Source organism: Echiichthys vipera (genome assembly GCF_963691815.1).
Source record: "Echiichthys vipera genome assembly, chromosome: 14".
Classification (NCBI taxonomy): domain Eukaryota; kingdom Metazoa; phylum Chordata; class Actinopteri; order Perciformes; family Trachinidae; genus Echiichthys; species Echiichthys vipera.
The window spans coordinates 25101798-25173886 of record NC_139839.1 but is presented as its reverse complement, the minus strand read 5'-3'; the positions used below and the strand labels follow the sequence as shown (position 1 = coordinate 25173886).

Below are 72089 nucleotides of genomic sequence, written 5' to 3'. Positions count from 1 at the left end.
GGCCAAGGATCAGGAACTCTCAAGAAAATCGAAGCAAGGGGTTCACTCTGGAGATGACCTTTAGCGCAAGTAGTAGGTAATCACACAGAAAGAAACACATTTATAGTTACACTCACATTATTCCCAAAATAACTTTTATTTGCAGCTACTAAACCTGCGACTCACTTTTACTCGACTGGAAACAGCCGTCGTTATTATCATGTGTCTCACATGTCTCCGCATGCACAGAGTTGGATGCAACAGTCGCTGCCACTAACTGATGAAGGCTCTGATGCAAGTGGTTGAAGCAAAGCAGGATAAAATAAATAAATAAATAAATAAATAGATTTATCTTCAATTAAAAAATAACATCACACAGTGATCCTCCAAACATCACTGAACGGAGCCGTGACACTCACAGGCTGTTCCACCTTGGGCATGTCGGCTGCACCACGTTTTAGAAAACACTGCCAGATTAGATGCACACACAGTATATGACTTATTTAACTGCTGTTAGATTATGATGGGCGCGAGTGTTATTTATTGTTACGATTACAGGACACAAAGATGGATCTGACAAACCAGTATGATGTAATTGTTGCATTGCTTACACGCTGTAGCTCTTTAATATTTCACCGTTTTTGAGATGTATTGTTAATACACTTTCAGTGTTGTAAGTACATTCACTAAATGTTGGTTCTGCAAAGAGACACTAGTCATTTGCAGGAGTTGCTAATAAAATGATTTATTTCACTGTGAGTTCATGTTTAATGAGCTAGGCTGTGCGTTGGCATGTAATGTGTTTTCAGGAAACGTTGTCTCAACAGTTTGAAAATGGCACTGGAATAGCAGTTTATTAGGTACTCCTGTTCTATACGAGTTCATGTTCCCAATATGATAGCTCAGACAAAAAGCATGTTTTTGTAGCTTCCAGAGTTCCGTTTGTTGATATTGAGAGGTGATTGTGATCATGAGTCTTGGCTCATTCTTGAAGCTGTTATTGAACTCTGTTTCTTATTGATCAATAATGTTTTGCATCTTAAAGTGGAACAAGGGTCATATCTCAGATGATGCATCATCCCAAATACATAGTGTCCAATTCCAATGTTTGTACACATCTTGTGCAGGAGAGACACAAGGACATGTCAATACATGCAGACAAATGGCATACATACAGTACATGGAAACTGGCAAGGGAAAATAATACAGAAAAACAAATACAAAGCAAAATTAATTACCCACAGTCCACACTCCTTTTTCACCCAAAAAGGCCCGTGTAAGTGATGACTTCTGGACCTGTAACACTTCTTAGAAATGGTTTTAAGAACACTATTAAACTCTGATTCATCAGTAAAAAAATCCTTCTAATAGTAGGACATAGAAGCTGTGTATAAAGAAGCTAAAGTAACTTTTAGCATGTTCAGATTGTAAACTAAAACTCTATGTATAAGCATGGTATTGGATACAGGCAGCTACCGGCCACACAGCAACTAAAATGCAGGTTAAGAAGCAGGAAGAAATGCAGCCTAACATAGAGATGAAAGGCATGTTGAATTACAGGTTTCACTGCATGATGTTACGAGGTGGAGCTGAGGACTTTACAGAAGTTAATGACTGAATGAGACGTGTGAGGTCCATTGGTGAGATGATTAATGAGTTAAATGATTAATTGGTGCTCGTCCACTCACTGCTGTGGTCATGTCTGAACAGTCAGGTGTAGGGGAGAGCGGGGTGAGTTGAGCCACTTTTTACTCGAGTTGTCCATTAACAAAGGGCCTGACAGTAAAGTATCCAACTAAAATATCGACATATATTTCAGAATGCAGTGCATCTCTGGGAATCATCACTTTGGATCTAAAATAAAAAGTTAAAAATATGACTTTCCAAAAATGGTCCTAGGCTCAACTCGCCTCGCAATGAGGAGTAAGGTCTCCTGAGATAACTTTTGTTATGATTTGGCACTGTAAAAAAATGGAATTGAATTGAATTAAAAATTGAAATGAACATATGATGGTAGACTAATGTTCCCTATTTTTATGAATGCACATATAGACTAACCTGCTTTTTCCTCTCTGATCCAGCTTGCTTGATGTTTTTTTGGTCTAAAATTCACATCACTTCAGTGATAAAATGTAAGAATGCAATGTATGCAATAACAATATTCCACCAGGTCTTTTGGCACAAATGACCCCACCCCTGCCATTTTAACAAACTTGTATCATCTAGCAGTTTAGAGCGAACGTCATTCTAACGGTGTAGCCTCATGTTGTAACCAGTGTTCATCTTAGATTCAGGGCCCGTCCACACGAAAACGCGTTTTCCTGTAACCGCACAACTTGAGTAACGTTTTGTTCGACCATCCACACACAGCCAGCGTTATCAGGGCCTGTAAACGGTATCTTTAGAAACCGGGTCCCAGAGTGGGAAGATTTGAGAACGCCCTCCATGGCACTGTCTTCTGGACAGTATAACCTTATACTTTGTTAAAGGATGGCGCCATCGCCCCACCTCCGGCTTTAACCCCCCGCAGCGTCACATAACAGTGCTGCTGCGTGAGAGGAGAAAGACTGTTTACTGAACTGGACTCTGAGCCACATGCATGGGAATGAATAAGGCCGACCACAGATTTCTCCCTTTTCCCTGATGATCTGAATAAGGAGCTAAATTGGTCGCTAGTAGCTTTTTATAAATAAAGCTGCTAAGAAGGTCGCATAAAGTAGTGAGAATGTGCCGCATGTGAGTGCTTTGGGACGGGGAAGGGGCTCCCAGCAGCACCCTCTGCTCGTTGAGGACACTAACTGCAGAGTGATCGGTGCATCAGAGTCCAAAACAGCACAAAAGTCTCCACTAACACCAGAAACAGTGACACATTTCTCTCTAGGATGGAGGAGGATTTGGAAAGTCTCCAGATTTGGCGACAAACTCTCCGGTGTTTGTATTCTCCACAGCGTCTCCCCGTCTCTTCTTCTCCTTGTTGGTGTAATTCTGTGGCAGTTACAGCGCCACATCCACCCCTGGCATTTATATTACAGCGTTTTAGTCGGTTTCACTGGTTTCCTGTGGATGCAGATAATTCTTGAGTCGAGTCCGTGTGGACGGAAAACTTTTTAAGAACGACAGAGAAAAAAAGGTTATTTGCGATTGTGTGGACAAACCCTAAGTCTTAGTCTTGAAAGGTCATTACATTTTAGTCAACTTTTAGTCAAAACATTTTCTTTCTGAATTTTGTCAGCTATTCTTTTCTATTTAGTCTTTTTCCCGAGTCCGATATTTTATCAGATTAAACTGTACAGTTAATATTGTCTAACCAAAACCAATAATTTGTGTGTTCTGGTCCAACAATTATAAACATCAACGACATTGCATGTTTATAATCTTCCTCTCATCTTAGTCATTGAAAAAAAGTTCTTTGACGAACAAATTTTGTGAAAGTATTAAGGAAATTAACATTGGTTGTAACTTTTCATTTTTTCAAACTTGCCTGTAATCGTTCAGACACGAGAATCATCACTCTAATTATGAAAGTAACTTGACCTGCAGTGTTTAGATCTTAAATTCTCTTTATTCTATGTGCTTCCTTTTCATCACAGGGTGAGTAAAATTGACGACTCTTCAAAAATGAGTGGTCACATGACCAATTGTTTCTCTGGTTGCCTGGAAACAAGGGGTGGCTCAACTTCAGGCTCTCCCCTACTGGTACTTCTAAATGTGAAATAAACTCCAGTACTTCCTTTAGTTTGAGAAATAAATACCCTTAGAACAACTGGTTAGGGATTTTAACCAGGGATTAGGGATTTTTTTATTTAATATGGTAAATTGATAAATGGACTTGTACTTATATAGCGGCTTTCTAGTCTTCTAACTACTCAAGGCGCTTTCACACATGTCCCATTCACCCATTCACACTGATGGCAGTGGACATCTACATACCATCTAATCTAATCTAATCATTCACACCACATTCACACACCCATGCGCAGCACAGGGAGCAATTCAGGGTTCAGTGTCTTGCCCAAGGACACTTTGACATGTGTACTGGGGGAGCTGGGCATCAAACCACCGATCTCTCGAATGGAGGACGACCCACTATCTACTGAGCCACAGCCGCTCAGTGGCAGCAATAAATGCTCTTGTTTTTATTAAATTGGAGGAGTGCTATTGCTGCTCTGCATTTATTTGACAGCTTCGTTGCTGGTTGCTTGTCCGTTGTTGGTGCAGAGGATAAATGAATGAATCAATTTTGTTGTAGTGGATTGAGCTGCCCAACAGTGTACCAGGTGGTTAAAACGTGTCCTATCTTTGCAAGTAAAGTGCACTTTGTTGCATCCATGACTATAAGGTTATAGTGTCATGTGCTTCCACCACTAGTGAAATGCACCTGTCCTACAGCAGAGTGTACACTAGGTGGCAGAGGGGAGCCACAGTGAGTCCAGGGGAAATGTTAAACCATAGGGTTTCATACCTTGTTGATATGTTTATTTACTTGTTAATTTTTTTATTTTACAGTACAACTGTGAGCCATTTGCACCCACAGTCCTCTCATATATCCTTCAGTTGTTCTGTTCTTTGTATGACATTAGAGCCCTGCTGTGGATACAGTGACCTTAAAGCGGTGCAGTAAAGCAAAGACAATATAGCAGCAGCACCAGTGTTGATTGTCATTGTCATTTTAGCTCCGATCCGTCCACTTAAAGTCTTCCTCTGAGGAAAATGACACTGCTGATGGTGTATGAATGGAATTTGGACTCAAGGCCATGGACACTGAATCATCCTCATAGTTCCTCTTCTACCTCTAACAGAAGTCAGTCATGATGAACACACACACACATGCATGCAAACACACAGTCAGGCTGTGTAGAGCTGATAAAAAAGATAAAACACTGCAGAGGAATGCTCTGTCGTACTCTGTTCTCCTCTTCTGTACGGTTCATGTAATTAGTGTAATTAGAAAGGTCCCCAGGGTGCGGGTGTGGGGGTGTGCAGGAGGTGGAGGGTCAGTGGCATAGGAGGGGGGGAAAGGACGGGACGGGCCTTTCCTCAGGAAAACATATCACCTTCCACCACAATAGAGTCCGTCAGGAAACCACAGGCAGCCACATTGCTCTCTTGAGTCTCCGAGTACTTTCAGACACACTCTCACATTCATCAGTCTCACACACACACATGCACACACTCCACAGCCTGGCAGCCAGCACACTCCAGGATGACATTGTACTGAAACACTACAAGGCGATCTCATCAGGTAAGTCTCATTCTCTGCATTCACAGGCAGCATGTGAGTTTGGATCTGATGCTATAATTTTTATTTGGGTCCATGGAGAGAATAGCTTGGTTCATTTATGCTTAGCTTTTTGGTTAATGTCAGTGTTCACATTATTATGTTTCTCTTCAGGTTGTTGTGCTTGGACATTTTCTTTCCACTTGTATTTTTTGCCAATACCGAAATTGCTGCCTAGGCATTTGATGTCTTCTTGAAAAAGGTTTTACACTGATAGAATTAGGATTTTTTATTTTTTTTTATTGTTTAGTGTTTGATTTTGTAACTGAAGAAATCCCACTTACATATTATTATAGTGTACAAAGTCACATTTAAGGGAGATTCTCAAGATCCCGGTTTGTTCACAAGATTGCTATGTACTCGAACCTAATGAGTGCTGAATTGTTATGACTATTCTATAATGACAAAGAGCCCTTAATGAAGTCTGCTCTCTTCATATCACCTTTTGTTCTCTCAAGAAAATGTTTTGCTTTGAAAGGGTCCTAAAGCTCTTTACAGCCATCAAGTGTTTTCCTGTCCTCCACTCTTCTGACATATCTGATCAACAGTAAGAAGAGGGGTTTCAGCACCACACACAATGGTTGAAGGCTGTGTTAAAACATGGGTGAACAAGATCATAAAAATTACACATGCATGCCGAAAACTATGGAAAGTATAACAGAGAATATGCTTTATACAGTGCTGTGCTGTGTGTAGGATGTCCTGCTGATGCTGATGTCCAGTTTTGGAAGAGTTTGATCTCAGCACTGCTACAAAACAAAATAGGTATTAACAAAGATAAGCAGAAAGTATCACCGAGCCAGAAATCGGTGGACATGGACGATGACTAACGTACCGAAAGGTCTGGTTCACAGCAGAGTTCTTTTGAAAAAGTTTCGCTTTTATGAAAAATTCAATTCAATATCATTTGATGTCTCCAAATGAAGACTAAATAGTTCAAATGCCAAGAAATCACTTGTCTTAATCATTTCAGAATTCAGACCAACTTTATTTGGAACCAAATGTCCTAGTAAACGCCACACAGTTATCCCAACTGTCTACACTGGAGCCAGGAGGTGCCCAGGTGTGCATATATAACCAGAAGAATACAACCCTGCTGTGGACAAAGAAAATGGACTTGGATATTTCAATATTAGGAAGGTGGCCAGTAACTGTCTGAGGATTTGCTGTACAAATGATAAAATAATAGTTGTTCACGTTTAAGTTGAGTCCTCTAAAGGGATTTGAATCCAGATATGTACATTAAGAGCACATTAACCTTACCACACCCTGATTCTGGATATAATCATTTCAAAAATAGATTTATTGAGGCTTTTTGTGTGAATTTTGATCAAATGTGGAAAAAGTAAAACTATTTGGATGTTATGCAGGTATAAGTGTTTAAAATACTTTAGTTCTGTATTGGGTGATGATTAGATCACATGTTAAATGATAGGTTATCTTCAAACAGTGCTCAAACATACACTGAAACGGTTTTGGTTGCTCTAATCATCTGTCAATCTCTTTCTAATGCATAGTAATAATGGAGGAAATGCATTTGAAGTTACATTTGAAGCTAAAGGGAGACTTCAGCAGTCTGAAATGGCTACCATCCAAAGTTACAGTCTATTTAGAACAAAAGTCCGTCTCTGTGGTTCCCTGCAGTGTTTCCCCGCAGAAGGAGTTTTAAAGTAAGAACACTTGAATTGTCTAACTCAGACTCATATTAGCTTTGACTTGAATATATTTTGCACACAGTGATGTCTCTGAAATTAGTTGGAGGTTACAACAAAATGTACATAATGGACACGTGGGTGAGCCTTGTAAATATGTGAACTTATCCTTAACGTTCTTGGCAGACACAACTCGAGAACAAGGGTCTGATAGAAAACATGAATCGGGTCCTTCAGAGAGAGTAAACTCAAAGTTACAGCTAGTCAGAATAATAAATGATTAGTGTAACGACATGTCATTGTTCCTATAGGATTTAAGATAATTACATTATATTGAAAAGAACAGGATTTATGATCCAGTATTCCAACAAGGAAGGTTATGGCATCTTAGTGATTGCAAAAGATTGACTAGTTTAACATTTTGATCGTTATTTAACCATCAGTTAACCAGGAAGTCTCTTGAGATTACAAACACAGCCATGTCCCTGGCATTACATTCAAAAAAGGCATTGCCAACAGAAGTTAAAAAAAAAAATAGATTAGTTTAATTAAAATCTTAAAAATCCCACTTCTTAAAGCTGGGCTCGGTAATAGTATGATTTTAAACACGTTCATACAAATATTCCCCTAATTAACAGGAGAGCAAAACAACCACATTGTTAAATATAATTATATTAACCAGGCTATTTGTTTCTGATTATTATAATACTTATATAAGGTTGTGGTTCAGCATGTAAACACTGGAAATGAAAATGTAAATGCAGCAATATTTTGAAAACATATATTTTCTATTTGCCTAGTGCTGTGCATTGCATAACCAGCATGTGAGCGGATGTATTGGCTTCCAGTTATATAAACTGTCTGATGGCTGATACCCCCAGAAAAAAAGTTTTCCACATTTCTCAAGTTCAATTTCCTGAAAGGATGGAGTCATGCCTTTTGTGCAGGGGTTGAACAAGACATCCTGGTTATGAATGTTCTCTGGTATCATGATTGCTACACAGGATTCCTATGGGTAGTGCTTTTGAAAAACAGTATGTCTCAGAGTAAATGTCTGAGTGTCTGAGTAAATGTGAAAAAGGAATCATTCTAAAGTTGATTTGATAATCATGCTCATATATTTGACTTTTTTATGACTAACTCTGACATTGTCCTTGTTTTGCAGTTTGGCAAAATCTCAAGTGCAACCATGCCCATTCTGAAAAAGCTCCCGGGAAGGTCCAAGAGCTGCCACGAGTTCCCCAGAGTGAACGGTGAACTGATCCTGCCCCGGCTGGACTTGGACCTCAGGGACTTGAATGATCTCAATGATCTGAAGGACATGAAGGACCTGAAGGATCTGAACAAGAACTTAAACCCCTTTGAGGATGTGGACCTGTATGAGGATGAGAGGAATGGAGGTGACATGGGCCTCATCATGGGGGAGGTCAGGGGTAACCTCCAGCTCAGGTCCTCCCGTGATGGAGAAGAGGAGGAAAATGAGGTGAACGCAGAGAGACACGGTGCAGGCAATCCCAAAGGGAGGCCCCTCAGGGGGACCCTGGAGCGGATCTGTGGAGTGTCACCCCTCAAAACCCTTGGGAAACTGGGGAAGGGGCTGCGCATCTCAGGACGTAATGTATGGGGGAACAACTCTCCTCACTACAGCCCTGGAAACTCAAACAGTCTCCCACCAGAGAGGGAGAAAAGGAAAGGACTGCGCAGGGGCTCCGAAGGAATTATGACCCTGCTCCGGTGAGGAGAAGACTTAAAATCCTAGAAGATTTCAGCTTTTATGTGTCATTGAATTGTGATGAATCTGGATTTTTGATATAAAGAGTAAACATTTTAAAACTATTAAACGTTATTGTGGTGTAAACACACACATTTAAAATCTTTAAAAAGTATATGTTTGATTAAGATTTAATTACAATACAATAGATACTGTATAAACCCAAAGAACCACAAGTCTTTTTTAGATTAAAAAGTAAACAATGAAATGCATTTCTGTAAAATCCCTTCTAAAGGGCTCTGCATTCATTCCACGGCAAAAGAATATAAACAACAAATAATATCTCATATCGTCGACAAAAATTAATTGAAAAATCTAAAGGATTCTTAAAACAAATGCCAAACAATAAAGTAATGTAATATAATGTAAAGAAATGTGCCTATTTGAACAACAGTGTGATGAATTAGCCCAGGGGAGAGGGGGAAAGATGGAAAATCCCTTGCTGCTGCTCAGTGATAGAAAAGCATATATTGTGCTTATTTCCCGGGGAGTTATGTAATATGCTATGGCAAGTTTGTTGATCAACGGAACCTCTTTTGTTTTTCAGTGACTTGTTGAGTACTTGCTGTGCTTACTCAATGGGACTATTTTTAACTGAGGCCGTCGTTGTTCACAGTTTCACAGATGTGTGAATATGTGGCATTCCAAACATAGCTGCTACTGTACAACACAAACCTCAAGTCCCAAATGTACAAATGTATTCATACATTTCTGTATATACAAAGCACATACTGAAAGTGTATCTTATTTAAGGTGTTGTTGGTGGCAGTCTTTGACGTTCTCCGTTGCTGCTGTGGATACCTTGCAGCATTACAGGTCGACGTAAGGAGGAGCGCAGAGAAAGCCTGCCCTGCGGAAACCTGAGCACAGACAGCGAGGCGGAGGCTTCCAGACGACCCTCCTTCCTCAGGATGGTCAGTCTGGGCAAGCTGAAGAGGGAGTCCATGTCAGACAAGGCATCCCAAGAGGCTGAGGAGGAAACAGATGAGGAGGAGCCAGTGGTCAAAACCAGAGAGCCCCTCTCAGGTAACAATCAAGTAAACATCAGGTGTAAAAAGGTCCAAAATATCAAGTGACTGAGAAAAATCAGTCTTTTGCAATGAGTACTTAATTCCTCCTGGTCAAGCTTCAGCAGCACTTCCTCCCAATCCTAGACAACTCTCTGATGAGGCTGAGAGGTCCCCAGGTCCCTGAGTCATTGGGTTCAATCACAACTAGACTGTGAAATCAGGAAATGATCGCATTTCCTCCTACCCTAGGTTCCTCTAGATAGAAGTTCAACCAAGCTACTGTTCGCAGACTCCACAGGGAACCTCACTAGGAATAGAAGAGAGCACAGAATGAGCAACAAATAACCCAGTTTGTCAATACAGCATACACACAACTACTCAATGAATATAAAAACAGATATACTCTTTCCCAGTTTGTTGGTCAACCCTCTGTTTGGTGGCTGTTCCAAGTAAACATATTTGCTTCTTCTTGCTTACCCACAGTACTAGAGATCCTACAGTTGGTCAACCACAGGGACCTTCTCCTGGCCGACACACACATTCAGGAGCTTGAGAGAGAGAGTGAGCTGCTGTCTCTCCTTCCGACCCCAACTACTCCAACCCTTACTCCTACCATTTGTCCCAGCACCCCTCTTGGCATGGTCCCCTTGTCATCCTTATCCTTAGATGACTCCCTCAGCTCCAATGCAACACTGGACTCAAGCCGGCGGAAGGCTAAGGATGTGGAGCTCCTGTATGAGGCCCTGCAGAAAGAGATGTGGGATGTAGTGCGGGAGTCCCTCCGCCAGCCCAGTGCTGGTCCCAACCTCGGGCTGGTGGTGCTGGTGATCCAACAGGAGGAGCATACTGATGCTACCTGGGCCCTAAGAGAGGAGACCAAGCCAGAACGAGAAGGCCCCCAGATCCAACCCAGCCTGCGTCCCCGGAGACTGAAGATGAAGTGGAGGCAGGCTGTGATAGAGGCTGCAGACTGGAGCCTGCCACATCAGGCAGACACTCAGGCGGGTCAGCTGGCCTCATACCTTGAACGCCTGAGGAGTCGAATGGTGGATGACCTGGATGCAGCGAGGAGGAATGCTGTTTCCATTTACCCAGAGGAGTTTGCTGCCTTCCAGGTATATGTGGACAGTTACCATAGAGCCGTGGCCAAACGTCTTCGGATCATCACCAGTGGCCCTTTGCAGATCACAGATGTCTACTCTTTACTGGACTGGTTCTACAACATCTACAACAGGTAGGGTACTTTATTATACAGTGAACCTTCCATTGAATAATGCAATATCAAACCTGGAAACTTGACTAGTTTGGTAATGATTTCTAATATTCAACCAGGGATGTCCTAGGAACGATTGGCGCAACCACGCCCATAAACTATGCTCCACTGGAACCCATTCTGTCCCAAGACACGGTGGAAAGGCTGGAACAAGACTGCATCAGTATCGTCCGGGTAGGAAATTAAATATTCTTTTTGCACAGCTGTTCTTTAGAAAATCAGAATAGTAGACTCATTTCAATTTTATGCTGTGATTTTCAGGAGAACGTGACAATCGAGTTGATTCAGGTTCTGGATGAAGAGGAGAGGCGATGGGCCCAGACTCTGCACATAGAGGAGTATCAGTCCCACCTAGCACGCTCAGTCATTCAGGTACATTGTCAACTGTCATTTCCACTGTTGAATGGTTTAAGTAAATGTCTTTTAAGCCGACGATACAGCTGTCTTACTGCTTATGTGTTTCACAATTCCAGAGGTTGAAAGTGGACTTGGACAGATCTACATCTGTGAATCAGTTTCTAGGGGCGAGAGTGGCTCGCTGTAGTCTCATTGGACTGGCTGACTTTCTCTACAAGTGAGTATATGCTATCAGAGATGACACAAAGACTCACAAGGTGAAGACAATACCAGCATAGCTGTCACAGCGGGTAATTACTTCAGGCCTTTACTGAATGCCCTGGTATTTTTGACTTAAGGAAGACAAAAGGAAGTCACAATGAAAGCCCAAGTCTTTATACCCGAGGGGACAGGACTGCTAATTTTTATAGACTGAATTAGCATTCAGCAGGTTTTCATCAAACGTCTATGTGTCCAGTTTCCAGAGGAAGGTGGAGATGTTTCATGAGACCCAGGCAGAATTTGGAGACCGAGGGGATGGATATGTTTCCAGGACCATAGCTCTGGTTAACTGCTGCCCTCCTCTCAGGTAGACAAATGATTCCTCATTCAACTGAAAATCTTAATTTTCTGAAAGTCCAGTTTCATTATCTCCTGTGTATGCTGTAGATCTTTAGTGGAGCGCTGCAGGCAGTGTGACCCACAGGGGAGTGAGGAGATTGCGCAGAGAGCCAACTCCTCCTTGGACAGGATCATCAACCAGTCAGTGAGGGTGCTGACTGACAGGCTGTTTGAGCACATCAGGGTGAGTGAGTCGCTTGCAGGTCTCATCTCAGTCCTTAGAGCTGGTTTCTCTTTCACAATATTTCCACCGTGGCCAGGATATGACTAGTGTAGAGTGACAAATTTGAAAAAATCCCATAAACATACTTCCTTGAAACAGGAAGGGGTATGTCAGCTGCTTAGTGATGAAAGAATTATTTAGATGAAAAACACAATGCCAGAAAAAAACTAAAACTTTATCTGTTGCTGTTCCAGCCTTTCTTTGACAAACTGATAAAGAGAAAATGGCTGAACAACACAGAAGCCTTTGAGGCCATTGAAGCCAGCATTAAACAGCACTTCAAGAAGTTCAGAAGGATGGACCCTCCGCCTTATCAGGTAACACTTGTTTGAGCAATCAGAGGTGTTGTTGAAGTACTCTACGGCATTTGCCTGAAGGTTGTCACCAGTCAGTGTTTCATTCTTTAAATGACTGACAGACGCTTGTGGGAGAGGTGCACCGGCGGGTCCTGGTGGAGTATGTCCGAGCCATCATGCGGGGACGGGTCATCTGCACATCCTCCAAGATGAGAAAGAGGATGGCTTTCAAGATGCAAGATGAGGCCAAACAGCTGAAAGGACTCTTTAAGGACCTGGTAAGTCTGTACTTTACACCAAAAAATATATTTTTAAATGAATCAGGCAATCTCTTTAGAGGCTGATTTAACCTGTAATGAACATATAACCTTTAGTGTGGCAAGGACCTCTAGAAGGAGAATAAAAGTCAATGAATCAAAACAGAGCTAATAATTGCCTTTCAGGGGACTCTGGGTATTATAAATAAATCCAATATGCTGATTCTTAAAAACACTGAGTGGAGCTGGCATTGGGAGTGCAGAGTCTGGTGGCTGGGAATGGAGCCTGACCTCCAACTTCCTAGGTTAGGAATAACTCAGACAGTGTTGATACAGGAGTGAGCTCTGAAAAATGGCTGCCGTCAGTGAGATGGAGATGGATGGACCGGGCTTACGTTAGCACTTGCCAGAGGAGGGAAGAGGGTGTAAAACAACTAGGCCTGACAGCATGGCATTTGGCCCCTTTCTGGTGTGCGAGTTCAAACAAGTGTCCGTCACCTCAGCTGACAACAGGAAGCTGCTGTGTTCAGAAGGAACTTCCTGTTCCTGTCAGCTGGCCGGCTTTGATGTGGCTCTGGGACGGCCTTGATGGCCTTTTTTGCAGTGGAGCGGGATGAAGTGTCTGTGGAAAATGTGAACTTGGGAGGGGGGGTTTGGAGTTAAGGGCTGTCTAAAAAGGATGCCGTTATTTTTAGTGAATGCCAAGCCAAAGAATTCTGCTTTCTTTTTCCTGAGTATTTGGAGGAAAAACATGACCTAGAAAAACAGAGGTGGAGTTTTGTTATTCACTTAGCAAATCATCTGAATGTTTGGCCTCTGGCCTTTCAAGTTTGATTGTTAATGCCTATTCACGCCCCATCCTACCAATACACGTTTAATCAGAAGCCATTTGATGCAAAATGAAGTGAACTTTACATTTAGTCAAAAAAATTACCAAAGAAAGAGAAACATGTATATTTCATGTCCTGTTATGGTAATGGATACTTGTTTTTACAAGATAATTAAATTGTTGCTATGCTCTCTGTCTGGTGTCTGCTTCAGGAATCAAGTTCATCCTGGTTAGACAGCATCATCTGCCACCTTGCTGACATCATCCTCCTTGAGGACACCCCCTCCATCCAGATGGAGGTGGCTGTCCTGGTGAAAGAGTTTCCAGATATACGGTAAGGGCTTTAATAAATTAACACTGTTGGAACATTTATGCTGCAACCAGGAAGCGTCTATAAAAACAGATATTCTCTCTACTGTACCCCCAAAGGTCCTATATGCTTTTATGCTTATTCTTACACATTCACAGTGCTGTTTTTGGCACTTAGCCAAAGCAAGGAAAAAGTAAAACTATGTATGTTTTTTTGTTGTTTTTTTGTGGTCACAATGGATCAAAACAAGGAAAAAGGAGCACGGAAACATATCTACATTAACTTTGCTATTTTTGGAGAGGAGAGCGGGTCTGTTTTGAGAATGGATGGGGCTAAGAGGCCTCAAGGGGGAGGGGGGTCCCAGCCACAGAGGCTGTTTGTGCACAGATTAAGACTCAGGTGACAGTTGGCAACCTACGACCGCGCGTGACGCATAACCCTCTGCGGGGCAGACAGGAAGCTGCTGCCGAGTACTTCCTGTTCCTGCCACCCTGCAGGAGACATACTGGTGCCACGCTTGGAATCAAAGAGGGAGAGGTGTGGAAGAGGAGAGCAAAACATAGCAGTTCAGACCTGGAGACATGCTAACTCACTGCTTGGCTCACCCCTTTTGTTTACTGTATGGCATCCTACTGCTGGTATTTTAGGAGATGAAAGGCTGCAGGCCTTTCTTGAGTTTTCTGGGTGCTTCATTGAACTGCTGCAGAGTCCATTCATGCACACGTGACTGTGCCTACACATGGGCATACAGGTCTATTCTTCAAACACGGATCCTATACATTCAAACATGTAGTGCAAACCGGGGTGGACACCCCCACTTAAGAACAATGTCCATTTTCGTTTTAAATAAATATAATTTTTTGATTGTTTCGGTATTAAATCGTTGGGCTGAGGACAAATCACAATTGGAGAGATTTCAGCATCTTCCTTCAAAAATCCTACCCTGACACTTTTGCATATTACCATATATTGGTTATTTTATCAAAGCAGCACCTGCTGATCCTGCCACCTCTGAGCCAGAGGAGCGCCTGTTCTCCACAGTGGGACTGGTCATTAACAGAATGGGAACGCAGATTTAATTCAGTTTTTGTAAGGAAACAATGTTTTGAAGTTGTGGTTGTGTTTAAATAAATCCTTAAAGGGTAACTGAGACTGTTTTGATTGAGAATAAGCATTAGGTGTTGGTAGGCAGGAAGATGTGTTGTGTTCTGAAAATAGATTTGGAAAAACGTGTACTCGATTGGCCCTCGAGGAATTGATGCGATTCCTCGATCTTGGAATTAAGGACTCATGCCCACCCCTAATATACTGTACAACCTTATAAACACACAGAGGCTCATTTTGTGATGTCTTAATGTTACATCAATGTAATGTTATTCAAAGATTAGCAAGGCCACTACCATCCAAGAAATTGAATCCAAGAAAGACTTCAAAATTTCCTCCATGTATTAGTGTCCTAAACCCCGTTCTACCCTACTCATGTTGATCTTCAAAAACAAAACAAAAGAAAATCCTGCTTTGTAGATTTAGTATAAGCAATTAAGAAGAACAGAAGAACTGTCTGCTTAGCTAGCACTTCATCACTTCAACACATCACAAACCACTGGAGATTGAAACCCCTTTAGTTATAACATTTTTACTGGCAGACTTGATGGCTTATTTATAGTGAGAAATCAGTGATTTAAAGGATGAACACTGATGAACAAGTTAAATGTCAATTGTATTGACATTGGAAACACACACTGTTTTTATCATTGGCTTACATTCAATATATAAAGCACTAGTAATGATGTATCAACCACTTATATAGTAACATACATAACCGGTATGAAATGTGCCTTTCTAGAAAGGCAAATGTTCTGTTCCTTCCCACAAATAGATGCTATGACTCAGAGAGACGGACTGTTACTTAAAGTCATGACAGCTTTTGACGACACCAAACAGGCCCAATTTCCATTAACACCCGTCCGCCTGCCCCCCTTCCTCTCTGTATCCTTCCTCCCAACAGGAAGAAGCATGTCTCCACCCTGCTGAATGTGAGAGGGATGATGCGGCAGGCCGAGCGCCAGGAGATCCTCAACATCGTCAAAGACTTTGAATGCAGCAATGCCCTCATGTGCAGGGACCACGCCCTTTTTTCGGACATCCCCATCACCTCGGAGGTGCACTGCATCAGCTTGGGTCTCCTCCGCCTCGCCATGACTGTCTCCAACTGGTTCTCAGAGCACCGTCCCAGGCGAAACCGCAGGACAAGTGGCAGGAATGCGACACCTCAACCTGCAGAGATCCAGAATATGGAAGACATGAAATTTCACAGAGAAAACTAGCTGTTAGTGTCTGTGTTAGGAGAGCACTCACAGACATGCTGTGAAGATAGTGATGAGATGTACATGCACCTTGACCAGAAACTGATTGTACCAAATATTGTTACCAGAAACTTGACCACAGGTACTGCTTGTACTGTACACGCTCACCGACTTACTGACATTTCTCCGTCTCCAGATGTGCATTTTAAATGTAAATGTGAAAAAGACTGTGCATCTTAATAATCACCAAGATTTCTAGTATTTGTATGATCTACACACCTACAGAAGTAAACAAGTGGTATCAAATATCCTCATAATGTAACTTCTTCAGTCTTTTTTAGCCTTTTATTCCCCCACATCATTGCAGAAACAGCTGCTAGCAGATGCAATGCAATATGATTTAGGATGTTTTAACATGTATTTACCTAACCATATATACCCATTCTCTGGTATATAGACCACATGTAAGTGAGGATATAGTGTATGGAAATAGAAATGTGTTGTCACTGTGAATGAAATGGATCTGTTGCTGGAAACATAATAAAAACCCATTGACTGGGTCGACTAAACTAACAGATTGAGCAGCTCTGTCATTATGTTCTGGGTTCAGGGTTTAAGTCAACTGTCAACTCTTAGAATGGATATGTTATTCTACAATTAACAGTCTTATTCTGCCTACTTCTAACTTTAGGTGCTGTGGCTCCTGAACATGGGAGTTTCAGACCCTAAGTCTGCAGTAATGTTAAACAATACATACAAAAAAGGCACTTTGACAAACAAATGAGGACCTGCGGGTCTGACGCAGAACTACATATACACACATACTTCATGCCTTCATTGTTTATCTTAAGGATATGGCAGCTTTGTTCAGTAAACTGAGATCTTGAAATACGGGGCTCCACCACGGCTACTATATGACGCTGTGCCGCCCCACAGCAAGAGGGGTCATACACCCCGAGGCCAACAAGGGGATGTTTTTCGATAAACAAAGATTTCCTGTTGTCCACTGAGGTGCCAACGGATGCTTTTATTGGAGCCAAGTTTACGTTATGTACTAGGAGGGAACTTCCCCTCTGCTGTTCAGAGTGAAGGTGAATAAGCCGCGCAGCTTTTTCATGTCCGAGCTGCTCGTTGGCTTCTCAAAACAAAGTCAGACATCCTCAGCCAACCCTGCAGGTTAAACGACCAGCTGGCTGCATTGAAATTAATATAAATAGATATAGAACTACTGAGGTCTGTTGTCAAGTTGCTGTGTTTTACAACTGGGGCTTGGACACACTGATACAAATGATTCTGAATTGTTCTTCTCGTCAGCACACAGCAGTGAGTTCAGTGTTGGTCACAGGTCATGCAGGGGGCATGATGAAGGTGATCCAGTACGTGTTTCTATGAGATTGTGTTGATGTTTTGCACCAACAGCTGGTACATCTGAAGTTTAAACATTTTAATATTGAATTCATTTTTATTTATTTTTAGAAATATATATCTAAAAGATGTAAATCATGTATTTTTCTTCTGATCCATCTCCGTGTACCACCTGGTGATAGCAGTACAGACATAACAATACTCTCTTAGTATTATTATAATTTGTTCAGGGCGGCACAGTGGTTTGCACTGTCACTTCACAGCAAGGGGGTTTCTCAAATGTTGTATCTGTAAAAAAAAAATATAGCTGTTCTTTTACAGTGCGTTTGATCTTCTTTGAATGCATCACGATCAAGAATGCACAATTAAAACAGGTTTTAATGCACAGATGATGGACAAAAATATCCACCACAGGGGGCACAGAGGGGGGGCTTATGATATTACCGGCCCTGACTTAAGCCCTCACCCTTAGAACGCCTCCATTACAGGTATGCACAATGTTTTATTGTTCTGTTCCAGTTATATTGACATGCGTGATGGCAAGTTGCTCTAAGATGAGATTCTTTTTTTTTTTTAAAGATTCTTTTTTTGCCCATTTTCAAGCCTTCTATTAGATAGGACAGACAGGAAATGGGGTGAGAGAGAGAGGGGGAGACATGCGGCAAAGGACTGCTCCGGCATCGAACCCGCGGCCCCTGCTTGGAGGACCTTCAGCCTCTTTACATGGGGTGACTGCTCTAACCACTCGTCGCCCCAAAGATGAGATTCTTTATTGTGATTGTCAGAACAATGCTGCTCACTGCTTTGTTGCATTAACACGTGGAATGTTTCTGTCCATCTTGCAGCAACTTCCTCTTATAGACATGGGTTTGATTTGGCTAAATATAACCAGACTGCACCCTGTGAATGCACAACAAAGGGAAACAACCATATAGGTCTAAAAAGTATCAAAGAACCTTAAATATTTCTTCAAGCTGTTTACATGTTACCAACAATACCGTAGATATCATATACCTCTGACCTTGGACTGCACTGTGCACTTGTTCTTATTTTTCCAAGAATTTGTGGAAGAGAACAGGAAGAACGTTAAGTGAAGTTGGCATCAAGTGAATGTTAAGTTTGGCCGTGTGGCTTCTGAGTCATATGTATATCTGAGAGTGTTATCAGACATCCTTTCATATAGCATACTGAAGGCGGATGCTAAATCGCTGTTTTCCAGGTATCCCAGGCAGGGATTACCACGGAGGGCAGGTAGGAATGAGGGCCAGCCTCTTGGAGGTTTCCCTCCATCAAGTTGTTGAAGGTGGAACGGTCCACAGTATCACAATGCAATCCCTGGGAAGCACTCCCCTGCTTCCTCTCATTAACGCAGCTCTGCAATGGAAAATCCATCTGGCTGTATTCGCTGTTTGTTTTCGGAAGCAAGCCATGCCCTGCCTTTGTTCACACTGTCATGCACTTTTCGTGGTTCCACTCTTTTCTGTTTGTTTACTTCGTATGCAGTGCTCCGTATGTATAAAAGTATAAATATGAAGAGACTGTGTTGTAGCTGAGAGGGGCAATTCTGAGCGCTGGGGCTTGTTTAGTCTAGACAAGGTTTTTTTCCCCCTTGCTTCAGTCAATGCATCTATGCCCATAACTCAGGCTATGGAACACATATGCCAGCTCAATAAAATATTGACCATTTTAAATCAGATATTAGCCAGTTAGCGCTGTTCACCTCCAATAGATATGAATCATTAGAGGCAATAAAAAGCAATAAAACTGGTTCACCTTGATTCATGCGGCTTTAAAAACAATTCCAGTGGCTGTGCATGTTTTAGATTGATTTCTAAACTTCTAGAAAGAAGAAAAAAGATGCAGTATGCATTGCACTATGACAATAATACCAGGATGTCCTACAGAGTCGGATTTGCCGTGTGCAAGTCAGCGGGCATTTCTGGCTATAGTGACGCACAGTCCCTTGCGCAGCATAGGCTATGTGAGCCAGAGGGTCAAAGTCAAAGGCCCGATAAAGAAGAAGAAGAAGTACAGTAGTATGCCCCATCTGTATGCACACTGAATGCAACAGTACACATTTGTTTTTTTTTGTTTTTTTAAAAAAGCCATTTGGAACTCAGCCTGAGACCTGTCAAACTGCATCCTTTAAATGCTGAAAAAAATAAATTAGCATTGGTTTTAAAAAATATTCATGTTTGTTTATTGATTGTCTGCTCAGTTCGACTGTCTACCAGAATATCTCAAGATTGCAATGTTTTTCAGCAGAAAACGCTTAGATGTCAAAGCATTCTTGAATGCACCACCAGTGAGTTCTCAAAATGGTTCCTGCTGCCACCCTCCATCTTTATTAATGCATGACAGCGATGTGACCTCATCTTGTGTGAAAGAAGAAGTCCATAAATTGTATAAAAAAAGGTCTCAACCAAGTTTAAGTATCTGCACCTTGAAGTTAGAAGTGACTGCATACTGAAATAAATGGAAACCAACAAACTGCTGTTCTATCTAATGCTGGAAAGTGGGTCAAGGCGGTTTATGTGTCGTTACGTTTAGGATACAAAATGTAAAGGTTTAGGCAACAAAATCACAACAAAACTATCCTTACATGACAAAAGATGATGACTGCGGTCAGGCACCAAAACGACTTGGTTTGGAAAGGTTGTGAGTGGGCTTAGTACTACCACGACCCAAACACCGTCCCCCAGGTGAAAGTCCTGTGTTTTGGGACCCATTCTGCACCCTGACCTCCTCCCTACGTACAGATCAGTGGTTTTATACCACGGAACCTCATTTTAATACGAGGAATACACACAAAATAAATATGTGGAATACACACATTGCATGTACATTACTATTTAGAAGATATCATACGATACGGTTTTGAGAACAACCTGCAGACCATACTCCAGCGCTGACATTGAACTGTGTAGATCTGGTTTTATTTATTTTTTAAATTTTGGTTTGGTTTAAATGACTTCTTTTCAAGAATTAATTTAATCACATTATCAAATTGATTGTCAGTGGAAAAAGTGTCAGCTTCATCAGACGTCTAATATGTCTCTAACTTAGTCTAGGTGGTTTTGGTTGAGGTGTGGCCTTGTCAGCCAACAGAAAGGTTATGCAACCACATATAAATGACCTGTTCTGACATGACCCTCCAGGGGAAGAGTCAATAGAAAGAACCTCCTGTCCTCTCCCATGTCCAGTATACACTGTCTGTCAGGATGGCTGCCCACTTGAACCAAAACAATGGTGCACTTCGTCACTCCTGATGGGATATCCTGATTTATGTTATCTGAGCATATCCATCAAGTGGATCTTTATTTAGCGATGAGGAGGTGCAAGGCCCTGCCTGCCGGTGCCTACCCAACTCCAGATCAGACCCAACAGATACGCCAGCCTGTTTGTTTCGTTATCAGCAGTCACATTGAATCATCGTTCTCAGGCCTTGGCCGCAGGCGGAGTCGAGGAAGTTCACCTTTGTTCAAAGCTGAGACTCTAATCTAAAATAAACTTTGACAATATCTTAAATCATTTGTCTTTCTCAAAACACATCTGCAAAACAAGTCTTTATTTCTTTAGTTGTTGATACGTTTGATTTGTGCTAAAAGTTATCCTGGGTGGATGCATGGATATAAATATTTTGTTCAGGTCTACGCTGGCCTGATGCCACTTACACTGTAAACATCCCAACCTGTGGAGTTATTTGTTTTCCTTTGTTTAAACTATTTTGACGTGTATATAATAGTGAGAAAAAAACAGGGGGAGTCTTTGTTGATCCTGAATGTCTGTATTTATGTAAGCACATCCCCTGGCCTCACAGACCTGGCCTTATTACAGCATCAACGTCAATCAACCAATGATACAGCGGTATGTAAGAAGATGGAAAACACCTGACCACCAGATGGTGATCATCGTAAAAGAAGCAAATCAAGTGAATTAGAATCTTAGAATCCCATTAGGATGCTTATGTGTGGGCAGCGTTGGTCTGTCGGTCAGCGTATGGTGGATAAATGACCATAACATTTTGTGACATTTGTTCTCCCCAGGCGATGACAACTACTGACTTTGGTCAACCTCTGGTCTAAAGCCTCTATATTGTCTCCTCCTCATTGAGCGCCTCTACGAGGTTGACATTTGTGGACACATTGTGATGGATTGCCATGAAATGTGGTGCAGACATTCATGTCCCATATCCCTCAGGATGAACTCTGGTGTCCCTTTTCTTGATTTATGACCACATTCCTGCAAGACTGTGAGCCTCAACTGTGGCTACTTTATGGTTAGCTTGTATTAGAAAATGTTAGCATGCTAACTATATAACATCCTTATACCCGCTGAGCATTAACATGTTAGCATTGCCATTATAATAGCGATTAGTTTTAAGCACCACTGTGTCTAAGTATTGTCTCACAGAACTACTAGCATAGTACAGCTTGGCCTTGTTTACACGAAGGAGCATCCGCGGGCAGAAATTATTTGACATATTATTGCAATAATATGAACTCTAAATAATATAACACCAAGATTCATATTAGCCCAAAAATGTTGTTTAGTTTGATGATACTAATGTAAGCCAGTCTCCACCTGTGTTTTCTCTGTATCCTTTAACTTTGCCTCTACTTGTTGGTGATGGAGGGCTGCATTTTCTAGAGCTCCCACAATAACTTGACAAAAGCAAGATGTTAAAAATAGAGGCAACAGAAAGAGGAGAGTGGGGATGACAGTGAGCGACTGTGCTGTCAGATCTTTTCATGGAAACCAGGGTGGACAAGCGGACATCCTTAAAGGCTGTGTATTTGTGAGGGAAGTCCATGGCCTGTGGCCTCACCTTTACTCTCTGGGAGGAATTTCTGTTCTTGTTACCCCAAACACAAACATGGTCATAGCAGCCTCGAACAAACAGAGTGGCAGGAGCTGATGTTTTGATATGCTCAGCCTCGATTTATGTGATCAAATGTGAAAAAGGAAAACTTGGATTATTATAAAATCTGTCTGATTGTGCAATCACAACTCAAAACGTTTCAAAATGAATGAATAAATGCGCAAATCAGTATATCAACGACTTCTTGTTGCTCACACTTGAAAAAGACACTGAATATTTTCCTGATGACAAGATTTTTGTGTCAGTCAGTGTTTCTGCCAGCGAACAAAGACATTCTCGGCTCATCCAATTGAGAGCAGCTCCACTATTTCTGAAGAAGCCTCCCCCATGTTGTTTTGTCACAGTCTCTCCTACCTGCCAGTAAGTTGTCTGTTCCAACTGTTCACAACAAATTTACTGGCTCAGGCCATTTGCAAGAACGGAAACTACTTTGCATGGCAAGGAATAAGTCTGGAGCTAAACAATGGTTCCTCTTGTGAAATATGGCAACAGGGTCTCACCTTTGGCTCCTTGTGCCTTCTCCCCCGGCTTATTTACGTAAGCAGGTTGTGTTCTGTACCCCATCAGGAAGAGGTGTTGCAGGAAACCCAAATCTGAGCAAGGAATTAGAGTAAACTTACAACTTACGTTAGACCCCAAAAGAGAGCTTATCCGATCTCTCAAGGAGGTGAACGAAAGGGTAAACACGTGTGACCTGTGCCCCAGAACCCACATGGAGCCAAAGATTCACTGTGCTGGATTTGATTGGAGGTAATGTTTCCCCGCTGCGCTGAGGTTATGCTGACCTCCAGCATAACCTGTCTATTGTGTTAAATTCCAGCAATTATCACCAAACTGCTTTTTAATACACATTAAACTTTCAACAGCAACAGCTTGACATGATAAACAGCATTGTGAAAAGGAAATGAGTGTACCAGAAGAAATCTGTAGTTAATGATTGTATTACAGGTGTCTATCATGCTTCCAAGAACTCTAACCCGTGAAAGAAAATACAAAATTCAATTGTTTAATTGTTTATTGTTGTTTAGTGTTTCTTTCTTTACTCTTCACATATTCACACATTTAGGAATAACACATTGAGTGTATTCTCAGTGGTGAAAGAAGTATCCTTTACTTTGATAAAGTCTAATATACCTCAGTGTAAACATTCTCAGTTTCAACAAATGAACTTAAAGTATCAAAAGTAATAGAAAGTATCATGCTGAATATCTCCAGTATACTGGATACAACATTGCTGTATTACTATTATTATTACCACTACTACATTAAGGTGTTAGGAGCATTTTGATGTTGTAACTGGTTGAGGTGCAGCTAGTTTAAACTACTTTGATCTGGTTTATCGATCTTATAAACTAGAGGTTCCAAACCCCTGGGTCACAGACGGCACCAGGCTGTGGAAAGGAAGCCATATTAAAAGCTAAACAATAATGAAAAAGCTTTATAGCCTATTATAGGCTAGTTTTGCAGTAATTATTGGAACTTGATGCAGTCTGTAGTGTCGTTTTCATCATCAGCCCCGGTCACGCCCCCAACAGCAAAACATTGATTTTGAACTAAAGTTGGTCGTTGATATGTAAAGTCATCCTGAGAAGTTTGATATATCCGTCTACAGATCTGCAGCCACTTCCTGGTTCTATGAAAGTGATTCTCAAACAGACATTTTTTTTTTTTAAACAAAATGATTTCTTGTGGTTGTCAGTATACAATACACCTGCTGTCTACTCAGCTCAAGTGAACTCATATTGGTATAAGAGTATAGAAGAGTAAAGCGGACTGTATTAGTGGGAGATTTTCACCAAAACAAAACTGAGATGTGTCAGGAGGACACATGAATTAATTCTGCTATATGATGCTATTTTAATGCAGTGAGTAATATTCATAACTAGTTTCAGACAATCATTTTTTTCTTTGTAGTTCATTTTCATCTGAGTTTAAATAAAAGAGAATGATCACCATTCTCTTTGGTCTGTTTAGCTGAAACATCAGCGTTCTTCTTAGAGTCCATGAGTTCCAATGATTTAAAAGCTCTAAACACCTCCAGTCAAAATGGGTTGTGAATGCAGCAAGAAGTTTCAGCAGCTTCACTCACCCCTGCATGACCCCGTCTATCATTCATCAGCAAAGTTTTCAAGTTCGAGCCTAATGGCTTCACATCCTCTCTGCCCTCCTGCTGACGGTGCGCCACAAACTTGGCCTCACGCACTTAACAATTGGTCCATGTGACCTTTGACACATGAAGCTACTCCTCCTGTTAACACTCATCAGTGCATCAGTGCAAACACCTCATGCTTTCTCCTGTCTGGGCTGCACAGCAGTCCTTGAACTGGCTGGTGCAGCTCATGCAGCCAGCTGAGGGGCAGCGGGGGCACGTTCCTGGCTCAACCAAACCCTGGAGGTATTTGGTGTTAAATGGAGTGACACCTACAGGCTAGCAGAGGTGTAGCGTAACAAGGGAGCTACTATTCAAGATTCAAGATTCAAGAAGCTTTATTTATCCTGAGGGAAATTATTGTGTAACAGTTTCAATACAAAGATGGGAAAGGGTCAGAGTAACAATAAGCTAACATAATCAAATAAAATAAAGCTAACATAAAATAAATCAAACAATTAACTAGATGTGACAGAGTGCAACAGACATTGCGGATAAACGTAGGTTTATACAATACACAACAATACGCACCGTGCAGTTTAGGAGTAAGTTGAAATAAAATAAGTACAAACTAAATAAGAACAAACTATGAGCCCATATGTATCCAGATGACGGAATCAAAATATATTTCATGGTTTTAAACATATAATCAAATACTGTATATATGATATGATCAATAGGGATCAATAGTATGTACCTTTTGCATTTTCACCAGTCCAGACAACATTGGTTAGTGACATCAGTTAGTGACATTAGTTACACATTGCCACCCTCTGGGGGCTCTTGTGTGGCATTACAAGACCAAACTGCTCAAGCCTCCATTGAACTGAAAGGCAAGTTGATTTGGAAAGCACCTTTTAAACACAGAGGTAATTCAAAGTGCTTAATGGCCAACACATACATAAGGTTAACATTTAAAAACGCAATACACATAAAAATTAAAACAATTAAAACAGAATCAAACAAAACACACATTTTTGATAAAACAAAATCAAATTTGAATTGATATTAACGGACAAGAAATGAAGTTACAGTGCAGTAATAAGTTGTTCTTCTTCTTTATCTTACTTGTGTTCATTATTCTGAATCTGATGGCATCCTCCTTTTAATTCAATTCAATTCAATTCAATTTTATTTATAGTGCAAAAGTTATCTCAGGACACTTTACAGAGTAGGCATAGACCCAACAATTCCCCCGTAGAGTACGGTGGCAACGAAAACCTTCCCTTTAACAGGCAGGAACGTCAGACAGACCCAGCTCTGTGGAGGACGGACATCTGTCTTGACCGGTTGGGGAGGTAGAAAGGAGAGAGAAAGATAGAAACACAAAGATAGACAAAAGACAAAGAGACTGACACACTTCCAGAGATGCAAGCAGCCAGCAGGTAACAGTAACTATAACAATATCTATAGTAATGTGAACATGACCCACATGTTATGGCAGTCTGCATAGCAGAACAGCAGGAACACGCACATCCAGGGTGACAGAACATGAAAATGATAATAATTATGGCAAACATGATCAATGATGAGTAGTGATAATAACAGCTACGATACAGCAAGACATACCACTGATGGTGTTTTTATGGCTACAAATTTTATAGTTTATAAGACTAGTGACAGTATAAATGACTAATAGTTATTGAAGAAGCAGGAAGCGTCATGCAGGACCACGGCAGCAGGCACCACCACGATCAGCAGAGACCTGCACACAGGACCACGGCAGCAGGCACCACCACGATCAGCAGAGACCTACACACAGGACCACGGCAGCAGGCACCGACACCATCGGCAGAGACCTGCAAACAGGACCACAGGACCACGGCAACAGGCACCACCACCATCAGCCGAGACGTGAGACGTTTACAGCATTAAAGCACTTGGACTTCAAGTTCACTACAGTAACTAGGTTAAACAATGTGTCTTCTGACTTATGATCGATTAGCTATGTGCTGGGACCTTGAGCTTACTTATTTGAATTGTGTCATTAAGGACTTATAAATGAAGTAGCTTTATAGTGCATGTTTTGTTTGGTAGGTCTATTTATTTTAAATTACAGATTCAAATACAGCAAGGAAAGAAATCGTAGTGTGCTGTGATGAACCGCAGGAGCAGCGATAGGCAGACATAAGTGGCTCCATTTTAAAGCTAGAATGAAGATATTGGTATCATATAAAACTTAATGATCCAATGCACACTGGAACCACATCGTACTAGCATCTCAGAAGGGCTAAGGGTTAGATAACTGTCCAAAGTTAGGCTAAACATGGCCATTTTCAAAGGGCCCCCTTGACCTCTGACCTCAAGATATCTGAATGAAAATGGCTTCTTTACTTCCAAGTCTTCCTTCTACAGACATGTAGAGGGAAGACTCGTATTTGTTCAAATGTATAAAATTAGCTGTTATGATCTCTAGGATAACCACAGCCTCATGAAACTGTATATTGGAGGAATCTGCAACTGTTTTAAAGTCACAGCATGTATTTTTCCTTGGTGTTCCTCAAGGTTTTGGTGACTTAATGTGGTATTTTGGAAGGACTTTTGACCATTTTTTAGTTGATAAAATGGTTACATTTCGCACCAAGTCTGCAAATGGTATCAACCCAACAATTGAGGAGACATAATCAAGCATGAGAATGGCCTTCATATACTTCCATCTTAATGATAAAGGCTCTTTTACACTACAATTTGAAAATGACGATACCCAAAACTAAGACTAGTTGACCTGTTGATCTGCTATAACCCCTTAAAGATCCCCCGCTCATGGTCTGTGGTGGGGTCTCAAAGTCGAAATAAAAGGAAGCCATCATGTTAAATGAAAGAACAAACGTCTAAAGTCCTTTTGCTCAAACAGAAACAAAGTGTAATCGTTAATGGTGAAAGCTTCGATCCCTTGTTTTGTCTAGACTTTTTGTCACATCACCGTCTAGTTCATCCCTCAGAATTTTCATGCATCACATTCTGATGCAAATGGTAACCAAATGGTAACAATGAGGTCACACAGCTCTCTGACACGCTAAAGTTGGATTATCTGGTAGCTCCTAGTGCTTCTTTTTCCACCCCAGGAGTCATCGTTTTAACATGGGTGTCATTTGGGTCTGGAATTGGTGCTTCAAAAGTATTGGGAGCCTGTCGTGCATAAAAATGTATCAAAAAACGATTTGATACAGAGTAGAGTTTAGAGGTAGGCTGGTCAGTTAATCACTTTTTGCTTTTCTAAAACAATCATCATGCAGGCACATGTGCTTAGTTTAGTGCACGCTCATCACACGTCTGTGCACGTAGAGCGTGTAATATGAGTAAACAGAGTTGTTATTATTATGATTACTAATATTTCTTTTTTCAATCACTTAGACAGTGTCACATGCTTCAGGACAGTTCTGATACTGGACTGTTACTACTATTAACTATCATGTATTAGGCCACTCTAAACATTTCCCCAAATTCCCCAAATGTTTTTTTGTTCAAAATAAATTAGTTTGTTATGGAATTATAGAAGAAATTACTTTTAATAATAAAATACTAACCTTGTAATTTTTTTTTTTTTATCAATCTAATCTCTTATCATTTTTTGTATTATTTGTTTGTATTAAACTGTTATATTTTATCTGATGGAGGGAAGAAAAAAAAAATCATCCAAAAACAATTAGCATCCTTTATCGTTGTTGAACAGAGGTAGCTGTTCCTTATAATCTGTTTGTCCCAGGTCATTGTGGGCAATGTTGCAAAAGACTATTTCATGGAAATGTTGGATTTATATTAGCTAGCTAAGCCAAGGGCATAGCTTTAGGCACGGTAACGTTCTGTTAGCCACTGCAGATATCCGTGGTCCCCAGAGGATGCACCCTACTAACATTTGTGATCCCCTGACTTGTCCTCTGGTGTAAGCATTAGGTGGACTATTGTGGTTTTGAGTGAAATGTTTTGACAACCATTGGATGGATTGTCACGAAACTTGGTGCAGTCATGTTCTTCTCAAGATGATGAGCAGAATAATATTCCCATCAGCCTCAGCTGTACCTTGTGCTTAGTGGTAATTGACAAGTTCGGGGCTTGCTGCCTTGATGTGATGGAGAGGCTTGTGTTTATCCAGAAAATCTGAGAAAGATGCCGTCTGGTGTTATGCTCCCGCTACCTGCTCACCCATGCTGGCATTGCAATCTAAACCAAGTCCTCAACAGCAGAATGGGCATACCCATACCCTACTACCCTCCTTCTCTGAAATGATGAGGGGAACAGGACAGCGATGTCCGGAAGCTCACAGCCATGCAGTGGCACATAGTCAGTGGGTGTTAGTTTCAGCCATCTTGCTCTCGGACCAAGGCAGAGAGAGCATCTCGGCATCTGCACTCTTGACTGAGCAGCCTTTTTAAGGATCCCCTCTGCTTACCTCACATGGGGAAGCGGCTAGAAAAGGTGCTGTAAAAAGTAGCCTGCCTCTTGAAACCTGGATGGAATACAGCATCCAGCGGGCCTGAGCCTCTTAATTATCCATATTTTCTAACCCTGACAAAAAGGCATTCAAAGTGGAGCCAAGCGCACCTGATGGCACTAATCCATAAATTCTGCTTTGCACAGTATGGTCTACCAAGACCTTCCAAATTTATAACCACACACCTCCTTGGGGGCAGCACAGTGGTTCGGTGGTTAGCACTGTCGCCTCACAGCAAGAGGGCTCCTGGTTCGAATCCTGGCTGGGGCCCTTCTGTGTGGAATTTGCATGTTCTCCCCGTGTCTGTGTGGGTTCTCTCTGGGTTCTCCAGCTTCCTCCCAATGACTTAATTGCCCGTAGGTGTGAATGGTTGTCCGTCTCTGTTTGTCTTTATATGCCCTGTGATAGACTGGCATCCTGTCCAGGGTGTACCCCGCCTCACGCGCGATGTGAGCTGGGATCGCCTCCAGCCCCCCGCGACCCCGATAGGGACAAGCGGTTGAAGATGGATGAACACCTCCTTGGTTGGGATAGCTTTTTGTTTAATTTTCACAAGTGAACAAATAATGTATTTTTGACATCTTAGGAGTTTGGGGAATCTCATTCTATGAGCAGCTGTGGTGTGTCACTAGGACTGTTAGAGGAAACTAAGGGCAGATAGCACCTCAATTTCTACCTCTTGCCTTACTGTTCTCAGGGAAGAGAGGTGGGGTTACACTCTGTAACCAGAAAACATTCTGGATCACTGGCTCTGCTGCCTCCTAAGCTAAAGGAAGTCTGAATAGATCTGCCTGGTAGTATAACCCACCATTATGAAGATCACAGTATAGCCATTAGAGGGTCAGTGGAAATGAGAGACCAGGGTTTCTTGGGAATTGGTAGGGAGTGTAGGTGTTATAATTAGATGTCTCATGCTGAGTAAAGGTAGGCCAAGCAGCATCTACAGTCTGGGTGTCACTGAGGGGAGCCACTGAAGTCCCCAGAACCACATGGATGGCCTTACCTGAAACAGCTTTGCTTGTCGTTATCATATGTTTTGAGCATTAAAATAACTATTTCCTAAAGTACTTCCAATGTAAGTGATGTGGGACAACGTTCACAGTCCTCCTTGTGTCAAAACGTGTGTCTGAGGCTATTATTGGGCTACAACAGTCTTAGACAGTAGAAGTCACTTAATCTTCCATAGTTAGAGTTTAGCTCAAAACTCTCTCTGTCACTCTCCCTCCACTGCAGCTCAGTGTCAGGAGAAACAAAAAGAGGGGATTTAAAAGTAAAAACACTTTTTGAAGATATCCACTTGAATGTCTAACTCAGAATGATTAAGCCTCACAGTATCTTTAGATAAATGTTGAATACATGTTTTCCCAGAATGAAGACTATAGATTTTGTCTCCCATCACACATACATTGAAATCTTAGGAAGGGATCTTTTGATGTCCAAAATAATCAAGAAGAATATGGAAAGAAAAACCTTTTCACTGTTCAAATGGGAATCTGGCCATTGCTTGAAATGAGGGTAGAACAGAGATTGAACTGTTTGCTGTAGTCATTTCACTGGCTCAAAATAAGTTAACACTGTACATTGACCACAGAAATAGAATGTTTTAGACCACTAGGGTTACAATCTTTACAATGGTAACGGTATACATTAAAATGGCTGTCGCTCTGACCATCCTGCTATGTTGATTTGAATGGGGAAGTCCATTCTGCTCTCATTCTGTTTCTATGGTCCCATTGCTGAGCATTGAGCTGTGGTGGGAATGCAGGTGTGTCCTACAGGTAAGACCTGATGAATGGACAGGGAACCAACCACAATGCTTCTGCTCATGACCTCAACACACAGACTACACATACACAATATACATAGACTGTGATATGCCATCACAAAGCCAATGAGGACCATTTACTTACTCTCTATCCCAGCAGCACACACACCAACTGTTGTGATGTGTGCATGTCTCCTCTCTCTGCCGACCCCAGAGATGACCTCTGGAAGTCAATAAGAGCCATTAGTCTAGAGTACACCAGGCAGCACATCATGGACAGAGTGAAGGCAAAAGCATCCATGGAAATGTTATCATTTCAGAGGCTGAAGAAGAGTGGATGAGAAGCAATACTGCTCCTGTGTTTGCCGCCCCATAAGCTGGTTACAAATGCAAATGGTATCTTCACATATAAAGCCGATTTTAGGAGGTTAAGGCTGGGCGAACATTTGTTCTGAACTGATGAAGTTCTGATTATTTGTGACACAGCAAATATTTTCCCCCAAAATATTAGATTATAGATTAGATGTAGATATTATATATATAGATTTGGTTGCATTACAGACACAGGGTTTAATCTGGAGTGATACCTCTGCCTTTTTCAACGGTTTGCTTTATCTGAAAGAAGAACCTTGGCACCAAAGTGAAGACAGATCCTCTCCCTGTGCAGGGCACTGCCACACAACCCATCATGAACACCAGATCATAAAGAAGCAGAACACACTGACATGAATCAGAGCTTCGGATGGCGAGGCTCTGTATTTCGGCCATCTTTGGAGAGTTTATGCTAATTTACGCACAAATCTACGCTGGTAAAACCGGCAGTAGGTTGTGTTCTGTTGGACTTGTGAGCGTCTCTGATGTGGCGCATCTCAGCTGCGTCAAGCGAAATGTGATTGGACAGATCAGAAAGGAAGAGAAGAGATATGGTTTCCAAAATAAAAGAGTGTCGCCTCGTAGAACAGGGACGCTCATCCATCCATCACCTGTACCTGCTGAGGTCTTCCCACAGGTAGTGAGGCCTCTCTCAGTATGTGTGGAGTGAAAGGCAGGTTAACAAACACAGGGCGTATTTGGTGTATATATATTGTTGAACTATGAATGAAATCTTGCATTATGCGTCAAACAAAAGAAGACTTTAGCTGTTTCTGTTATTCCTATGACCCCTTAATGAGGAATAAAGAGGTATACAAATGTTAGAGAACAGAAGAAAGAGAAATAAATGGGAAGTGTACAGCAAGTTGAAATTAAAGGTTGAATCTTTATTAAAAGCTATATATATTTTTTTAAATAATACACCCATGGAGCGTTTTGAGGGTGACAGAATGAAGCTGCTTTTCCATTATAAAATATATTTAGTCTGAACTAATATTTTAAAACATTTTGACGGGTTTTGACAATGAGTTTGTCACGTCCTGCTACTTCAGCTGCTGTAGGCTGGCACTGGGTGAAATGGAGTTTGCCAATCCTGCAGCTGCTTGGGAGCCTCAGTGAAGGGGGCGTTCTTTGTCCCAGCAACTGAGTGAGCGGAGACGGGCAACAACCAGAGTCACTATAGGCCGAGCATTCACTCCATGGACTGAGAGAAAGGAGAGAAACACCATTAAAACGCACGCCCACATGGCTACGCTTCTCCTTGATCGCTAACATCACTTTCATCTTTACTTAGCTGGAACGGCTAATGCTAACTGTCAGCCAAAGTCCTTTTGCAATCCTTGTTTTTATGGTGCAATTTTCTAGAGGGGACGGGTTCAAACAGGCTTAAACAGACTCTGGTCTCCTGTAGCTACTGGGCCGGGTCTGACCAACCTGGCAACCTGACTGCTGGACTTATTTTTTGTTGTTGCGACTACGATCTTGAGACACTAGATGGAGCTGTTCTGCTCATTCTACATATTCAACCTTTATATTGTGGGAAAATACAAAAGGCTATATCATAATAAAATTATATCTTCTGCTTTTTTAGTAAAAAATAGTAAAGATAAAGGTGAGCAAAACAGAACAGTATGGTAAATATTCAATAGTTACTTCTAAAGCTGGAAACCCCTGCCTCTCTCGCGCACGCACACTCACACACACACACACAGACAAATACACTCACACACACACACACACACACTCACACACACACACACACACACACACACACACACACACACACACACACATGCGACCAATAAAATGACCAATTATAACAAACTTTTTCCTGGAATCAACTTGTATTCCATTGTGATTGAATAATTATCAAGAGATTGACTCAAGCTTTGTTTTTTTTCTGTGTGGAGCCCGACTGTAAAAAATAAATAAATGGCAGTGCACCAAGTTGAACATTTAACCTTCATAAAGGATGATTTTTTATTTTTCAGAACTGGATGAGTCTGCACTAGTTGTAGGTGTTCCTAACCAACTGAGAGCTGAGTGAAGCCTGTATTCCCTATTAGCCTCCAGTCCGTTCTTGTTCCATCACACAGGCTTTTACGTCAAAACCAGAGACCGGAACTGCTGTCTCTGTGTATTGTTCCTGACCTGACGGTTGTGCGCATCTCACCGACAGGGAATACCGATTTCTGAACATTTCGGCCTTTTTCCCCGCTGCACCGTCAACTGTGTTTTCCTGCGAGCGGCTGCAGAGGGGAGCGGGTTGCACTGACGTCGCGGGGTTAAAGTGAACGATTATATCGGGCAGTATTATGACAAACGGAGATGACACCCATCCACAAGGAGCCCTGTTTGTTTTGTATGGCGAAATGAGGCAGGGGGTGGAGAGACGCCACAGAGACGCTGGGCTCCGGCCAAACATCACCGCATTTTAGCACTTATTCGATGCTCGGGATTTGCATTGCATTGCATTCGCTGCAGCGTTGATCGGCCGTATTTTGCAAAGTGCATGGTGGAAAAAAATGCAGCTTGTTTGAGGACACCCCCCCTCCAGATATCCATTGCTGCCATGATAGGCAGAGGTCTCCTCTCGACCGCGGCTCGGCCGGTTGGAGAAGAGGCAGATTGATTCGGGACGGTGGGTCGCATCTGCGGATGTTATTGTGTCTGTGGAACCTGTGAATATCATCCGCGTAAACACACCGTGATTCTTACTCAGGGAAAGAGGAGAGAGAGAAAACAACATGTCTTCTCGGTCTGCATTACCGTCTGGGAACGACAGGAGTACCGGAGACCATGTAAGTGCAATTACAGTCTATAGCCTCTATTTGTGTGCATGCAGAAGATACATCGCACATCCCTGAAAAAGATCTCCTCACATGGCCTTTGGCATTCACGGGGTTTGTTCGCAGTGTCGGCGGGGGTCATACAGATGGTTTCCTCATTAGGAGGAAGGACTGTGGAGGTGATATTGGAGGGATGTGTCAGGAGAACAGGCTCTTCGAAAATGGGCTAACCTTGAGTGTCTGCGCAGGGAAAGAGCTGATGGCAGGCAAACAGCCCGGAATGAGTCCATCCGCATACGATAACACTCAGCGGGTATGCGCAGAGAGCCTGAAACCCAGCCGTCCCCTCTTATTATAAGGCTGTGGAGAGATAGTGATGTCACATTATACTCATTGCTGCTGCTGCTGATGATGATGCTGCTGTTGCCTGTGTGTGTGTGTGTGCCGCGCGCGCGCGTGTTCCCCAGAAATTAGATGGGTGGGACGAGAGCACAGAAGGCCAAAATAAACGTATAGAGAATATCTGGGTTGTTCTCATGAAGCGAGGGGATTACTGCGTAAAATGATGTGCAGTCCATTGCTGCGCAGCCTACAAAGCGCCCAACCCCAGAGCCAGTGGGTGTCAGACAGCGCCATACATTCAGTACAGTGGAGAACAGTGGCGGCCTCTAATAAAGACAGAAGTAAAGGGGATTTATTCATGTAAGACTGACCGAATATAACAGGGTCTGCATCTATCTATCTATCTATCTATCTATCTATCTATCTATCTATCTATCTATCTATCTATCTATCTATCTATCTATGTTAATAAGAAAATGGTGTTGCATTTCTCTGCCCTCGACACTTCTGGCAAGACTCCCCCCATCTGTTTGTTAGCAGAGCTTTCAGCACAGAGGATGGTTAAGCCTGTGTGTGTGTGTGTGTGTGTGTGTGTGTGTGTGTGTGTGTGTGTGTGTGTGTGTGTGTGTGTGTGTGTGTGTGTGTGTGTGTGTGTAACTGGATGTGCGTAATTGTGTGAGTTTACGTGGTGCATGATTGATTATGAATGCAGAGCTGTTTCTTCCATTAAAATGGGTCTCGATCTGCTGTCATCGCTCTACAATTAAGAGACGATGACAGATGAGTGAATTGACCGAGGGAAATGTGGTGTTGCCATGTTGGCACAGGTGCGGCTTGGCTTGATGTGAGCCTTACAGTCGGTGGATTAATGTACTCCACTGCTCGCTGTGGTGTGTACGCCTCCAGAGCCGTTGGTTGGGACTTGTCAGATTGTAGAGAGGGTCCAAACTGGCTCTAGGTGGGGCATGAAAACAGGAAAGGAAGCATGGGAAGGAGGGAGTGTCTGAAGGTGGGGCTTAAGGCTGCATGTGTGTGTGTGTGTGTGTGTGTGTGTGTGTGTGTGTGTGTGTGTGTGTGTGTGTGTGTGTGTGTGTGTGTGTGTGTGTGTGTGTGTGTGTGTGTGTGTGTGTGTGTGTGTGTGTGTGTGTGTGTGTGTGTGTGTGTGTGTGTGTGTGTGAAGCTGAGAGCAAGATGACATGCTGGGGGGGTGGAAGTGTGATGCCTCAGGGCCTGGGACTGGCCAGGGACTACTGTGCCGGCATCTGCTCCCTTCTTTTACTCTTTCCTCCTATATCCCTCTCTCCACCCTTTCATCAGCTGTCCCCTTTTCTACACGGCATCCCGACTTCCTCCCCCCACCATCTATTATCTGTCTTTCCTCCTCTGTATCTTTCTGTGGTTTGTCACATGACAAGAAGCTGCTTCATACTGTAATACATCCAGCTTCGTTAGTGTAAATGCACATTGTTGTCCTCCCTTTATCTTCTGCTCTGCTTCTTGGCTGAAAATGATCTGTGACTCAAGCCTTGGACTCTGGTGCTCTGAAGCGTTGTGGTCCAGAATCGAGGTGGTAACATGCAGCAGCAACAGCAGCAGCAGCTAACTGTGTACGGGGCTGTGGATGCTTCAGGGCTACATCAGATTGCAGTGAAAGTATTACCTTTATACTCTGTCATATTGCATGAAGACATCTTGCAGCAGTCAGCAGACCACTACAGAGCATGATGCTGAACCCGAAAAGAGAACATTATGTTCAAGTGTTCATGTGCTGGACAACAGCTGTTAACCAGGGGCATGTATTCACATGTAGCTCAGCATCACTCCTTTTTGTGTTTATGAAACAAACACCTGGTGATGTGGCACAGATGTCTCAACCTATCAATAGATTATTTATAAAGTAGAAATGCACCGATCCATATTTTTCCCATCCAATCCGATACCTGGGCTGAGCGTATCGGCCGATACCGGATACCGATCCGATCCTACTGTTAAATGAATGGAGTGTATACCTGTCCATGTGAGCGTAGGCATCAGGCTTGACACAAACATTTAGACTTCTTAAAAAAAAGGTAACAAATGAACACAGATATAAATGTACTTAATATTGTTGCTCTGCTTGATGGTGTATCCGCTGTTGAAAACATAGAACTGAAGTGACTAGATCACTGTAACTGTATTCCTGTGTATGATATTAATAAAAAAGAAATGACTGGATCGGAATGCTGGATCGACCTCATTCATCCGATATCCGATCCTGCTAATTAGTCAATATCTGGGTATCGGGTCGGTGCATCTCTAATATAAAGCATGGTTACCTGCAGTTTAACAGATAATATCTGCTCAGTGACTGATGCAAACAAAGCTGATGCTCAGCATGAGCGATGACACAGTGTGACAGGGAGTTCCCTGGACCTTTGCCTTAAAACGGTTCAGTTTTTGCCTAAACACAGCATACACTATTGCTAACATATTCTTTGGAGAGCAGAGTTCAGACAGAAGGGGCTAATTCAGATCATTTAGCTCGTGGAGATCAGTGCTCCATAGGGGCAGGCAGTCCTGGAGGTGCTTTGGCAGCCTGTTCTGTGATATTGGTGTTGGCACAGTGAGTGACCCCCACCCGTCTCCTCTCTTTAACACTCCCTGTCCCCCCTTCATTTTCTTTTCTTCCAGCATGCATCGCTGGGGGCCAGCCGTTCAGACAAGGCCACCAGCCAGTCCAGCCGCTCGCTGGGCGCCCGGTGCAGGAACTCCATCGCCTCCTGCTCTGACGAGCAGCCGCACATCGGCAACTACCGTCTGCTTAAGACCATCGGCAAGGGAAACTTTGCCAAGGTCAAGCTGGCCCGCCACATCTTGACAGGCAAGGAGGTGAGACATGGGGCAGCAGAAATCCATGGTGGGAGGAGGGAAGAAGTAGATGGATGGGTAAATGATGGAGGATGATGGAGGTCATTTGATGCTGCTGGTTGTGATGCTGTTGTTAAGATGCAATTTAGTCCAGTCTTAAATCTGCAACATCATAGTTTTTAACATATTTGTAAAGAAGTCATTCTTATAGAAGTGATACAGAAGTAGGGTTACCCCCGACCAAGGATCTTCTTGGTCAACCAGTGGTCGTCATTTAGAGCGATTTGTCGACTAATCGACGCATATATAACCCCCCCCCCCCCAGTCCATTCAGATACTTAAAGACTGATAAGATTTAAACACTGAATACTAAATGACTGCATTAATGGATACCACTGTATAAAAAGATAGACTTAGGTTCATACATTGCTAAGATACAGTATATAGATTATAGACATACTGTACCAAGAATGATTTTTGGTACAGTATGATCACTTACCCTTTTCTTAATAGATGAGCAAAATTTGTAACTGCATTATTTTTTTTTATTGTTATTCATGCATTCAGGGACGTTTCACTGAGAGGAGGCCTCTCTTTTTCAGGAAAACAGTCACACATTCACACCTAGAAGCTGCCTAGTAGAGTCTGATCTGCTGGCCACTGAGCAGCTCCACTGGAGCAGCTGGGGGTTAAGGGCCTTGATCATACTAATGACGGAGAGGCTTATTTATTTTCCCCTCCCAGATTTATCCTTCCGGTCCAGGGACTGAATCGATAAGCTCTCTTCTCTAACCTATAGGCTACCTCTGCCTGGTTATTATGACCAGATAGAACAGACGAGCACTGGGAAAAGAGATCCTGTACAACCTGACAACCCCAAATGTGTTATTCTAAATGCCGTTATTAAATTATTTATTAGTCAAAATGAAGTGGTACACACAGATATTATTACTCTGAGATGTATGAGTAGTAATGGCTTCTGAACATCGTGAATAGAGGCTGTTATAAGCAAATTCTAAAAGTGGTGTGTGTGTACCTTTCCTCATCAAACATTTCCGTGACTTCTCTTCCAGGTTGCAATAAAAATCATTGACAAAACTCAGTTGAACCCAACCAGCCTACAAAAGGTGAGTTTTTTCCTCCTTCTACTGATGGATTGTTTATTGAGGAGTATGTGCATCATGTCCTCAGGTACAAAACTGAAACACATGCTGCACTGTTTAATACTATGGGCCTACAGACTATCTGCCATCAGCAGCAGCCGGGCATCATGGATGTGGATGGTTTGGCCACATTGATGTAATCCAACAAAATACCAACATGCCGTTAGGGACTTGGAGAGGTTCAGGTTCATCCTCAGCTGTTTCCTCCTCAGAGGGGGCTGGAATAAGAGAGCAGCTGATAGAGAGAGGGCTTGTGGGATGTGATGCTATTTGGCAGGTGCTAGAGACTGGATGGGAGCGAGAGGAGACCTCTGCTCCAGAGATCATCTCTAGTCTCTCTCTGGGCTAATCACTGCCCTGAGAGGAGGGTGACTCATCCCAGAAACCTGGGTCACCCAACCCATCCTTTTTTGTGTTTGTGTTTTTATTTTGACTTACACGTTACTGCAGATAACAAAGAAAGCTGTGGTGCTTTTGTAGCTGTTTTGTGGTCAGGGATGATGGGCTTGGTGGCCATTTTGTTGTGAGAGTTGTCTTTAGAAAAGCTTAGGTGTATGTCACAAGGAGGTCTTATGATGGACTGGCCTCTTTTTCCTGCTGGTCAGCAATTTGAGTGTCGAGCCTGAATGTTGGACAGTCGAGGTTTGTTGTGTGTGAAGGTCAGAGGTGGAAAAGTGGACACTTTTGTTTCGCTAGTTACCAAGGATAGCCACAGCGTGCCGCAGGCGCACACATGATTCAGATTCAGGAGCTGGAATGGAAGTCTGGAGCAGGAGACTTGGATTTGATAGATATCCAGACACAATATGGCTGCCATGGAGGCCAGTTGATCATGGGTTGATCACATGCTCAGATATCTCCGTCCAATCTCCCGAGCATGTCAGTCTGGAAACACAGTAAGGTAAAGAAGTACATCACATGAATGAAGACATGGGAATGAAAGCACAGGGAGATAAAAGCTGCAGACAATCAATCAGCCGACCCATATTTGCCCGTAATGCTGCTTATATGCACATATGGGTCAAAGTGTCTCCCTCATTTAACCATAAGTGTGTCCCTCTCTCTCTCTTATCTCTCTGTGCCGCCCTCGGCCTGCATGGGCTCCTTGGCCTGTGGGCAAGAAGTGAACAGACCAGAAGGATCAAATCAGGGATGAAATAATTGTTCTTTATATATGTGTGGTGGGTGTGCCATATAGTTTGACTGGAAGATGCCTGTATGTTTTGCCACATACATTAAAAAGACCAGTTTGTCTTCATGACATGTAGGATTACAGTATCTGGGCCCCCTGAAAGAATATTGCTAAGGGACCCCCTTCATTATGTCCAACCTCCTCCTGTGAAAGATTTGTCCTCCTGGTATTGTTACTATCTTTGACTTCACCGGTAACAACATTGTAAAAATGTCAGAGAAGATTTACCCAGAATGAATTGTGATATAAATAAATAAATAATCCCTTTGATTATTTTTTATTTTTTACTTATTTTGTAAATAATCTTTTCCTTAATCTCTGTATTTACAGTGCAGCGATAGCAATGACCTTGTTGTGTTACAGTATTATCAAGGCTTTAGTACATAAATTCAAGGTCTCATTGTTTTCCTGTCCCACCCGTTGCCCCTTTGATCACTGGCTTCTTGTAATCCTGATACTTTGACTCATCGTATTTCTGGTGCTTATATCATGAAAGAACAGGGATTTCTGCACCATACCTGGCTAGAATATTAGATCCTTTGCAGGAACTGTCGTCCCAACTTGTATGTTATCCCCTCTTCCGGTCTGGTGCCTTTCTTGGACTGGACTGGCTGCTGTTAGAGACAATGAGACAACATTTAGGATAGGATTGAGAGTGGAGGCGAAGGATTGGCCACTGATCGGAGAGAATGCTCTGCAATTGGCCGGCAATGATTGCGGGCTTCTTTACATACCCGTGGGCTAGAGAAAATCCTTAGTACTGAAGACATGAAAGAACCCACATTAGCATAATCTGGACGGTAATGTATGTAGAGGGGAGAAGGATAGAGGGAGATGTATTGTATAGGAGTGGGTAAAGGAGGGGGAGGAAGAAAAGAAGATGGAAGTAAAATCACGGATGAGAAAAATCAAACCTCAACATCCATTAATAGGAAAGAGGAGATTACAGCAGGATATTTTTATACTGGCCTCTGATGTTCGAGGATGCCTGAAAACCAAATATTTGTCTGTTAGAAATGAGGTTAAGTCACTTTTTAATGGTATATTTCATAGAATACGATAAAACTTACATTTCAATACAATTTGTTTTCATCTGCTAGATTTTTAATTAAAGCCAGGAGTCTTATTGTCACAGAGTATGTGTGTCCATCCCTGTCAGCTTCCTCGTAGGATTGCTATTTATTTGCGGTCATTAACGATGACCGGGGTCACACATGTTGCTGGGGGATTGTTTATTGTTTTGACGGATCGGACCACTCAGCTCTGCTGTGACGAGCAGGGGATTAATGGGATGCCTGGATGATGAGACGCTTCAGCACTACGTATCCCAAGATTCCCTCTAGCACAGCTGGAGAAGCTGGGAAAGAGCCCAGTCTTAATACCTGGGTCGCTATGGCAACAGTGACGTTGAGGCCCTGCTAGAGGAGAAGACAGCTAGAGGAACTGAATGAAGGAGGAGGGAATGAAGGGAGGCACATCGGAAAACGGGAGAAGGGTAGGATTGAGAAAAGAGGATAGAAAAGCTTATCGCACCATCTTTTTTTTGTCCAGTTGGAGTTGAGGATGTGGGGAGAGTCACTGGTGTTCAGCGATGGCCTTTTGTTGAGGGAGTGGGCCGTTATATGCATGAAACCAGGGGAGCTGGCTCAGATTTAATCCCCTGCTCCTCTCTGACAAAGTGTACAAATCTGTCCCGCAGAGCAGACGTAGCTTCACAGGCAGTGAGAAGTGCTCAGGCGGAGGAGAAGCTGGTCTGATTTTGGCTGCAGATTCATCACATTTGTGTGTGGGCCATTTGTTGTTGTTGTTTTTAATTGTTAGGAGGTTTTGTTGGTTGTTGTCACCCTCACAAATTCTCATTTGGATGAATATCAGAGACAGGAAGTGACATTGAAGAACAAGAGTAAATGTGTGTGCTTGTTCTGGTCCAGGGATCTCTTAGGGGGTCTTAGTTTGATTTCAGCAGCCAAAATGATTGAACATTAGTGTGCTGTAAGGACTTTATGATAAACAACCGAAGCACAGGTCTATTAATATCATCTTTGAAGTGGTGTGATAAAACAGTACGCAACATTCCTATAATACAATCAGACTCACAATGGACTGTTTTAAAAAGGAGCAAAATCAATGCAGCAAAACCAATTGATTCCACAACTTCTTTCTAGTCAAAACCTGGTGCCTACATTACCCACAATATCAATTGACAAACAATTTGGTTAGAGATTTGGGTGTGTTATGCTAGTTGCAGCTAACGTGGGCTGCAGCCTTCAGCAAAGATGAGCAGCGGCCTCCAGAGGTCCAGTAGGGTGAACTACGAATCTGGATTAGTGGGTTAGCGAGGTATGTTGCGCTCAAAGCCTGGGTGACACGAAAGTCGCTCTCTTTTATTGTTGCTGTATCACCATGGTAACTTATGCTTCCAACCAGACCTGGTCAGGAGGAGGTTTTCAGCTCAGACTTCTGATGATGTTCATTTTCAACTCGTAGTCTTCAGACCCAACTGGTGCTGACTCATGTGACATCAATCGGGGGCATTTATCAGAATTAAAAGGCTTTATACAACTTTTTTCATGTATGCAGGAGCACTCTCCAACACCTGGAGTTGGAAGTGTACAATCAGTGGAGTTACCCTTTCACATACTAATATAGTGAGTATAGTTGCAGTATGTTGAGTCCTCATGTTAATCGTCCCATTGAACTCCAAAAACAGCTTGTTAGTCTGCTTTGCCGAATGTGTTGTGGGAAGGCTTGGATAGGGAATCCTCCGTAGAACCGGGGCACGATGGACCCCCTCAGGACCTTGCATAGAGGAGAGGAAGGGAATAAGAGAATGGGAAGGAGGGGTGCAGAATACAAGCGCCAAAGAGGATGAGTGGGTTGGGCCAGTATTAATGAGAAAAGCAGGAAGTGACATAGTTGAGGTGTGGTCCTTTGGCCTCAAACATTTGCTAACATTTTGGTGATGATCGACATTTAGGATTCAGTGGATTCTCACGCAGTAAAAAAGAAAACAAAGACGAGATTCAAGTTGTATGTTTACAAGAAGAGCACTTTAACTTTGAATAAAAAATTAGGAATCATTAGAAATGTTGTGTCGGTTCCGATTTCAGCTGTTGAAATGTACAACCATCAGCTTCAGATGAGAAGCCTGAAAAGGAAATACAAAAGTGTACCACCCTCATTTTCACATGACAGCCTGACCTCGGACCTACGGACAGGGTCACCATAATATTGTAAATGCCTGTCTTGCCAAGAACACGATGCCTTGATTGTGACACTTTAAATCACAGATTGATGTGAAGAGCCACTGTGAAACCCTCAACGCCAGCAGCTGCAACACACGATTTATTCATGTCCAATATCGTCAAGACATTGAAATTCTGTTTCTTCTTCCCAGCTCTTTCGGGAGGTACGAATAATGAAAGGCTTAAATCACCCTAACATAGGTAAGGCACGTACATACATCTCAGTGGGCTTTATGTTTGTGTGTCTGAGTGTGCGTCCATGCGTGCGTTGTGCTTCCATGTGTGTGACCAGACGGAAGTGTAATGCTTTGAATAAGCTTCAGAGCATCCATTGACCGAACGGAAGATAGCGACATGTCAGGCCTCATATAGAGGTCACGAGGTTGGGTTTTATAAAGCTGAAATACCATATGGATCAAAAAACCCCACAGCATTAACAGCAGGTTCCTTGGTATTAAGACAGACAGGCTGACGGCTGTGCTGTTATTAATAATGTGAGTAGGATTTGTTGTTATATATTTTAATCTGATTCTGTTTTGGACTACAGTGCAGCTGTTCGAGGTGATTGAGACTGATAAGACCCTTTACCTAATCATGGAGTACGCCAGTGGAGGTGGGTATATCGGAAACACTGTCAGTAAAATGACGCAGAAGATTACAGATGTGATGGAGCTGCATCTGGCAAATGCAGCTGCAACACAGAATTCTTATTAGCCCTGCATCGTCCGACTAATATGCAAATGCTTATTAGTCTGGAACCTCTCCGTTCATTTTTGATTTCCAAAGTGTGTTATCAGCGGTGCAGAGCAAAATGCCTCTGGACGCAATTAGAAAGACCTGCAACCACTCAGAGCAACGAAACTAGCAGTGAGCGCTGCTCGGTCTGTTTTGAAGCAGGAAAAAAAAATGGTGACCGGGTAACAAACCTTTTCATATTACAGTATACAGTTCACTAAAATGTGTTTTTGAAACCATTTTAGGTGAGAAAATGTGAATCTTAAATTTGACCATCCCTGCCTAGTTTGACCGTTTGATCTGAGTTTCATGAGCATGGTAAACTGCACTGGATGGATATCTGTCTGAACAGGAGAGGGGCCAGACGGACCTGCCAGAGCACAGGAAACATGAGCGTGGCAGGTTCCTCTGGTTTCCGGGCTAAATTCTTATGTGTGTGAGTGGTATTTGTTGTTCCACGGGTTAGAATTCAAAAACCACTTGGTACATTTGAGATGTTTTCCCTCCGTATCGGAGCTGTGTGACGTTTTTGAAAATATACTTTGTTTTCTTGCTGAGCTTTAGATGAGAAGATCTATATCACTCTCATGTCTGTATGCAAAATATAATGTAAAGCTATAGCTTAAGAAAAAAAAAGTTCATAAGAAAAAACACATATTGGTAGCTGTTTCCCCGTTCCATAGCTTTATTCCCTCTGCAGCTGGGGAAATGAATAAGAATGACGGCTTGACACCAAAATGTGACCTTTTTTACAGTATACATCGGTTTGTTTCATTAATGTACGTGACATATTTGGGGATCCTAAGAGCAATGGATGTGCTAGATTAGAACATAATCTAGGAACCATTAAAGGTTTATTAATTAAACTAGAGACCATTTTACGATGGGATCACCCCAGCTGTGACTCCAAATCTGCTCAGGAGCGTAATGGCCCCTTTTCTACTTCCTACCCCCTGCTTCTGGTGCCCGTGCTCGGACCACACTCAACTTTGAACTCTGTCTTCATTTTGATCTCAACTTCACAGCTGTAAAGTTTTGTAACTGTACCTTGCACAGTTGTGATACTAACTAGGTGACAAAATCTCTCCAAATACAGACAAACAGTAGCTGCTGTCATGACTGGTAAATTTGAACTATGAAGCCTTTTGGAAAAAAAAAGAAAAGGAAGGAAAAAGTTCATATCACTATCATTTAACTTAATGCGTCTGAGAACCTTTTTTTTTTACAGACCCCACTTTGAGAATCACTGCTGTAGGCATTTATTTAAAAATCCAAACTATTTCACCCTTTTCATTGTCTTTTTCCACTGTTTTCAACAAAAATGCAGTATTGATTTGTGTGTTTTGGAGCTCTATGCCTCTGTTCTTTCACCACATAGTTATTTTACTCTTTACCCATCCAAACACATGATGTTTAGGCACTGTAAGAATGTGCGATCATGTAGTCACTCTCCCCTAATCAAACAGTTCTGCATTTAAACATAAAAGAGTATGGAGCACAACATAAATAACTGAGCAGCCTTTATGCAGTAACGGTGCTGCTGTTTAAGCTGACTTTAAACACTAATTCAGGAGTAATGCCAGCCCATTGCATCTAATGCTGCTCTCCTTGTCTTTTTTCCTGCCATTAGTCTCTTTTATGGTTCTTTTTGTGTCAGGTTTTTGTCACCAACCCTGTTTTTCTGTGTTCTGGCCTAAATGGTTTCGTTTGCTTGCTGTGACCTTGGAAAGTGTCACAGACGCAGTTTCAAATGTGGCTTTCTTTCCAGCCCATATTACTTTACGCTGGGGATGAAAAGACTGTGAGGAGGTATTAAGGAGTTGTAGTGTTGCCTGAATGCCTGTGAAGACCAAGATGTATGATCTGTCTTCATATTCAGGATATTTAAGGGTGCATAAAATGATCACCGACAACAGTTCGCTCAGTTAATCCAAACCTAGCAGCCACTCAAACATTAGATTTAAACAACATCTTAAGGACTGTACAAAAAATATTGGGAGGGGGTGGGGGGTCAAAAAAGGTGTGGGGTTATGTTTTTTTTTTTTTTAATTCAATTCAATTCAATTCAATTTTATTTACAGTGCCAAATCATAACAAAAGTTATCTCAGGACACTTTACAAACTAGGTAAAGACCACACTCTGTGATAAACATAGACCCAACAATTAATGAAATTGAAAGGATAGAAGGGTTTTCATGTTTCCCATCCAGATTCATATTTTGCTATTCTTACCTTTGGAAGATGTTTAAAAAAACAAACAAAACTAAACTAACAAATTCTTATTTTTTGGAATTGAAGGTGGGAAAAAGTGTGATGCTCAACATAACCATAAACACTTGATACTGAGACCATTTTGTTTCCTATAAATGATAGCACTTACTGTCATAACATGTCGATGACTGTTGCCATTAAGTGCCATTCAATATACTGTGCCACTTTTAATGCAAAGTTGACATTGTTTGAGTTGTCTGTTATGGCATCATGACATTAACCTACATACGACAACATACCCTGTCTAAATAAAATTAATAAATAAATAATTAAATGTAAATGATCAAACTTAAAAAATCTATTTAGCTTTATGGGTCAACGTTACATTAAAGTCATAAAGTGGTTGGTTTTGACATTGGGAGTCATGAGACCATTGTAACTGTGTCATGAGTATTGTCCTTAACCCTAAGTTCAGTGGAACTTCAAACTCTGCTAGCCGTTAACCAAGCTCCCACTGACATCAGCCCCGAACTATGGATGTCGCGAGACCTGATGCTTGCGTCAACTTTCAGTTCTAAAAACAAAAACACAGACAATGCCTGTTTTACAGGCTTCACTGGCTGCGTTGTGCAGGGGAATAAAGTCAATGAATGATTTATTCCCATGGAGCTGACATGAAAACTGTTTTGGTTTGGTTTGGTTTTGGTTTGTCCGTCAGCGGTGAAGGCAGGTTATCCAGCAGCTGTCACTCAGCTCAGGAGCTGCTGACAGACGCAGAGACCAAACTGACTATAACTTGTAGCCTGATGGTAAAGAAGCTGCAGGGTCCATGTGTTACGTGTTTGAGTATCTTCTAATGCTGCTTACATATTGTTCCTGTCTTATCGGTCACTGTTGCCGTTTATCGACTTACTTATATTGATATTGCGAGTCAACTTTTCACCTCAACGAGAAATTTGAATATCACAAGATCTCGTGGGTTATATCTCGTTACACCCATAATAAAGACTCCTTCATGTTCATGACACACCCTTTCAAATAAAATGTTCCATCATAGGGTTGTTATTTTTGTGATATTGTAGGTAGCATATTGCAGTTTTCTCAATGTCAACCGGAGTGTTCACAAAAACTTTTAATAACGTTAAAGATGGAATATCTTTTTTTTTTATAAAGTGAAATATAAAAATTCAACGTCATTCACCAAACCTCAGTTATTTCCATTAGTCCCTAAGGCATTCTTCTTCTTCTTTATTAAGAAAAGCACTTCAGTCATTGAAGGTGTATTTCTGTCTTATATTTCCTGTCACAAGGTTATGTGGCAGCAGTGACAAAGATGGCGTGAATCCATCTGAATCTGGTATAAGCTGATTAATAAAATACTGTATGGGGGTTTAACAGTAGGGCATACACCCACTTACATTTGGTGTAGTCAGAAGCTTTGATTCAAAATAAATGTCCCTAGTGTGTAAATCAGAGTGTGTGAACAGTGGAGCGCTGAACATGTCCTGTGACAGCATAACATGGAACCTGCAGTATATCCAAACATCATGATTGCAACAGAGGATAATATCTGAACGTTATTCTTTAACTGATGCAGAAGTATGTGAGCTTGTATGGTAGATTTTTGCATTTGTTTGACATTACATATATATTTATTTATAGTATATTTTCTGATATGTTTTGGTATTGTATTATAGTTTTTATTTTGGGAAATAAGGTAATTCATTTTCACAATATCTACCATTTTTGTGGTTAGCTTAGCTCAGTTGAGCATAAAAAACTGGAAACAGGATTTGTTGTTTTTCCTATACAATTTAAAGTGACTGCACCTGTTGCTGAACAGTAAGCGTCTGCCACAAGTGATCATTGTGTACGGTAGTTTTGTTAACACAGTGTAACAGAAGCACAAGTAGAGAAGACTCAGCGAACAGACACAGTGATGTCAGATATGCAGCAATATATTCCTAAACATTTGCTAACATATATGGCTAACACTAGCTAGTATTAGCCATATTAGCATACCAGCAGCATAACCCCAGGGTGTAATGACATGGGAATGGTTTCGTTTTAGTGTTTGTGCATTCAACTTTTTAATTTTTAAGAGGATTAATGAGTTATTTATTCCTTCTAAAGTAACTGTCTCACTAAATAAAACAAGATATAACATGTTAATCAGTGAGTTTTGGTGGTGCTTGTAGGTGGATTGTGTTACCTTCGGACAGAAGGTTTTGTTACCTTCTTTATGCTTACAGCTAAGATAAGCTAACTGGCTGCAGCTCCACATTGAATGGACCGTAATGAGAATGCTATTGATCTTCTCATGTAAGCGAATAAGCGTACTACCAAAAATGTCAAACGTCAAAAAGGACAAATTTCCCCTTGAGAACGATAAAGTTGAAAAAGACAACTTGACAGCACTCACCTTATACGTAAATATTAGTAACTGAATTGATGTGATTGAAAGTGATTGCGTACATCAGCAATATCAAGTCAAATAATAGTATGGCTATAACTCTGGCTGATGTGTTTCTGCTGCTCACAGGTGAAGTGTTCGACTACCTCGTGTCTCATGGGAGAATGAAGGAGGTTGAAGCCAGAGCCAAATTTCGACAGGTACCAACACATCGCCTCTTAAAGACAGCATTGTACCAATTCTCACATTTAATTGTCAGTACCTAACCTTTGTTTGTCTCCCCGTGTTCACAGATTGTTTCTGCTGTCCACTACTGCCACACGAAGAACATTGTCCACAGAGATTTGAAGGTGAGAAGCTCAGAAGATGTTTTGGGCAGCTTTCAGAGATGGTGGATTAAGGCTAGTCCAAGACTAGGGCATTTCTTCCACTGACAGATTACACTGAGCAGAAAGTTATAATCTGGGACTAGTCTTAATCTGTGTCTGTGAAAATGGCCCTAGCATCTTAATCGGACAGTAAAGCACTGATGAGTGCAGAAGCTGGGAAGGGTAGGAGGCGGTCAGAGCCTGCCTCTGTTCTAATAGATTATTACATTCCTAAACACATGCAATGAAACATATACACTATGAGTCATGTACAGTATCTACCCCCCCCCCCATCTGTCTCATTCACGCTCTCATTTTTCTCTATCCCCCATCCCACTATTCCCTTCCTTCTCTCCTAATGTGTTGTTCTCTGTCCCTTTCCTGCCCTTTCCTCCTCCTGCTGTCCATCCTTGCCTCCTTCTCCTCTGCATCAATATATGTATGACTCAGGCGGAGAACCTTCTGCTGGATGCCGACGCCCACATCAAGATCGCAGACTTTGGCTTCAGCAACGAGTTCACGCTTGGCAACAAGCTGGACACGTTCTGTGGCTCACCGCCCTACGCTGCCCCTGAGCTTTTCCAGGGCAAGAAGTATGACGGGCCCGAGGTGGACGTCTGGAGTCTCGGGGTCATCCTCTACACGCTAGTCAGCGGCTCGCTGCCTTTTGATGGGCAGAACCTGAAGGCAAGTGGATGGACAGGGGGACTCTCTGTCTGGGTACATCCAGGGCGAGTAATGGGATTACATTTATTTATTTACAACCACCTGATTTAGTCAAGAAAAAACACTTCAGAAAAGCTTTAAAAAACGAAAAAGTTAAATGTATCCTCAGGTACACAGTGATGTGTGTTTTTCAGTGTCTTGAATGTCAGTGCACATTCAAGGTTTTAATTTGTCTTTTCAGTATTCACACTTTTCTACAGTTTGTGTCCAACATTGTCTGTTGCTGCTTTGCTATAATTTGTCGATCCTCACAGGTACTATTAAACCTCTATATGCTGATGATATGGTCTTTCATGACTGAGGAACCATTCTATTGTGCTTTATCAAAGCCATGTAGTTTAATGTGTGCCTTGTTGGGAAGGTTTTGGGGCTGAGTGGTTTGCTTTGGTTTAGACGTTATTTTAAGCTATGTAAAGAGTTTACAGTAGAAGTAGATGATGTATTTTGATAGAACCGCCCCTTTGGAGTCGTTAGATGAAGTCCAAATCAAAGGAATCCAGGGATGGAGTGACACATCCTGGTGGCTCAGTGTGTGACGTCGTGTAGACACGGCATCCTGGTTTTGAATGTGTCTCATCTTCCTCCCAGGCTTCCTTCTCTAGTGATTTGTGGAAAAAGATGTTGTTCATATTGGTTGCTTTATGGTGTTCATTGACTTGATAGTAAAATGAAAAACAGTCCCTAATAAAATAACAGAAAAACAATCAAAGTAATATAAGTTAAGTTCTCTCAGTATGATATGTCAGCTTTCCTTCCTGCAAGGAGGAGGGTTGCACAGTTACAGTGGCGTTCTGTGGTGCTCTTAGGTGGTCTCAGTCTACGGCTGAAGGTGCTCTGACAGGACTTTACTATGGTGTTCAGGGGGCTGGAGGTGTTTTCCATGACACTGAGTTAACGATAAAATAACGTGTGAAGCCACATCGTCCCGTAGGCAAATAACTTAACTTACTACTTAATGAAAACCTTGAAAGAGTTAAAGATAAAGAAAAAAAGTAAATAAAAAGACAGGACGACGGGGAGCGACTCTGGAAAGCTGCCGCCCAGGAAGGCGATGGAAGCTAAAAATGTTTATGAATCCAATACTGGATTTTCCCTTATAAAGTCGACATGGTGAAAGTGTTGACACGGAGCAACATTTGCATCGGAAATTCTGATTCTGACCACCTGGTGAAAATAGGTCCAATATTCATTTTCATTTAGTTCTGTTTTGGTCGCCACCAACTCCCGAAGTCTCCACTATGTTTACCAGCTATGTCTGTCTGCTGTTTTGCTGCTGAGCAGGTAGAGCATCATGGGTTTGAGAATTGATAAGGTTTTATCGATTCCTGGTTAAATTTCTGTGTGGAAAAAAAGTCAGCCTCCACAGGTTTTTTAGTGCCTGAAACAGTTGCATTATATGAGTCTGAACACAGTGTTGATGAAATGAGAGAATATTTGTACAGCCACCATTTTCAGTCAGGTTATCTTAGTCAAAGAAACCCTCATCTAAGCTTGCCTGCGGTGCACTAGTGTAATGCTAACAGGATATTTGCCTTCAGTAACGGAGGTGCTGCTCGCTTGTGAAGCAGTGACACCCGTGCGTAGAGTGTCGGATGCAGTCCTGTATAGAAAGGAACGCCATGTTGTATAAAAAGATAGCATATTGCTGGTGTTTCATGTCTTACTTGAAATGATCATTTTACAGACATTACAAGCTTTGGACGATTTCTTCCTCTTCATGACTCTTCCTTCCTTTTTTCAGCAGATTTGATAAGTTCAAAGGCATACAGCTCCGGTTCTCAGCTGGAACTGGTTCTTGATTATCATCCCTAGTAGTGATAGCATCTTGTAGGCCATCCATGTGAAGCCAACAGTTATTCATTGCACCGGGTAAAGGTTAGCGAGCGTAAGGTAGTTGAGTTGAAGATTGTTGTGTTGAGTATTACTAGTATCTAGACATAGATAAAAATGGAATGCTGGTCCCCAGAGAATATATACAAAAAGCTCTCAGGGATTTAAGTGTGTACGTCATTTGATCTACTATATAATGTATCTTTTCCAGTTTCTGTTGGTCATGGTGTCCTGGGCTTGAGTCAAGATCAGCCAGTTATCATGACCAGAAAAAAATGTTCTCTGTGTGGAACAGTCTGCAGTTACAAGGACAGCAAGCAAGTTCAAGGATAGAACTTTTACACATGTTTATCGATATGAGAGAAGAGGTCAATTAATGTGGCTTCATCCTTTTCGTTCATTCAGTCTGTTGGTTGACCATGGTGTCCTCAAAAGACTCCTCACCCTGAACTGTTCAGAGTATTCAGACAGGTTCGAGATTTAAATAAAACTAGTGCCTCATTAGTAGTGAAGACAATTTTTTTTTCTTTAAATGAAACTGAATATTTACAAAAAAATCTCTGAATCTGAATTTCATACACATATATTATTGTATATATAAGATCAATAAGATGTGTGTCATTTGAATATCCTAACAGATGTACCTAGCTGTCCCTTGTAGTAGAACCTGCTGCTAAAAAAACTAAAAATAGTATTTTTATCCAAAATCCAGCAGATGGCAATGAATGCCCCCCTAGAGCTCTACCAGAGGATGGAGACAAATGTGTATTTAACCCCTCTCATATCTGGGCGCACTCCAGCATAGTGCCTGCAGCGAGGGGCCTGGGAAAGATACCATTACATCAGACTGGTCTTATCAGAGAAAATGTCTTGGATATGTTGTAATTCAACGTAAACCAAAGTGGTGATTATGAGTGTGGGAATTTCCTCTTCTGGGTCAAATGATGTGCAGAATTGATAGAATCGCCCCTTTGGGGTTGTTAGATAAAGTCTGAATAAAGGGATCCATCTGGGGATGTAGTGACGTCCTGGTGGATCGGTGTGTGATGTGTAGACATGGCATCCAGGTGCTGGTACCTTCTCTTTCACCTTTTCCAGTGATTTGTGAAATAAATATTGAGCTTGATATTGTTTTGTGATTGTGTTGTCACTGTCATGGTAAATGGCAAAGGACTTTTTATAAGGCATTTATATGGAGCCTTTCTAGTCTTCTGACCATGGGTGAAGATCCTTGAGGGGGCATGTCCCCCCCAATTTCTGAAAAACATGAATTGTCCCCCCCAGTAAAAAATACCCTATATTATTCAAAATTGAACAAATTGTTTTTTCAGACTTCACATTCTTCACATTCACATCTAAAAAGAAATGATTGAAATGGTGGAACAAATCATTTTGTTGGGTCAACTTCTGTTGTGTTAATAAAACAGTTAGTTTACACAACTTGGTTGGGGCTTCATATTTGGATATTCATCCATATCAATGAATCATGCATAAAGTAGTCCCATACACTGGGAGAAAAGAAAGATGGGGAGAAGAATTGGGGGTGAATGGTGACAGTACATGCCCGAGACCCTTAAAATGATGATTTACTAATATAACAGTTAAGTAAGCAGTGATACTGTGTTGGCTGTTTAGGACAAATAAACAGGAACGGTAAGAACAGGAAATGATTAACTGTGCAGTACTTTTTGAATGATATGGCCAGCCTCTACAAGATGTGATTTACGGTGTTATGGTATGAGTTGCATACGTGCAAAAAAGAAAATCACTATTGTGTCCCCCCCAATCCTGGATCTGCACCCCTGCTTCTGACCACTCAAAGCGATCCATTTATACAAACATTTATACACTGATGGTAGAGGCTGCCATGCAAGGTCCAACCTACTCATCGGGATCTAATCTAATCTAATCTAATAGTTTACACACCAAGGGTACAGTCTTCAGGAGCAATCTGGGTTTCAGTATCTAGAACACTTTGACATTGGGAATGGAGGAGCCGGGGATCGAATCTACCTCCTAAGTCACAGCCAACCCAAGTATGCACTATGCAACAGTAGCCTCTTTTCACCATATTTGTGTCAAAAATAGCATTAAAGACATATGGAATATGGGCATCTGGTTGTTTGCAGAGTTGTATTATGAAATGTTAGCATGTGTAACACATGATGGATGTGGCCAACAGGAGCTGAGGGAGCGCGTGCTGAGGGGAAAGTACCGTGTGCCCTTCTATATGTCCACAGACTGTGAGGGGATCCTTCGCCGATTCCTGGTGCTCAACCCCACTAAACGCTGCACCTTAGACGTAAGAAGCCGCAACACGTAAGACGTTAGCTCATGTGAAATTTAAATCCAACTAAAGCTTTGCTGTATTTCTGTTTCTACAGCAAGTCATGAAGGACAAGTGGATCAATTCAGGGTACGAGGGGGAGGACCTGAAGCCCCACATAGAACCTGTTGAAGACTTCAGTGATCCGGTTCGCATAGGTGAGCCAGCTTGACCACTGTTACCACTAAGAAGCCTTCACCATTACAGTCAAAGCACGTAGTAAGAATGCAAGATGTTTCTTAATATCCCTTATGTGCTGTTGTTTGTGCTCCTCAGAGGTCATGGTGGGAATGGGCTTCACTTCAGAGGAAATCAAGGACTCTCTGCTCAATCAGAAATACAATGAAGTCACCGCCACCTACTTACTTCTGGGCCGCAAAGGCGATGTGAGTAATATAGCTGACATTATCCAGAACAACTGGCACTGAATTAGATACCAGGTTTTCTTCAATCACCAATTGTACATGCAAAATCACATATCATTTGTGCTGGGTATAAAGTAATATTTTTCGAAGTACTTTTCTATACCAATTTTCGATTATATTTTAAAGTCCCCCTCTACTCTACTACAAATGTGTTTTTCTTCTGTTTCTGACCTCTAAAATGCTGACACTTGACAATAATGAATTTTATCTGAGCAAAGTTGAGAGTTGTTTTACAAATCTTCTCCTGAAGGAGGAGATGTTAGTGCACTGTTACGAATCCATAAACCAATCACTGTCTAATATGTGTTCACTGAGGGAACAACTTTGACTCAACACCAGCAAAGAAACCTGAAACCTCCAGTTTAGAGCGGACTGCCAGTACAGAGAGAAAACGCTGTACTGGCAGTCATCACAGCTGTCAGCAACTGACAGTTACAAGCTAACAAGCTAACAGACAACAGAAACTCAGAAAAGATGCTAACTACATTTACCATTCTGATACGTCTGCTAGTCCACCATTTTAGTGACAACAGACACCTGATCCGAGTCTGGGTCTGACTAACACCGGGGTCAGGACGCCCAAATTATAACTTAGTTGCAGATTGCTAATGTTTGCTCCATGGTCAGGCAACTTCGGACCCTTGTTCGTCCATCCACCCGTGGGATGATGCAAGTCAGCAATCAGCCCAAGGGGCTCTGCTGCCCTGCCGCCTACTGTCTGAAACCTGCTCAAACATGTAGGCCGATGGCTGATTCTCTCCGATGTATTTTCTTGATGGGCCGTTTGCACGAGTCTGAACCTAGTGTGAGTGTGAGTGTGAGTGTGGGCATGAGCAGCGGTGGGCTTATCTCGTAGTTGTATGGTAAATGACATTGGGAATTGCTATCTATGAGTGAGTTAGCCAGCCTACCTCCATGTAGCGTGTATCCCATGCTGTTGTTGGGATTTGATGAGAGAAGCCACAGGCGCTTTCACAGGAATCTGGTGCACGCACACTGATGAGCACTCCATTGGAGAGCGCGTAGCCTGGCATCACCAGACTAATCGCAAATGCGTTTTAGTCTTGGCCCTCTCGTTAATTTTTGATTCCCAAGGGCGTTATCAACGGCAAAATGCCTCTGGACGCAGAGGTAACACCTATCAATCATAACAAATGAAACACAAGTTTGTCAGATTCGTCTGGTTTCCACAGGCCCTCAGGAAGTAAGTGCACTGGACTCTAAAGACAATTTGCCTAGTGTCCAAATGGTGGAGTTACAACTTCCGTGGCGGTCACTTGATGCCATGGGGCTCAAAAAGACTTCGGAGCGGAAGTAGTGCAGATTATGAGGGAATTTTTAGCTGCTGAAGTTGAACATTTTTGGCAGCTTTCATAGGAATGAGCAGGGCTCTGCCAAGATAAACCCCATGGTTTACTCATCACCCATCCATGCTTCTCGCTGTGATACTTAAACCCCATACTGTGTGCCACTTTCTGACAACTTTCCATCCAATATCACTGTGACATTATAGGAGGCCAGTGAGGCTCGCACAGCTAGTAGCCTGTCCCTGGCAAGGGTACGACCCAGCCCCATCACCAATGGGACCAACAAGCACTCTTCAGCCACTGGCTCCTCTTCCTCCTCCACCTCCTCCTCACATAGCAAGACCCAGCGCAGTGCCTCCACCTACCACAGGCAGCGACGACACAGCGACTTCTGTGAGTCTCTTCTCTAACTTCTTTATTCTTGTTCTCTATATGAGCCCTATATTTATGAAACCTGGAACCTGGCATTTTGTCCTTGTGATTCTGTCCGCAATTTAATCAACTAAAATTTTTCATGTCTTTTCCATACAAAAACAGATTTTGTCCTCACACCTGAAGAGAGACATTATAAAGTAGGATTTGGCAATTGTTTCTGTTGTGGTTACTCTAGATTTCCGATAAGCAATTTGATTCCTGGGGGGTTGGGGATGATGTGGCTCAGTATCTGACGAAGCTTTGAAATAATCAAAAGCTTTCTGCAATCAATTCAGTTGAAGTTATATAAATAAACACTTTTAAAAGAGTATGATACAATTTATTTAAAATATTTAAACATAAAAAAAATCTATTGAATAGCAACTCCTCCTCTATTCAAACAACTTCCTTTTAAAAGTCTGTGTCTGCACTGTGTATGACAGCATAACAGCATCATGGTCAGTTTAACATAACAATATCTGTGCAGTGCAGATTGTGGTGAGCAGGCTTATAAGGAAAGGAGAGCGGAAAAGATAAACTTGTCCTGAGTAACGGCGCTCAGCAGGTGGACATGCCGTTTCACCAGAAACACCTCTAAATGCATAGTAGGGCGCAGATTTAAGACATTGTTTCGTAATATCTTAGTTTTGATATAAAGTTAGTTAAAATCAACTCAATTTTGGCGTAGGAGAAAACAATTGTCCATCATCACTTCAATCATCAATATAAATGATCTGATTGCCAGTTGGCACCAGTTCAATCAATCAATGTTGTTAATCAGTGATAATGTGCAATATGGAGTTTCAACCATCACGAAGAAAACATAACATGCACTGAATGGTCTAAAAAATCCTCACTTGGAAAGCTAGGCCTCGGGCTAGACTAACTGTGTGGACGGGTTTTCCCTTGCATGACCCACTGTATCTGCAGAATATTCCTTATACGAGTCTCTGTGTCTATGCTCTGCTGTCCTCCACAACAAAGGCGGGCCCTCCATGCCCGTCATGCACCCCAAGCGGAGCCCAACTAGCACAGGCGACCGTGAGTTGCGTGAGGGACGAATGCCTTCACGCAAGGCCAGTTGCAGCGTGATGGGAAGCCACAGCCTCCCTCCCTCCAGCCCAATGGTCAGCAGTGCCAACAACCCCAACAAGTCTGAGATCCCAGACCGCCGCAAAGACATGACCGCCACCACGGTAAGTGACAGATCTCCTCCTCCTAAGGCCGATAGCTTTCTCACTATTTATCATAGACACTTCAGTTAGTACACAGCTCCCACTGTTAAAACCTCCAGTTCTTTTTCCAGTTACACTGTGTTAATTTAGACTCCATTCAGACTACATATATGCAGCCACTATATTACACCTAGTATTGGGTGCCCTTTTACCTTCAGAACTCCTCATGAAATAGATTCAATAAGGTGCTTAAAACATTCCTCATAGATTTTGGGCCATACAGACATGATGTCATCATGCAGTTGCTGCAGATTTGTCAGTTGCACATCCATGATGCGACTCTTCCATTCCACCACATCCCTGTGGTGCTGTACTGGATTAAGATCTAGTGACAGGAGGTCATTTAAGTACAGTAGACTCCTTGTCATGTTCAAGAAACGAGTTTGAGATAATCTGAACATTGTGACGTGAAACGTTATCTTGTTGGAAGTAGATGGGTACACTTTGGACAAAAAAAAATGGACATGATCAGCAGTGGAGTTTTATCAATGCTCTGTTGGTACTAATGGGCCCATGGTGTGCCAAGAAAATATCCCCCACACCATTACACCACCATGACCAGCCTGAACTACCGATACAAGGCAGGATGGATCCATGCTTTCCTGTTGTTTCCACAAAATGTCATTCAAATGTTGCAGCAGATATCCAGACTCATCAGAACAGGCAAAGTTTTAACAATCTTCCATTGTTCAATTTTGGAGAGCCCGTGTCAATTGTAGCTGCAGTTCACCCGGTGTGGTCTTCTGCTGCTGAAACTCATCTGCTTCAAGGTTCAGAGATGCTCTTCTGCATACCTCAGTTTTAACAATGGACTTGTAAATGGACATTCACACAGACATTCACACTGATGGCAGTTGACATTTTCATACCATCTAATCTAATCTAACCATTCACACCACATTCATTCATTGCCCAAGGACACTTCGACATGCAAACCAGAGGAGCCGGTGATCAAACTGCCGATCTCTCGAATGGAAGACGACCTGCTCAACCTCTAAACAACAGCCACCCAATAGTTACTTTTACTGTACTGCCTTTCTATCAACCTGATCCAGTTCAGTCATTGTGCTCTGACTTCTGCCATCAACATGGCATTTTTGCCCAGAGAACTGTTGCCCACAGGATATTTCTCTTTTCTGGACCATTCCCTGTAACCTACAGAGTGCTGTGCATGAAAACCCCAGTAGATCAGCACTTTCTGAAAACCTCAAACCAGCATGTCTGGCGCCAACAATCATACCACGTTCATTCCCATTCTGATGCTTGGTTTGAACTTTAGCAGATCATCTTGACCATGTCAGCATGCATAAATGAGTGGTTGTCACCTGATAAAGTTATTTTTCGTATATTTTGTGAGAAGCTTAACTCTTTATGTGATACTTTAACCATGTGTTGTATCTGTCTTTAATCTTCTCTGTAGAATAACATCCCTGGAAGTGCCATGACACGCAGGAATACATATGTGTGTACCGATCGCTCGGGTGCAGACAGACACTCTCTTCTGCAGAATGGCAAAGACAACAGGTACCACTTTGTGTTGGAGGTTTAGTCAGACCCGTTAGAAGAACTGTAAACGATGTGTTATGATAAGTTATTTTGTCAAAGTTGAACAGCTATGTCACTGTATCACCAGTCGGACACCATTTGCTGGTATGGCCCATATCCGGACACATCCCGGCAACAGGAAATCATAGACTGTATAAAAAATGGAGGTAGCCTACCCGTCGGGGTCCATTCTCTCAACTCAATCCAGTCATACTCACCTATGGGAGTCACCATCTTGTCAGACTTTAACTCATTTCCTCTGACCAAAAAAGGGCATGTATGTGACGTGGGAGGAGGAAAATACGTCCATCTGGCTGATGTACACCTCCGAGGAGAATTGAAGGACAGTGGCTAGCTGTCACTCAAGAGGCCGTGCCCCTAATTATTCATAAACTTTAACCTCCAATAAAATAAAAACTAGCCTGGTACAAAAAAATTCACCCCCCTTAGTGTTGTCATGGATATATGAGCTAAACATACAGACTAGACTGTTTTTTGTTCCAGGCCTTAAACAGGTTTAATGATGTTGACAACGGCCTGTTTAACAGGTCAATGATAAACTGCTCTATTGCGAAATCTGCCCCTAGTGGACACTCAGAGAACTTCAGTTTTTGGCACTTCCTGATTGAATCAAACCAGGAAGTCGCTGTTGTGGGGGCTTGGTTGTCGTTCTGTATTTTATCCATATAATAATAATAATGGTACTCTGTCACTGACGTTACCTGAATGTTTACCAACAACAAGCTAGCATTTCATCAACAATAAGCCATAAAGATAGAATTCGACACTTTTGAACAAAACCAATTACAACTACCAACAGTTAAACTCCTCAGGACCTAACCGATGTGTTGTCACAAGTTCAAATATCAAAATCAGAAGCATAAATCCCTCTCCGACACTGCACCGTTCTCACAGCTGCTCTTACTGTGAAAATGTCAACTTCTGGTCGGAGAATATTCAATTCAATTCAATTCAATTTTATTTATAGTGCCAAATCATAACAAAAATTATCTCAGGACACTTTACAGAGTAGGTAAAGACCACACTCTATGATAAACATAGACCCAACAATTCCCCCGTAGAGTACGGTGGCAATGAAAACCTTCCCTATTACAGGCAGGAACATCAGACAGACCCAGCTCTGTGCAATATGAAAAAAAAAAAGTTTTTTGTTTTTAATATCCTTTGTGAATGGAAAATTGAATGACCAAAAGATACACAGACCAGAAATATACTAGATTTTGTTACTGATACCAGTACCTCTTCTCTTCTGCAGCTCCCTGGGCCACCGCATGCCTGCAGCGTCTCCCTCCACGCTCAGCATTTCTGGCGCTGGAGCTGCCTCCTCCTCTTCCTCTACTGACCGATGCCGCCTGACCCGCGGCTCCACCATCCGCAGCACCTTTCATGGGGGACAGCTTAGGGACCGCGGGCCACCGGTCTACTCAGCCCCACCCACTTCACCCACCTTGTCCCACCATGACGCCAGCCCTCTGCCCCATGCCCGCACCAGGGCAACCTCCAACCTCTTCACTAAGATAACCTCGAAACTCACTCGCAGGTACTTGCCGCATTTAACATCACACTAATCTCAAATCTATGAATTAAATATGAAACTACAGCCCAGGCGACTTTAGCTTAGCCTAGACTGGAAGCTTGGGGAAATACCTACCTCTAATTATGGCTCTCTTCAAAGAAAAAAATAGCCTACCAGCCCCTCTAAAGCTTACTAACTTGGGCCTGTGTCCATAGCATATTTCTGCAGGACACTGTAGAGCGCTTCATGCTAGCACTTCGAATCGCTGCCCGTGGGTTTTGTTTTGTTGGGTTTGGCATCCTTACAGTTCAGCTAAAAAGCAAACTTGCCATCATGCACGAAACAGATGAAAAAAATAGAGAAAAGAGAATGCAAGCCTATACAGGGCCTATATGAGCATGCAGTTAGGAAAAAAGCAAAGAAAATAATTTATGACTCCTTACATCCCCTCTTTCCTTAATATGAAACACTACAGTACCATCAGGCAGAAGACTCCTTGTTTCAAGATGCAAATCAAATCGCTCAAAACTAACATTTGTCCCAGCCTCTGTTAAACTGATGAACAACGAATAGAATAATGTGCAATAAATGGTTTAGCACTTTACCACTTAGCAGTTTATACACAACTTCTAGTGCAATAGGACAATGTGCAATACGTTTACTAACACCTGCACTTTATCCCCACAGCGTGCACATTTATGTAATAAAGCCAAGTGCATTTTAACTTACAGACTACAGTAAGAACCATGTTGACGATGATGTTCGAACATTTGTCTGCCTGTTTGTTTTCTTTTGTTTTGTTCTTTGTTTTACTCTAGTAAAGTATGTTTTTTATGAAGTAGGGATGGGCACGAGTAGTTAATTCCAAGATCAAGGGATCGCATCAATACCCTGAGGGCCAATCGAGTAATCATTTTTCCAAATCTATTTTTAAAACACAACGCATCTTCCTGCAGGAATAATGATGCACAGCAATACAGCCTACCCGACACCAAATGCTTATTCTCATTCAAAACAGTCACAGTTTCCCTTTATTTTTCACAACCAAAACTTGTTGTTGTTTTGTTTCCTTAAAAAAAAAATTAATTAGGGGTCCTAGCCCGAGGCAAGCAGCAGCATGGCCCCAGTACCAGCAGTGCTGGGAACCCTATTGTTTTTGCAATGGATTTTTATTTTTTTTTATTATTTTTTTTCCATCGGTAAAACTCATACTGCAGCTTACACTATGGGAGTTATGGAGGTGAAACTTTGAACTTTGGTTTAGACCCCTGCACGTACAGCAGACACCAACAATGACACATGTTCACCAGCAGGTGGCGCTATAATCAAGTTCACCGCGTTTTTGCCTGTAACTTCCACATTGTATCTTGCACATTCAAAATCGTTACATTCAGGCGTTCCCTGAACGCACGTGAATCATGGGATATAGGCCACGCCCATTTCCACCGAGACTTTTTTTTTCGCAGGATCACGATATATGCAAAACCTACTTTTCCCAACTCCTCCTAGGCCGAATGTCTGATCAAGATGAAACTTGGTACACGTAATGTTTGGATGGTCCTGACCAAAAATTATCAAAAGAATTTCGATACTCTTAGGCACAGAGGTGGCAGGTATCAGCTCAACGCTCAGTTTTTTGTACTGGTGCCTGTTGGACTTCCACCACTTAAGTGGGTTTTTCTAAGGACCAATGCATGGCTCACTGAAACAAGCTTCTAGCTCTTTGATACCCATATTTTAAAACTAGTCCTCCCTGAAGAGGGTGTCCAGTGCCTCGACGTTGCGGCACCGAGCATCACTGCTTTCCCCTTCCACGTTGTCTGGGCCTTGCACAGTAACCCTGTCATGTAGGTCACACAACTTCTCTCGGATGGTTCCAAAAATCAAAGATGTTTGTGTTTTGGGTCAAGCGCAGAAGCAGTAGCTGCTGTGTGCGCACAAAAAAAAAAACTTGAGTGTCATTGTTTACCCATCGAGGTAATTTGAGGACTCCTCGAGGAATTGATCACTCACGCCCATCCCTATTATGAAGCAACCAGCACTGTGCCCCAGACAAATTTCCCCATGGAGACAATAAAGTAGGGCTAAAATGATTCCTCGAGTAACTCAATCATCATCGAAATCATGGAGGCAAAAATTCTTCCAATGGATGCTGCTTTTGATCTTACTATACTGTATATGGAGCATTGTGTTTCGCACGGAGGATTAGATAGGTTGCAGTAATGAGCTAAACATTTCCAACCGCCATAAAACAAGAAAGAGAAGAAGAAGAGGAAGCACAGAGGACATCCATAGACTGTATAAAAAATGGACGTAGCATACCCATCGGGATGCATTCTCTCAGCTTGATCCAATCAAACTCACCTACGGGAGTCTCCATCTTGGCAGATTTGGACTCCGCCTCATTTTCTCTTGTTAAAAGGGCATGTATGTGACGTTGGGGGGAGGGAGATACGTCCATCTGGCTGACGTTTACCTCCGAGGAGAAATGAGGGCCAGAGGCTAGCTGTCACTCAAGACCCCTAATTTTCATAAACTTTAACCTCCTATAAAATAAAAACTATCCTGGTATAAAAAAATTCACCCCCCTCAGTGTTGTCATGGAGATATGACCTAAACATACAGACTAGAATGTTTTTTTGTACCAGACCTTAAAAAGGTTTAAGGGTGCTGTGAAAACAGCTTGTTTAACATGGGGGTCAATGAGAAACTGCTCTATTATGAAACCTGCCCCTAGTGGACACTCTTCCATATTGGATCAACCAGGAAGTCGCTGTGGTGGGGGCTTGAGGACAACGCACTTACACAGACTTAACATTAAGAAGCCGGTGTTATACCCCTAGTGGTTTCCACACCAACCAGCAGCTGTGCTCAGCCTCTTTTGTCAGATTTATCACACATTCACGAACAACGATTTTGTCGTAACTCATTTCTGCTGATATGATTGTATAAGTGCACACTACATTACTTTCACCTTTAAAAAAAGTTTTGCAAGATCACGTACAGCTGCTCTACCCCGTGAGAACCTTGAGTTCATAGTAATTACTCCCAGTCACATATTAATTAACCACTTGAGCATCCAGGTAACATTTTGTAGTGACTTGATTTGAAACATCTGGTTACCTTGATCTCATCTTAGAAAATAACCAAACACATTTATTAAGGTGTGTCCTCTAAATGCTGCGGCAATATATATTAACCACAATGTGATTGTCAGTTTATATGTTATATGTTAATTTTGACTTCATACAATGGCTAGTTAGTCATGTAAATCAATGTGGTGGCAAGTGTGTTTACTTACTATGCTGAGGGTTGCCCTTCACCCACTTACCCTATTCACTGCAATCAAACTTAATTGAATATACACACATAACTTACAGTGATGCATAAAATACAGCAGAAACCAAAATATCAGGGGCTGTAACTTAAATAAAAATGCAGCCTAAAATACACCGGTCCAATACAGCGGGTATATTCATTTAAATTGAATTGCAGTAATGGGTATAGGGCAACATTCAGCATATTAAGTATGTGTACATTAGTCAGTCTCGTGAACTTACTGTTATGATAATATTTAGGTCTAGTGTAAGCGACATGGATGCGTCTGAATATATGAATCAGTCCAGCACGTTCCGGGTTTTCCTTATAACTTTAGTGAGTCTCCACACAAAACAGGTCAGACAAGACGTTAAAACTCTTGTCTCCCCTCCCTTCTGCTGCCCCGCGAAAACTCCCCTTTCTTCTTCTCTCTTTCTCTCCCTATCAACCCCCAGCTGCATGAACGGCACCAACTAGTGGTGTATTTCCTGTACAGACATCAAAGAGGGATCGATCTCATATAAGTCTGCAAGAAAGTACATTTTCCAAAGTGTCAAAACTGCAGTTTCACTAAACATTTTACCACTGGTTTGTGTATATTGTATATCATATAATGGTGCTTATATAGCTGCTTATTTCACTATTTTTCAGGTAACAAGTTTATTTTTTACACTTAATGTACTTATAGGGGAACTCAGTGTCAATTTATAAAGCTATTGTCATCATAATCCTTCCTACCTCTCTCCAATCTGCATACAGTAGCTTTTATTTTATTTCTGGTTTCCACATGATCATATATGGTCCTAGAGAAGGGAATTGATACAAGGACTGTGATGTTTTGCCTTATTAAAGTCTTATTAATTTGTTAGGCTGTTTCAGCTGCTCAAATGTAAAAAAAGTCTTCAGAGGACAACATTAACATTAAATCAAACCAATAAAATCAAGTATATGATATGATATGGAATCACGTAGCATTGTTGTGAAGTTCTTCCTTTTAGCTTGAGCACAACTTGGATATGGATCCATGCTTATCAGAATTGTATTCACCGAGGCCTTTTTGGCGAGGCCTTCTGTGGCCCTGGATTATCCTCTGCTCCCCTCTCTCCTAGTCGTCATAATCACACATGTCTAATCTTATCAAACCTCAGCTTTATCCTTGCCAATCAGCTCCTGCGCTGCGCACTTTTCCACCACTTGCTCTCCTGTGATTGAATTATATTCTCACTTATCCCCCATCCCCACCCCCTGCTCTCACCCCTTATCCCCTCTCTTTCTCCATCTTTATCTTGTGCTTTCCCCCTGCCATGGCATCAGGGTCAACCTTGACCCATCAAAGCGCCAGGGCTCAAACAAATCAGTCTCGGGTTGTACTCTTCCACAAGGATCAAAAACAGTTAGTAAGTTCCCATGTCTCTGGCTTCTTTCTTGTCTGCCTGTGCGGCCCATTTGTGTGCCTGACTACTTCATACCGCTATCTACGAATTAGTGCTTGTCTGCATGACTTCATCATCATCTTCATACTGTCAAGGTCCCACACATGTGGTTTCAAGCATGGTTGCAGTCAAGGAAGATTCATTAGATTTTTGTGTTTAGCTTTGAGTTTCAGGATCAGTGTCACTGTCAGTACAGACTGGTTTAAATCAGACTTTATGATCTTGTGTGTAAATGTACCCTTAGTTTTCATTTTGTTCTTGTGGTTGATGGATTGAAAGGCATTAAATGTTTATCCCATGTGTTGTTGGCGAGAATGGATGGGAATGTGTGGAACCTTGAACAGAAGTGATTGAAAATCAAAGGATTGCATTTATACCTGCATGCTTTAAAACTTGTGAGAAAACAGACAGATGCATTCCTGAGGAATGAGGACACACTGTTTTGCAGATCATGTGCCTGTTGTCGATGCTTGCTTGGTCTCATTGTTTAATATCCACTACTGAATGCCATCTCATCTGAGAGTTGTAGTTTTGTCAACAGGCTCATTGTTCTTCTCTGCCTGTTTGTCCTGCAGGGTCACAAATGAATCTGAGGGAATCAGGAGATTTGCGGTCACAAGGTTAGTACACATGTTCCAGCTGCACTGACAGCACTTAAAGTGAAATACCGGTTTAAAATCATCCCAGGCTGTTTTTAGGCAAATACACTCATTAAATAAGCCTTGGAGACAATTCTTTTCGTGTATGAACTATTAACGTAGATTTTCCGCTAACAGCCTGCCGTGGCTAACACAGATTAGCTTAGGATGGCATGTTGGGCGCATTAAAACGTCTTTTTTAACCACTAATACTGCTCCAAATAACACCAAACCGCTGCAGTAGCATGAGAAGAGTCCTGACACATTAACCAAAACACCAACAATGTAGTTAGTAAACACGGAATTTATTAAAAAGAGATCTTTTGAAAGACTTACCAACTATACCAGCTCTTCTGGTAGGAAAGTTCATTCAAGTCGATTACCAAATGCAATCCAAAAGGAAGGAGCCCATTGATGATTTATTCCAGCAAAACATGTAAACGTTGTGATTAAGCCTCATTTCCAGCATGCAGCCCATTTAAGGCATACCTTTATTAGTCTGTCAAGGGGAAATTAAATTTGACTAAAACGTGGAGCTAGAAACACTGCAACATATTTATTGGTGCAGACGTTCCTCTGCATCTTCGGTGAAGAGGAGAGCGAGAGCTGGATGGAGCGGTGAGGAATGAAAAGGTTTTTCAGATGGTTTCTCAGCGCATGGCTGTCCACGGCTTCCATTGGACGTCTAAGTGATGCAGGAGGAAATGTAAACTATAAAAACAACCTTTGGTAACATAAGGCCTCATTCAGACCAGTTCAGGTAGTGAGGTAAAAATCTGAGTTCTCCCATTAATTTTGAACTAGGGGTCGTGGAGAAAAGTTGAGACGGACTCAACTTTTGGGAGAAACACAACACAGAGTCACATTGCGGTGGCCAATACGATCAGACTCCAACTGAGGCGCTGTGAGAGTCCCGTACAGTCGACAGTAAACATCCTGCCTCTATTAAATTAACTTACAAGGAGGTTAAAGAACACAACAGGGCGTCACACAAGTTGGCCATTTGCTGGATCTACCTGAGTCTGTGAATTCAGCCTTCGAGTGCTGTCTGTGGTGGAAACACAACACATATCTAGTGTTTAGGTGCATGTCCGTACGGGTTACATATAGTTCTAAAGGTACTATACCAGAAGTGTTTGATGGAAACGCAGCTTTCACAGATAGATGACAATTAATTTAGTAGAACACCCTTGGTCCTTCGCTTAATCATATTTCTGATCCTTCCTCCCTCAGTTGCCATCTACCTGGGTATCAAAAAGCGTCCGAGCCCCGGGCCGTCGGACGTGGCTGGGATCTGAGAGGCGGTGGGCGGCGGGACCCTGCGGAGGTGGTTCTGGCTCTGCGGGAGGCGGCGCTCGGATGTGGCTGCCAGGTCCACCATGCCGGACCCTTTCTAATCTCCTGCACCCACGGCGCGGCAGGGGGCCGCGTGGCTTTCGAGGCCGAGGTGTGCCATCTTTCCACGGGCACGTCCGAGACTTCTAACGGGGTGCGCTACACGCGACTCTGGGGGACACCGCTAGCTTTTCGGGATATTGCCACCCAAATCTCTAAGGACCTTGAACTTTGAAGAGAGGGTGTGTTTGATACGAGTACGTGTGTTTGTCTGTTTGTTTGCGTGAGTGAGTGTTGATGTGTGCGTAAAGGGAGGGGGGGTGGAAATAATTGAAGAAAAAAAAAGCAGAGAAGGGGCAAGGGGCTGGACCCGAGCAAAAAGACTTCTCCTTCTGTCTCTTTCATGAATACCCCCCCTGCACACACACACATGCACACACACACACACAGATACACGCACACCTGACCCGTAAAGTCACACAGACTGAGGCACCCCCCTTCCACCCAATCACCCCACCCAGCTCAGCCTTCACTGAGCAACTGCACCCACTGGACCTGGATCAGACGGAATCTCGTTGAATATTTTTTATTGCTACTCTAGCCATAATGACTCTTTATTTTGTTATATATTGCTCTGATCATTGTTTTTACCCACTGTCACGTTCACCACTACAGAAAAACATCATCTCTTGTGTACTGGGTGTCATTGACCAGCTAGTCCTTTTTTTAAATTGTTCTTTTATATGTCACCTTTACATACAACATTTTTTCCCCTTACCGATGACGTGATTAACTGCTGACTTTTCATCACCTGGGGACAACAACATGCACAAACGTAGATATGGTCCGACTCAGTGATCAGACAGGCAGCCACAGAGGGCTGCGTCGCTTTGATTGGTGTACATACAGCAGTGACAGCTGCACTGGATTAAGGTCAGTGGGAGCAGGGTTGACAGGCCTTTGAAACAGCCAATCAGAGGCTGACCTGGAATACAAAAAGCTTGTGACATCCTCAGCTTCATGAACTGATAGAGTTGTCAACTCTCAATCACATTAGTTTCTCTGCATGGGACTAGCAGAAATGAAAAATGTAGACAATGTTTCAAGAGAAACGAACCCTGTGGTTAGCAAGAGAACATTCTGGTGCAGCAACGCCAGCCTCCATTTTAGATTCTATCAAATTTAAATCAGTATGGCTGATTTGGTTTAATATTATAAGCTTATATAACTTTCATACCAATGTTGTCATAGAATACTTTTTCTATGCTGACTCTGCAAAGACTACACACATGCTGCTCTCTGGTTGGCTGGATTCATTGTTTGTCAGCGCTGGTCATCGTCAGTTAATCTTGTTCAAAGCATTTGGATTTCCCAACCTCCCACCCGTTTCACCCCTTTACCTTTCTTCAAAAGCATTACACTGAAGAAGCGACAACAGAGACACACACTTGAATCTTTCTAACGAGAAGCCCTCGACTGGTGAAATCTTTCAAGGTGATTAAAGCAAGCAAGAGCAACAAATGGGGTTTGGCGTGCAAATCTTGCACTTTAAATCTGTCAGTTGTGCCACCGCAAAATAATGGATACTGTACGTTTAGTTTATTTTCAATGCAATGCAATTCTTCTTTCTTTGGTTCTATTCTGTGCCATGTGCTCTCACCTCAGCCATCATCTCAGTATGTTGATGTTGAAACACCAAAATGCGGATCAGCCAAGCAGTGAAACCTCTCCGATTACACACTCACCTTTACACACACAGAGAAAGATGCACTTCTAAATGTCCACCCTCTCCTTTTTTGTGGCACAGTCCATAAACTGGTCTGTCCATTATTGATGACTGTGGGCTGTGGGGATCAGGGGGCAGTGTTCTGAATCTGGAAAGGCACGATGAAGGCAGTGTGCACAGTGTTTTCTTCTTGTTAGTCCAGTTGCCTTTAAAGTGAACAACCCCCAGCGCCTTCATACAGTGCATATTTAATGTAAAAAAAAAAAAGAGTGAGAGACAGAAAAAAGTGAGAAAGCTTTCTATTCTCCCTCCCTGTTTTTAGTGAATAACGTACTGTGATATTTATGTAGGCTACAGAGATCATGTTGTTTGGCTGCTGATTTACTGTTAATACTATCTCTCAGTTGTGGCTTTGCTCATGGTGACCCAAAAAAAACCCTCCCCCTCCCCCTCCCCTCATCATAACTCCCCAACTCCCTACATTTTAACAGGGACGCCAACCTTAGCTGTCCACCACCTTCGTATGTACCACTGACTTTTTTCTATCGTCACGATGAGCGTTTGGCTTTCCTCAGCTCTTCGTTTGAGATCCCTGTTTTCTGGCGGGGAAACACTCAGCCATCATCCACACTCTCACGTTGTAGACCCATGTATGACATCTTCTCTGTCCTGTTTGGTGTGTGCTGTTTCATGGAGCCCAACAGAGGAGTCCAGCGTTGACCTGTCCTCCTCCTCAGGGTGAGAAACAGACACAAATATGGACACCAGGAGTCTGTCCTTGTCCTCTTCCTGGACGTTTCTCATTGTGGTGTATATTAGCATTAGGTAATATAGACCTCAATGCACTTTGCTTTGACTTGAATCAGCTCCTTCCAGTGTACCTGTATAGGTAATACCCAGAACTAGCCACTGGAGGGCGCCAATGTCTTAAATGTGAAACACTTCAATTTGTGGATATTTGCACAGGTACTTTATTTATTTTTTAGAATAATATCATTTTAAAAAACAGGATTTATATCAGTCAGTTGATGGCTGTATATAAAATATATGAATATAGTATATATCTTAGAGCTCAAGGTTTATTTATAGCTAGAGCAAGGGAAGTAATTCTAGTTTAAAGCAGATTCTGTCAGTGACAATGGGGAACAAAACCAACCTGCAATCCTGCATGACTTCAGAGTTTGGGTTTTAGGGGAAAAAATGAGACATGATGCACACTTAGGATTGGAAGCTTTGTGAAATGCAGACACGATCGTTTTTATGAATTGATACAAAGAAAAGGTGCTAAATGTAGCGCCTGGTCCTGCCACCGTGCACAAAAACAAACAGGAGGGCTTTGGTGAAATACAGTGACTTCACTCCACCTTGTTTGCTAGAGGATAGGTTCAGTACACTCAAGAGGGCTTCTGAGTTCTTACAAGTGTCTTGACAAGCACCACAGCGTACAGCGTGTAATAAAAATGTTCAGTTGTCAAACATTTATATTGGGAATAAATTGTGCCGCTTGGTTTTATTATAACTTGAATTTACACCAATCCCTATAATCCCCTAACATGTTGAAAGCCCTAAGTTGCATTGAAGCCATAGAAATGTCACGTCACTGTCTCCTGATCGCAAATATGAATCAGGTAGTTTGTGAAGCCTTTCGGTGGAAACGATTGAAGTGAAACAGGATAATAATCAAATAACTTAGTGTAAAAGAACTCACTCTTAGTATAAGATGGATGAACTTTGTCTTAAGGTGGAATCTACTGTGAAAAATTCTTGAAAAGATTTTGTTGACCTGATTGTTGAGTAAACGTGTGTATACCTGCTCAGAGACAGTGTGTCCCTGGTCTGGTTTAGATGGTGGATGGTACAGTATTAGGACCCCAGGGGGCTCAGTATTTAACATGCACTGTCATTTCAAACCTCACTTTGGAAACAGTTGATGTTTTATGCAAAAGAGACTGAAGAACACACAGTTTGACCTGTATGAGTAATTTTACACCGCTCTGCTGTTGAATTCCTCCCCTCAGAAACAAACTGTAAACTGAGATGGAGTGGTTGTGGTTTATAAGGAGAACATTGAGCTGAAGATTAATAAAATTCACTGATGTTGGCATTTTTTCCTTTCATTTTGTGTCTTGTTGTTACAGTTACAACGCTTAATCGATATTTGCTAATAGCTTTTGATTGTCTGACAAAAGTGATAATTATTATGTGAAGATTATACTTAAAGGTTGAATCTGGAGAATGAGCAGAACACCGCCATCTAGTGTCTCAAGATCGTATTCACAACAACAAAAAATAATTCCAGCAGTCGGGTTGCCAGGTTTGCTACCAAGTGTGTCAGTGGTCAGCCTGCTCCATGTCAGTGATGAATCATACAGGGGAACGACTGATTTGACGAATTAGTTCATTTTACAACAGTATTTAACGTTAGCCAGTCTTCAACTGAAGCCTGTCTTTGAATGATGTGTAATCCATTAGATAGCGCTCAACTCAAAATGATTCCTTGTTTCTGTAGCCTGGTCGGCGTGAGAAGGGCAGCAGCTTCCACAGCAGTGACAGTGAGGCTGAACGCTGATGGAGAGACTGAGGTTTGCACAAAGACAGCTGTCAGGCAGTGGTGTGGTGAGAATGGATAAAGAGATGGGTAAACATCAAATACAGAGTTGAACCACCTGGTTTCCCTTCATTAGCTTACTGTAGCTAACAACAGACAACCCTAGCAACCCGCAATGCCGGCCGCTTTTGGCTGGTACAATGTAAACAAAGTCATTGTCAAACCCATAAAAAAAATGTCAAATATTAATTCAGACTAAATATATTTTTTTATGGAAAAACAATAGTTTCATTCTGTACCCCTCAAAATGCCCCGTGGGTTTATTATTTTTTTTTTTTTTATATTTCTTTTAATAAAGATTCTACATATCTAGCATTTAAATTGCTATTTTCAGTTCCGCATGCTGCAACACAAAAGATCAAAATTGTTCATATATTTGTTTCATGGGGTACTTTTTTATTGAGCAGTATGAAAAGCTTCAATAATCATTACTTTTATAAGAAAAAGTAGGTGATGCCACGTTTGCCAGGCATGCCCAGCTCAGTGGAGGCTGATCCCAGGATGTTACCAACCAGCACAAGAGAACGTGAAAAAAAGAACAACGGGCAGAGGAACGAAAAAGCTGATAGAAAGAAGAGGGTGAGCAGAGTCAAGAGTCTCTTGGTGATCGGCTGTTTCCTCTGCACTCCCGACAGCTGGCTCATGAATGGTCACGAGATAAATATAAGATTGTCCCCCTTTACTTCTGTGCGGGGATCATGCTGTCGATGGCCTCTCCCTTCTCCAGCTTCTTCTCCATCTCAACCATGAGCTTGACACCATCAACCACCAGCTGGACCTGTGACACTTCGGAGGAGCCCAGACGGTCAGCGTTGGAGATGTCGAACACACCACCCACGGAGGCAGTGTCCACACCACCTAAAGGACAAAGGAGGAGGTAAAGATTATGCATCACACCCTCCAGCTCAGAACAGAGATCTGAAGAGATCTGCCAGACAAAAATGTAGGTTTTGCAAGCTAAAGAGTGCATGTATTTGTACCTGTGCCACGCTTCTGCAGACGAAGCCTGGTGAGGATCTCCTCGAACTTGGCGTGTGTGCTCAGCTTGGGCAGCTTGACGTGGACACCACCACGCAGGCCGGTACCCAGGTTGGAGGGGCAGGTCAGGACGTAGCCGAGATGCTCGTTCCACATGAAGCCGTGGTTGTGCTTCTGGAAGATCTCCTCAATCTGGGAGAAGAGAAAGAGTCAGAGGAACATCCAGCAGAGATGCACACTGCTTACACTCATGACTTATTCATGTTTACCTTCTTCAGACCAACGCAGAAACGCTTG

The 72089-nt window shown here is 42.2% G+C and overlaps 4 protein-coding genes across 4 annotated transcripts in view; 3 read left to right on the top strand and 1 right to left on the bottom strand.

Annotated features, from left to right (window-relative positions):
- ppp1r14aa (protein phosphatase 1, regulatory (inhibitor) subunit 14Aa) overlaps positions 1 to 864 on the top strand; it is a gene marked incomplete at its 5' end in the record, with an annotated part of 10398 nt that extends 9534 nt beyond the window's left edge. The window contains one exon of the mRNA XM_083926544.1: positions 1 to 864. This exon is cut by the window's left edge and continues 488 nt beyond it.
- A 4265-nt stretch (positions 865 to 5129) lies between these two features.
- Positions 5130 to 16411, top strand: exoc3l2a (exocyst complex component 3-like 2a). Its single transcript, XM_083927012.1, has 13 exons — positions 5130 to 5221; positions 8075 to 8643; positions 9489 to 9706; positions 10174 to 10924; positions 11023 to 11137; positions 11225 to 11335; positions 11437 to 11537; positions 11778 to 11888; positions 11969 to 12104; positions 12338 to 12460; positions 12562 to 12717; positions 13738 to 13859; positions 15844 to 16411. Exons 2-13 carry the CDS (start codon positions 8099 to 8101, stop codon positions 16160 to 16162), a joined length of 2808 nt encoding a protein of 935 aa, XP_083783138.1. The 5' UTR covers positions 5130 to 5221; positions 8075 to 8098; the 3' UTR covers positions 16163 to 16411.
- A 17129-nt stretch (positions 16412 to 33540) lies between these two features.
- Positions 33541 to 66543, top strand: mark4a (MAP/microtubule affinity-regulating kinase 4a). Its single transcript, XM_083926593.1, has 18 exons — positions 33541 to 33907; positions 36908 to 37105; positions 38158 to 38211; positions 42837 to 42885; positions 43232 to 43297; positions 48173 to 48243; positions 48337 to 48393; positions 48862 to 49098; positions 53150 to 53269; positions 53352 to 53451; positions 53570 to 53679; positions 55232 to 55418; positions 56424 to 56635; positions 58095 to 58198; positions 59496 to 59780; positions 64389 to 64471; positions 65083 to 65127; positions 66379 to 66543. Exons 1-18 carry the CDS (start codon positions 33854 to 33856, stop codon positions 66441 to 66443), a joined length of 2097 nt encoding a protein of 698 aa, XP_083782719.1. The 5' UTR covers positions 33541 to 33853; the 3' UTR covers positions 66444 to 66543.
- A 4646-nt stretch (positions 66544 to 71189) lies between these two features.
- ckma (creatine kinase, muscle a) overlaps positions 71190 to 72089 on the bottom strand; it is a 3861-nt gene continuing 2961 nt past the window's right edge. The window contains exons 6-8 of the mRNA XM_083927474.1: positions 72062 to 72089; positions 71795 to 71984; positions 71190 to 71672 (exon numbers count right to left, since the gene is read on the bottom strand). The exon at positions 72062 to 72089 is cut by the window's right edge and continues 96 nt beyond it. Of these exons, the coding sequence (XP_083783600.1) occupies positions 71494 to 71672; positions 71795 to 71984; positions 72062 to 72089 (397 nt within the window). The 3' untranslated portion in view covers positions 71190 to 71493. The remainder of the gene's footprint in view (positions 71673 to 71794; positions 71985 to 72061) is intronic.

What these genes read in the sequence shown, in the direction of transcription:
- exoc3l2a (XM_083927012.1), top strand. Translation starts at nt 8,099, where the DNA reads ATGCCCATTCTGAAAAAGCTCCCGGGAAGGTCCAAGAGCTGCCACGAG. An exon ending in ACTGCATCAGTATCGTCCGG is followed by an intron (nt 11,138 to 11,224) that starts GTAGGAAATTAA and finishes TGTGATTTTCAG; the next exon opens with GAGAACGTGACAATCGAGTT. An exon ending in TGGACCCTCCGCCTTATCAG is followed by an intron (nt 12,461 to 12,561) that starts GTAACACTTGTT and finishes AATGACTGACAG; the next exon opens with ACGCTTGTGGGAGAGGTGCA.
- mark4a (XM_083926593.1), top strand. Translation starts at nt 33,854, where the DNA reads ATGTCTTCTCGGTCTGCATTACCGTCTGGGAACGACAGGAGTACCGGA. An exon ending in TTGATGGGCAGAACCTGAAG is followed by an intron (nt 49,099 to 53,149) that starts GCAAGTGGATGG and finishes TGTGGCCAACAG; the next exon opens with GAGCTGAGGGAGCGCGTGCT. An exon ending in AAGACATGACCGCCACCACG is followed by an intron (nt 56,636 to 58,094) that starts GTAAGTGACAGA and finishes TCTTCTCTGTAG; the next exon opens with AATAACATCCCTGGAAGTGC.